The 71,192-nt window shown below is 46.7% G+C and overlaps 3 protein-coding genes across 3 annotated transcripts; 1 reads left to right on the top strand and 2 right to left on the bottom strand.

Moving 5' to 3' along the window:
- Window positions 1-28,567: 28,567 nt before the first annotated feature.
- On the top strand, window positions 28,568-31,430 carry LOC18053613 (receptor-like protein EIX2). Its single transcript, XM_024192144.1, has 2 exons — window positions 28,568-28,930; window positions 29,078-31,430. The coding sequence occupies exons 1-2, from the start codon at window positions 28,627-28,629 to the stop codon at window positions 31,399-31,401; spliced, it is 2,628 nt and encodes an 875-aa protein (XP_024047912.1). The 5' UTR covers window positions 28,568-28,626; the 3' UTR covers window positions 31,402-31,430.
- Window positions 31,431-37,176: 5,746 nt separating this feature from the next.
- On the bottom strand, window positions 37,177-40,819 carry LOC112101467. Its single transcript, XM_024192143.1, has 5 exons — window positions 40,257-40,819; window positions 39,697-40,112; window positions 38,438-39,626; window positions 38,196-38,316; window positions 37,177-38,154 (listed from the first exon to the last, which is right to left on the bottom strand). The coding sequence occupies exons 1-5, from the start codon at window positions 40,817-40,819 to the stop codon at window positions 37,177-37,179; spliced, it is 3,267 nt and encodes a 1,088-aa protein (XP_024047911.1).
- A 22,611-nt stretch (window positions 40,820-63,430) lies between these two features.
- LOC112101466 lies at window positions 63,431-68,581 on the bottom strand. The gene is made up of 2 exons (XM_024192141.1): window positions 67,573-68,581; window positions 63,431-67,377 (listed from the first exon to the last, which is right to left on the bottom strand). The coding sequence occupies exons 1-2, from the start codon at window positions 68,579-68,581 to the stop codon at window positions 63,431-63,433; spliced, it is 4,956 nt and encodes a 1,651-aa protein (XP_024047909.1).
- Between the last annotated feature and the right edge of the window lie 2,611 nt (window positions 68,582-71,192).

Raw genomic sequence — 71,192 nt, 5'->3', positions numbered from 1 at the left:
ATAATTGCCCAAAGGTCGTGGTGACAAAACCCCCCAGCGGAAAAAAGATGAGAAAACGGGTGGGCTATAGCCTTGGTGGGTGGGTGCTTAATTTTTGTCGAAGTTCGTCCGCCGGACTCGGAATGGGGTGAGGCTTTGTGAGGGCCATCGGTGCACCAGCGGGGAGTCCCGGGCACAGCAGCTCCCAAAAATGATTGCCCGAAGGTCGGGGTACCAAAACCCCCTAGCGGAAAAAAGGCCAAAAAATGGGTCGGCTATAGCATAGGTGGGGGGCACTTATTTTTGGGAGAAGTTCGTCTGCCGGACTCAGAATAGGGCAAGGCTTTGCCAGCACCCTCGGTGCACCCGCGGAGAGTCTCGACCACTGCCATGCCCGACGGTCGGGATGCCAAAAGCCCCCGGCGGAAAAAAGGCGAGAAAATAGGTGGGCTATAGCTTTGGTGGGGGGCACTTATTTTTGGTCGAAGTTCGTCCGCCGGACTCGGAATGGGGCGAGGCTTTGCGAGCACCCTTGGTGTGCCAGCGGGGAATCCCGAACACAGCCGTGGCCAAAAATAAGTACCCGAAGGTCGGAGTGCCAAAACCCCCCATCGGAAAAAAGGCCAAAAAACGGGTTGGCTATAGCCTTCGTGGGGGGCGCTTCTGTTTCGAAGAAGTTTGTCCGCCAAACTCGGAATGGGGCGAGGCTTTTCGAGAGCCCTCGGTGTGCCCGCGGGGAGTCCCGGGCACATCTGTGCACAAAAATAAGCACCCGAAGGTCGGGGTGCCAAACCCCCCAGCGGAAAAAAGGCGAAAAAACGGATGGGCGATTGCCTTCGTGGGGGGCGATTATTTTTGGTCGAAGTTTGTCCGCTGGACTTCGAATGGGACGAGGCTTTGCGAGGTCCCTCGGTGGGCCTGTGGGGAGTCCCGAGCACAGCCTCGCCAAAAAATAAGCACCCAAAGGGCGGGTTGCCAAAACCCTCCAGCAAAGAAAAGGCCAAAAAACGAGTGGGCTATAGCCTTGGTGGGGGGCGCAGGCGAAGTTCGTCCGCCGAACTCGGAATGGGGTGAGCCTTTCTGACGGCCCTCGGTGTTCTCGCGGGGAGTCCCGGGCACAGCCGCGCTCAAAAATAATCGCCCGAAGGTCGGGGTGCCAAAACCCCCCGGCGGAAAAAAGGCCAAAAAACGGGGGTATATAGCCTTGGTGGGGGTTGCCTATTTTTGGGCGAAGTTCGTCCGCCGGACTCGGAATGGGGCAAGGCTTTGCGAGGGCCCTCGGTGGGCCTGTGGGGAGTCTCGGTCACAGCCTCGCCAAAAAATTAGCACCCAAAGGGCGGGGTGCCAAAACCCTCCAGCAAAGAAAAGGCCAAAAAACGGGTGGGCTGTAGCCTTGGTGGGGGGCGCAGGCGAAGTTCGTCCGCCGAACTCAGAATGGGGTGAGCCTTTCTGAGGGCCCTCGGTGTTGTCGCAGGGAGTCCGGGGCACAGCCGCGCCCAAAAATAATCGCCCGAAGGTCGGGGTGCCAAAACCCCCCGGCGGAAAAAAGGCCAAAAAACAGGGGTATATAGCCTTGGTGGGGGTCGCTTATTTTTGGGCGAAGTTCGTCCGCCTGACTTGGAATGGGGCGAGGCTTTGCGAGGGCCCTCGGTGTGCCTGCGGGGAGTTCCGGGCACAGCCGCGCCCAAAAATAATCGCCCGAAGGTCGGGGTACCAAAAACCCTCGGCGGAAAAAAGGCCAAAAAACAGGGAGGCTATAGCCTTGGTGGGGGTCGCTTATTTTTGAGCGAAGTTCGTCCGCCAGACTCGGAATGGGGCGAGGCTTTGCTAGGGCCCTCAGTGTCCCCACTGGGAGTCCTGACCACATCTGCGCCCAAAAATAATCGCCCAAAGGTCGTGGTGACAAAACCCCCCAGCGGAAAAAAGATGAGAAAACGGGTGGGCTATAGCCTTGGTGGGTGGGTGCTTAATTTTGGTCGAAGTTCGTCCGCCGGACTCGGAATGGGGTGAGGCTTTGTGAGGGCCATCGGTGAAGCCGCGGGGAGTCCCGGGCACAGCAGCTCCCCTTGCGGAAAAAAGGCCAAAAAACAGGTGGGCTATAGCATGGGTGGGGGGCGCTTATTTTTGGGCGAAGTTCGTCTGCCGGACTTGGAATAGGGCGAGGCTTTGTGAGCGCCCTCGGTGCACCCGCGGGGAGTCTCATCCACAGCCATGCCCGAAGGTCGGGATGCCAAAAGCCCCCGGCGGAAAAAAGGCGAGAAAATGGGTGGGCTATAGCTTTGGTGGGGGGCACTTATTTTTGGTCGAAGTTCGTCTGCCGGACTCGGAATGGGGCGAGGCTTTGCGAGCACCCTTGGTGTGCTCACGGGGAATCCCGAACACAGCCACGGCCAAAAATAAGCATCCGAAGGTCAGAGTGCCAAAACCCCCCAGCGGAAAAAAGGCCAAAAAACGGGTTGGCTATAGCCTTCGTGGGGGGCGCTTCTTTTTCGAAGAAGTTTGTCCGCCAAACTCGGAATGGGGCGAGGCTTTGCGAGAGCCCTCTGTGTGCCCGGGGGGAGTCCCGGGCACATCCGTGCCAAAAAATAAGCACCCGAAGGTCGGAGTACCAAAACCCCCCAGCGGAAAAAAGGCGAAAAAACGGGTGGGCTATAGCCTTCGTGGGGGGCGATTATTTTTGGTCGAAGTTTGTCCGCCGGACTTTGAATGGGACGAGGCTTTGCGAGGTCCCTCGGTGGGCCTGCGGGGAGTCCCGGGCACAGCCTCGTCAAAAAATAAGCACCCAAAGGGCGGGGTGCCAAAACTCCCTAGCAAAGAAAAGGCCAAAAAATGGGTGGGCTATAGCCTTGGTGGGGGGCGCAGGCGAAGTTCGTCCGCCGAACTCGGAATGGGGTGAGCCTTTCTGAGGGCCCTCGGTGTTCTCGCGGGGAGTCCTGGGCACGGCCGCACCCAAAAATAATCGCCGGAAGGTCGGGGTGCCAAAATCCCCCGGCGGAAAAAAGGCCAAAAAACGGGGGTATATAGCCTTGGTGGGGGTCGCTTATTTTTGGGCGAAGTTCGTCCGCCGGACTCGGAATGAGGCGAGGCTTTGCGAGGGCCCTCAGTGTGCCTGCGGGGAGTTTCGGGCACAACCGCGCCCAAAAATAAGCACCCGAAGGTTGGGGTGGCAAAACCCCCCCGGCGGAAAAAAGGCCAAAAAACGGGGAGGCTATAGCCTTGGTGGGGGTCGCTTATTTTTGGGCGAAGTTCGTCCGCCGGACTCGGAATGGGGCGAGGCTTTGCTAGGGCCCTCGGTGTCCCCGTGGGGAGTCCTAAGCACATCCGCGACCAAAAATAATCGCCCAAAGGTCGTGGTGACAAAACCCCCCAGCGGAAAAAAGATGAGAAAACGGGTGGTGGGCTATAGCCTTGGTGGGTGGGTGCTTAATTTTGGCCGAAGTTCGTCCGCCGGACTCGAAATGGGGTGAGGCTTTGTGAGGGCCATCGGTGCACCCGCGGGGAGTCCTGGGCACAGCAGCTCCCAAAAATGATTGCCCGAAGGTCGGGGTGCCAAAACCCCCTAGCGGAAAAAAGTCCAGAAAACGGGTGGGCTATAGCATGGGTGGGAGGCGATTATTTTTGGTCGAAGTTTGTCCGCCGGACTTCGAATGGGACGAGGCTTTGCGAGGTCCCTTGGTGGGCCTACGGGGAGTCCCGGGCATAGCCTCGCCAAAAAATAAGCACCCAAAGGGCGGGGTGCCAAAACCCCCCAGCGAAGAAAATGCCAAAAAACGGGTGGGCTATAGCCTTGGTGGGGGGCGCAGGCGAAGTTCGTCCGCCGAACTCGGAATGGGGTGAGCCTTTCTTAGGGCCCTCGGTGTTCTCGCGGGGAGTCCTGGGCACAGCCGCGCCCAAAAATAATCGCCCGAAGGTCGGGGTGCCAAAACCCCCCGGCGGAAAAAAGGCCAAAAAACGGGTGGGCTATAGCATGGGTGGGGGGCTCTTATTTTTGGGCGAAGTTTGTCTCCCGGACTCGAAATAGGGCGAGGCTTTGCGAGCACCCTCAGTGTGCCCGCGGGGAATCCTGAACACAGCCGCGGCCAAAAATAAGCACCCGAAGGTCGGAGTGCCAAAACCCCCCAACGGAAAAAAGGCCAAAAAACGGGTTGGCTATAGCCTTTGTGGGGGGCGCTTCTTTTTAGAGGAAGTTTGTCCGCCGAAGTCAGAATGGGGTTAGGCTTTGCGAGGGCCCTCGGTGTGCCCGCAGGGAGTCCCAGGCATAGCCGTGTGCACAATTGAGCGCCGAAGGTTGGAGTGCCAAAACCCCTCGGCGGAAAAAAGGCAAAAAAATGAGTGGGCTATAGCCTTAGTGGGGGGCACTTATTTTTGGGCGATGTTCGTCCGCCGGACTCAGATTGGGGCGAGGCTTAGCGAGGTCCCTCGGTGTGCCCATCGGGAGTCCTGGGCCCTGCTACGCCCGAAGTTCGGGGTGCCAAACCCCCCCACCAGAAAAAAGGCAAAAAAACGGGTGGGGTATAGCCTTAGTGGGGGGCGCTTATTTATGGGCGACGTTCGTCCGCCGGACTCGGAATGGGGGAGGCTTTACGAGGGCCCTCAGTGTGCCTGTGGGAAGTCCCGGGCACAGTCGCGCCCAAAAATAAGCACCCGAAGGTCGGAGCGCCAAAATCTACCGGTGGAAAAAAGCCCAAAAAAGGAGTGGGGTATAGCCTTGGTGGGAGGCGCTTATTTTTGGGTGAAGTTCGTCCGCCGGACTCGGAAAGGGGCGAGGCTTTGCGAGGGCCCTCGGTGTGCCCGCGGGGAGTCCCGGGTACAGCCGCGTCCAAAACTAAGCGCCCGAAGGTCGGGGCGCCAAAACCCCCCAGCAGAAAAAAGGCCAAAAAATGGGTGGGCTATAGCCTTGGTGGGGGGCGCTTATTTTTGGGCGAAGATCATCCACCGGACTCGGAATGGGGAGAGGCTTTACGAGGGCCCTTGGTGAGCCTGCGGGATGTCCCGGGCACAGCAGCGCCCGAAGTTTGGGGTGCCAAACCCCCCCACCCGGAAAAAGGAAAAAAAACGGGTGGGCTATAGCCTTGGTGGGGATCGCTTTTTTTTGGGCGAAGTTCATCCGCCGGACTCAGAATGGGGCGAGGCTTTGCGAGGGCCCTAGGTGTGCCCGCGGGGAGTCCCGGGCAGAGCCATGCCCAAAAATCAGCGTCCAAAATTCGGGGTTCCAGAACCCCCAGCGGAAAAAAGGCCAAAAAACGGGTGGGCTATAGCCTTGGTGGGGGATGCGGGCGAAGTTTGTCCGCCGAACTCGTAATGGGGTGAGGGTTTGCGAGGGCCCTCGGTGTGCCCGTAGGGAATCCCAGGCACAGCCGCACCCAAAAATCAGTGCCCGAAGGTAGGGGTACCAAAACCCCTCAGTGGAAAAAAGGTCAAAAAACGTGTAGGCTATAGCCATGGTGGGGGGCGCTTATTTTTAGGTGAAGTTCGTTTGCCGGACTCAGAATGGGGCGAGGCTTTGCAAGGGCCCTCGGTCTGCCCGCGGGGAGACCCTGGCACAGCCTCGCCTGAAAATAAGTGCCCTAAGGCTAGTGTGCCAAGACCCCCTGCGGAAAATAGGCCAAAAAACGGGTGGGCTATAGCCTTTCTTGGGGGCACTTATTTTTTGGCAAAGTTCATCCGGCGGACTCGAAACGGGGTGAGGCTTTGCAAGGGCCCTCGGTGTGCCCGTGGGAAGTCCCGAGCACAGCCGCGCCAAAAAATAAGCACCTGAAGTGCGGGGTGCCAACCCCCGCGCGGAAAAAAGTCCAAAAAACGGGTGGGCTATAGCCTTCGTGGAGGGCACTTATTTTTGGGCAAAGTTCGTCCGCCGGACTCAGAACAGGGCAAGGCTTTGTGAGGGCCCTCGGTGTGCCCATGGGGAGTCCCGAGCACTGCCGCGCACAAAAATAAGCACCCGAAGGTTGGGGTGCCAAAACCCACCAGCAAAAAAAAGGCCAAAAAATGGGTGGGCTATAGCCTTGGTGGGGGGCGCTTATTTTTTGGCGAAGTTCGTCTGCCAGACTCGGAATGGGGCGAGGATTTGCGAGGACCCTCGGTGTGCCCGCAGGGAGTCCCGGACACAGCCACGCCCAAAAATGACTGCCCGAAGGTCAGTGTGCCAACGCCCCAGCGGATAAAAGGCCAAAAAATGGGTGGGCAATTGCCTTGGTGGGGGCACTTGTTTTTGGGCACAGTTTGTCCGCCCGACTCAGAACGGGGTGAGGCTTTGCGAGGGCCCTCAGTAGGCCTGCAGGGAGTCCCGGGCACAGCCTCACCAAAAAATAAGCACCCGAAGGGCAGGGTACCAAAACCCCCCGGCGAAAAAAAGGCCAAAAAACGGGTGGGCTATAGCATTGGTGGGGGACGCAGGCGAAGTTCGTCCGCCGAACTCGGAATGGGGTGAGCCTTTGCGAGGGCCCTCGGTGTGCTCGCGAGGAGTCCCGGGCACAGCCGTGCCCAAAAATAAGTGCCCGAAGGTCGGGGTGCCAAAACCCCCCGGCGGAAGAAAGGCCAAAAAATGGGAGGGCTATAGCCTTGGTGGGGGGCGCGGGCAAAGTTTGTCCGCCGGACTCGGATTGGGGCGACGCTTTACGAGGGCCCTCAGTGTGTCCGTGGGGAGTCCCGGGCACCGCCGTGCCCAAAAATAAGCACCTAAAGGTCGGGGTACCAGAACCCCCCAGTAGAATGAAGGCCAAAAAATGGGTGGGCTATAGCCTTGCTGAGGGACGCTTATTTTTGGGCGAAGTTCTTCCGCCAAACTCGGAATGGGGCAAGGCTTTGCGAGGGCCCTCAGTGTGCCCGTAGGGAGTCTCGGGCACAGCCGCGCCCAAAAATGAGCACCTGAAGGTCAGTGTATCAACCCCCCAGCGGATACAAGGCCAAAAAACGACTGGGCTATAGCCTTGTGGGGGGTGCGGTCGAAGTTCGTCCGCCAAACGCGAAATGGGGGGAGGCTTTGCGAAGGGGCCTCCTTGGGCCAGTGGGGAGTCCTGGGCAAAGCCATGCCAAAAATAAGATCACGAAGGCCGGCGTCCCACAACCCCCCAATGGAAAATGGCCAAAATGCCTTGGTGGGCTATAGCCTTGGCGGGGGGCTGGGGTGAAGTTCGTCCGTCGGACTCGGAATGGTGTGAGAGTCTGCGATAGGCCTCTGTATGCCAGCGGGGACTTTTTGGGCATAGCCGTGCTAAAAAATAAGCGCCCGAAGGCCGGCGTCCCAATACCCCCCAGCAGAAAATGGCTGAAATGCCTTGGTCGGCTATAGGCTTGGTGGGGGGCTGGGGCGAAGTTCGTCCGTCGGACTCGGAATGGTGCAAGACTCTGGGAGGGGCCTTCGTGTGCCTACGAGAGTCTCGGACAAAGCCGAGCCCAAAAATAAGTGCTCGAAGGCCGGCGTCGTAAAATCCCCCAGCGGAAAATGGCCAAAATGCCTTGGTGGGCTATAGCCTTGGTGGGGGGCTAGGACGAAGTTCGTCTGCCGGACTCAAAATGGGACGAGACTATGCGAGGGGCCTCCATGTGCCCGCGGGGAGTCCCGGGCACAGCCGTACCCAAAAATAAGCGCCCGAAGGCCGGCGTCCCACAATCCCCCAACGGAAAATGGCCAAAATGCCTTGGTGGGCTATAGCCTTGGTGGGGGGCTCGGACGAAGGTCGTCCGCCGGACTCGGAATGGGGCGAGACTGTGCGAGGGGCCTGCATGTGCCCGCAGGGAGTCCTGGCACAGCCGTACCCAAAAATAAGCGCCCAAAGGCCGTCGTCTCACAACCCCCCAACGAAAAATGGCCAAAATGCCTTGGTGGGCTATAGCCTTGGTGGGGGGCTGGGGTGAAGTTCGTCTGTCGGACTCGGAATGGTGCGAGACTCTGCTACGGGCCTCCGTGTACCCACAAGGAGTCCCGGGCACGGCCGCACCCAAAAATAAGCGCCCGAAGGCCGGCGTCTCACAACCCCCCAACAGAAAATGGCCAAAATGCCTTGGTGGGCTATAACCTTAGTGGGGGGCTGGGGCGATGTTCGTCCGTCAGACTCGGAATGGTGCGAGACTCTGGGACGGGACTCCGTGTGCCCACGGGGACTTCCGGGCACAGCCGCGCCCAAAAATAAGCGCCCGAAGGCCAGCGTCCCAAAAGCTCCCAGCGGAAAATGGCCAAAATGCCTTGGTGGGCTATAGCGTTGGTGGGGGTGTTAGTGTATAAATACTTATGCTATTGGTGTCAATGTGCAAGTGTACACAACAAGTAATCATGTGATGTGTATTCAAGATCGTCTCCACAGGGATTGATGTTTGCAGATTTGCTACAGCAATCTTAACAGTGCAGATTTTGTGCTCAAATAAAATAAACAATTAATGAAACTAATGTACTAATTAAAATTGAAACGCAATAAATAAATGCAACAAAGTAAATTATCACGTCATGCTCAAGGATAAAACTAATGGAAATATATAGCAGTTGAGTGAATAAACTCTCCTAATGGTCTTAACTATTTTCTGATGGTTGGCTCGGTTGCTATAGTATTTGCTACAGCGCTGCGCAGAATCCTTATGTATCCTCAGTCGTCGCATGTTGAATATCTTATATCTACATGCAACCTAATAATGACCAATTGTTATGCTAACATAAGATATAGCATTACACGCTCAGGTTCTATTTACCCTACAAGGTGAATCTCTATGTCTAGTTCATCACTAATCTTAAATCAAGCATGGCCCTTTTGGGACTCAAGTTAAAACTCAATCCGGAAAACTCAATTTAAGATCAAGTATTGTTCTGATATGTTCCACTAAGATAGGCCCTTTTGCGGCTCTTCATTAGCTAGTATCATTAAATGGGTGATCAACCAAAATAATGAATAAAATAAATACTATCAAAACAAACTGCTCCAGCAAACATGCAGCAACACATATTTCCAGTCAATAAATCATCAAGATTGTTTATCACTCAACTACAAATAAATTAGTTCATGATTTGCAAAAGAAAAATAAAGAACAAAGTTTCAGCCATGAAACACATCCCCATGAATAAATAGAAAACACGAAAATAAGAGAAGGATAAGAAGGACTGAGCTCTCAATTCATCTCTGCAATTTTTCCTCTTGTATAGCCTTCAATCTCTCTCTTGAATCTTGTTTTTCTTTTGTTTCTTTGTGTTTTTCTCCTTGGGTGACGGCCCTCCTTTCATTATGATGTGTGCTTCTTTTATCGTTGAAAATTAGGGTAAACGGAAGCCTAAGTCACGCATAAGTCAGATTAGGAAACTGTAGATCGCATTTCTGCAGTTATCCCGCATAGAATTTTCTCTGTCGTTGTTCCAGGATTGCTACAGCAATAGCTACAGCAATATCTACAGCAACTGTACTGTTCCAGATTTGTTTCAACTCTTTTGTAGCCATGTTCATTCCTTATTCTTGCAAGCCTATTGCATAGCATTCCGTCCATGAATTACAAGCTTCTGGAAACCTACAATTATGCACACAATTTAAGCACAAATTACTTTAAATCGAGCAAAACTTATTAAGATCGACCAAAATGATTATTTATGCAAAATGTAACAAAAATGCAATAGAAACACATAATTTACTCTCTAAGTAGTATTGATTTAAGTCTAAAAGTGCCTTGATAACTCTCATTTCATAGAGTTATCAGGGGGCTGGGGCACAGTTCGTCCGTCGGACTCGGAATGGGGCGAGACTTTGCGAGGGGCCTCCATGTTCCCACGGGGAGTCCCGAGCATAGCCGCGCCCAAAAATAAGCGCCCGAAGGCCGGCGTGCCACAACCCCCCAGCGGAAAATGGCCAAAATGCCTTCGTGGGCTATAGCCTTGGTGGGGGAATGGGGCGAAGTTCGTCCGTCGGACTCAGAATGGGGCGAGACTCTGCCACGGGATTCCGTGCACCTGAGGGGAGTCCTTGGGACAGCCGCGCCCAAAAATAAGCTCCCGAAGGCCGGCGTCCCAAAACCCCCAAGCGGAAAATGACCGAAATCCCTAGGTGGGCTATAGCCTTTGTAGGGGGCTGGGGCGAAATTCGTCCGCCGGACTCGGAATGGGGCGAGACTTTACGACTGGCCTCTATGTGCTCGTGGGGAGTCCCGAGCACAGCCGCACCAAAAAATAAGCGCCCGAAGGCCGGCATCCCACAACCCCCCAGCGGAAAATGGCCAAAATGCCTTGGTGGGCTATAGCCTTGGTGGGGGGCTGGGGCGAAGTTCGTCTGTCAGACTCAGAATGGGGCGAGACTCTGGGATGGGCCTCCGTGCGCCCGGGGGGAGTCTTTGGCACAGCTGTGCCAAAAAATAAGCTCCCGAAGGCCGGCGTCCCAAAACCCACCAGCGGAAAATGGCCGAAATTTCTTGGTGGGCTATAGCCTTGGTAGGGGGCTAGGGCGAAATTCGTCCGCCGAACTCAGAATGGGGTGAGACTTTGTGAGGGGCCTCCGTGTGCCCGTGAGGAGTCCCAGGCACAGCCGCGCTCAAAAAAAAGCGCCCGAAGGCCGGCGACCCACAACCCCTTAACGGAAAATGGCCAAAATGCCTTGGTGGGCTATAGCCTTGGTGGGGGGCTGGGGCGAAGTTCGTCCGTTGGACTCAGAATGGGACGAGACTCTGTGAGGTGCATCCGTGTGCCCGTAGGGAGTCCCTGCCACAGCAGCGCCCAAAAATAAGCACCCGAAGACCGGCGTCCCACAACCCCTCAGCGGAAAATGGCCAAAATGCCTTGGTGGGCTTTAGCCTTGGTGGGGGGCGGGGGCGAAGTTCGTCCGACGGACTCAGACTGGGACGAGACCCTACAATGGACCTCCATGTGCCCACGGGGAGTCTCGGGCACAACCGTGCACAAAAATAAGCACCTGAAGGCCGGCGTCCCAAAACCCCCCAGCGGAAAATGGCCAAAATGCCTTGGTGGGCTATAGCCTTGGTGGGGGGCTGGGGCGAAGTTCGTCTATCAGACTCATAATGGGATGAGACTTTGCGACGGACCTTCATGTGCCCGCGGGGAGTCCTGGGCACAGGCACACCCAAAAATAAGTGCCCAAAGGCCAGCATCACACAACCCCCCAACGGAAATTGGCCAAAATGCCTTCGTGGGCTATATCATTGGTGGGGGGCGGGGGTGAAGTTCGTCCGTTGGACATGGAATGGGACCTCGGTGTGCCCGTGGGGAGTCGTGGGTGCAGCCATGCCCAAAAATAGCGCCCGATGGCTGGTGTGCCAAAAAGGCCCCAGGGGCCCCGATACAGGTGGGCTATAGCCTTGGTGGGGGGCGCGGGTGAAGTTCGTCCACCGGACTCGGAATGAACCAAGACTTTGCCAGGGACCTATGTGCGCCCGAGGGGAGTCATGGGCACAGCCGTGCCCTAAAGTAAGAGCCCGAAGGTCGGGGCACCGAAACCCCCCAACAGAAAAAGGCCCCGAGAGGGGTGAGCTTTGGCCTTGGTGGGGGGCGTGGGCGAAGTTCGTCCGCTGGACTCGGAATGGGGCGAGGCTTTGCAAGGGGCCTTGGTGCACCCACGGGGAGTCGTGGGCACAGTCGCGCCCAATGGTTGAAGTGCCAAAAAGGCCGCAGGGGCCCCGAGACGGGTGGGCTATAGCCTTGGTGGGGGGTGCGGGCGAAGTTCGTCCGCTGGACTCAGAATGGGGTGAGACTTTGCAAGGGACCTAGGTGTGCCTGTAGGGAGTTACGGTTACAGCTGCACCCAAAAATAAATGCCCGAAGGTCGGGGCACCAAAACTCCCCAGTAGAATAAGGTCGCGAGATGGGTGGGCTTTGGCCTTGGTGGGGGCGGTGGGAGAAGTTCATTCGCCGGACTCGGAATGGGGCTAGGCTTTGCAGGGGGCCTCGGTGTGCCCATGGGAAGTTGTGGCCACAGCCCCACCTAAAAATAGCGCCCGATGGTTGGGGTGCCAAAAACCCCTTAGGGGCCCCGAGATGGGCGGGCTATAGCCTTGGTGGGCGGCGCGGGCGAAGTTCGTCCGCCGGACTCGAAATGGGACTAGACTTTGCCAGGGACCTCGGTGTGCTTGCGGGGAGTCAAGGGCAGAACTGGGCCCAAAAATCGCACCCGATGGATGGGGTACCGAAAAGGCCCCAGGGGTCCCGAGACGAGCGGGCTATAGCCTTGGTGGGGGGCGCGGGTGAACTTTGTCCGCGGGACTCGGATTGGGGTAAGACTTTGCCAGGGACCTCAGTGTGCCCGTGGAGAGTCACGGGCACAGCCACACCCAAAAATAAGAGCCCGAACGTCGGGGCGCCGAAACCCCCCAACGGAAAAAGGCCCCGAGACGGGTGAGCTTTGGCCTTGGTGGGGGGCACGAGCAAAGTTCATCCGCCGGACTCGGAATGGGGCGAGTCTTTGCGAGGGGGCTCGGTGCGCCCGTGGGGAGTTGTGGGCACAGCCGCACCCAAAATAGTGCCCGATGGTCAGCGCGCCACAAAGGCCCCAGGGGCCCTGAGACGGGTGGGCTATAGCCTTGGTGGGGGCGCGGGCGAAGTACGTCCGCCGGACTCGGAATGGGGTGAGACTTTGCCAGGCACCCTGGTGTGCTCGCAGGGAGACGCGGGCATAGCTGCGCCCAAAAATAAATGCCCGAAGGTCGGGGCGCCGAAACCCCCCAGCGGAAAAAGGCCCCAAGACGGGTGGGCTTGGACCTTCGTGGGGGCCGTGGGCGAAGTTCGTCCGCTGGACTCGGAATGGGACGAGGCTTTGTGAGGGGCCTTGGTGCGCCCACGGGGAGTTGTGGGCACAGTCGCGACCAAAAATGGTGCCCGATGGTCGGCGTGCCAAAAAGGCCCAAGGGGCCCCGAGACGGGTCGGCTATATCCTTGGTGGGGGGTGGGGGCGAAGTTCCTCCACCGGACTCGGAATGGGGTGAGACTTTTCCAGGGACCTTGGTGTGCCCGCGGGGAGTTGCGGACACAGCTGGGCCCAAAAATAAATGCCCGAAGGTCGGGGTGCCAAAACCCCGCAGCGGAAAAAGGCCCCAAGACGGGTGGGCTTTGACCTTGGTGGGGGGCGTGGGCGAAGTTCATCCGCCGGACTCGGAATGGGACGAGGCTTTGCGAGGGGCCTCGGTGTGCCCATGGGAATTTGGGGGCATAGTCGCTCCCAAAATAGCACCCGATCGTTGGGGTGCCAAAAAGACCCCAGCAGCCCTGAGACGGGTGGGCTATAGCCTTGGAGGGGGGCACAGGCGAAGTTTGTCCACCGGACTCGGAATGGGGTGAAACTTTGCCAGGGATCTGGGTGTGCCCGTGTGGATTCGCGGTTACAGCCGCATGCAATAATAAGCACCCAAAGTTCGGGGCGCCAAAATCCCCAAGCAGAAAAAGGCCGCGAGACGGGTGGGCTTTGGCCTTGGTGGGGGGCGTGGGCGAAGTTCATCTGCGCAGACTCGGAATGGGGCTAAGCTTTGCGAGGGGCCTCAGTGTACCCGTGGGGAGTTGTGGCCACAGCCGCACCCAAAAATAGCGCCCGATGGTCAGGGACCCAAAAAGGCCCCTGCGGCCCGAGACGGGAGGCCTATAGCCTTGGTGGGCGGCGTGGGTGAAGTTCGTCCATCGGACTCGAAATGGGACGAGCCTTTGCCAGGGACCTCAGAGTGGCCGCGGGGAGTCACGGGCACAGCCGCGCCCGAAAATAAGCACCCGATGGTCGGGGTGCCAAAAAGGCCCCAGGGGCCCCGAGACGGGTGGGCTATAGCCTTGGTGGGTGGCGCGGGTGAAGTTCGTCCGCCAGACTCGGAATGGGGTGATGCTTTGCTAGGGACCTCGGTGTGCCCACGGGGAGTCGCGGGTACAGCCGCGCCCAAAAATAAGCACCCAAAGGTCGGGGCGGCAAAACCCCCCAGCAGAAAAAGGCCCCGAGACGGGTGGGCTTTGGCCATGGTGGAGGGCGTGGGCGATGTTTGTCCGCTGGACTCGGAATAGAACAAGGCTTTGCGAGGGGCTTCGGTGTGCCCGTGAAGATTCGGGGGCACAGCAGCGCCCAAAATAGCGCCCGATCGTCTGGGTGCCAAAAAGACCCCAGCGGCCCCGAGATGGGTGGGCTATAGCCTTGGAGGGGGGCGCAGCCGAAGTTCATCCGCCGGACTCGGAATGGGGCGAGACTTTGCCAAGGACCTCGGTGTGCCCGCGGAGAGTCACGGGCACAACTGCACCCAAAAATCAGACCCAATGGTTGGGGTGCCAAAAAGGCTCCAGGGGCCCCGAGATGGGTGGGCTACAGTCTTGGTGGGGGACGCGGGTGAAGTTTGTCCGCCGGACTCAGAATGGGGCGAGACTTTGCCAGGGTCCTCAGTGTGACTGCGGGGAGTCGCAGGCATAGCTTCACCCAAAAATAGCGCCTGTTGGTCGGGGTGCAAAAAGGCCATATGGGCCCCGAGACAGGTGGGCTATAGCCATGGTGGGGGGGGGGCGGGCAAAGTGTGTCCGCCGGACTTGGAATGGGGCGAGATTTTGCCAGGGACCTTGGTATGCCCGCGAGGAGTCACGGCTATGTACGGGCACAGCCGCGCCCAAAAATAGCTCCCACGGTCGGGGTGCCAAAAAGGCCCCAGGGGCCCCGAGATGGGTGGGCTACAGCCTTGGTGGGGGACGCAGGTGAAGTTCGTCCGCCGGACTCGGAATGGGATGAGACTTTGCTAGGGCCCTCAGTGTGACTGCGGGGAGTCGCAGGCACAGCTTTGCGCAAAAATAGCGCCTGATGGTCGGGGTGCAAAAAGGCCATAGGGGCCTCGAGACGGGTGGGCTATAGCCATGGTGGAGGGCGCGGGCAAAGTTCGTCCGCCAGACTCGGAATGGGGTGAGACTTTGCCAGGGAACTCGGTGTACCCTCGGGGAGTCGTGGGCATAGCCGTGCCCAAAAATAAGCTCCCTAAGGTCGGCGCACCAAAACCCCCAAGCGGAAAAAGGCCGCGAGACGGTTGTGCTTTGGCCTTGGTGGGGGACGTGGGCGAAGTTCATCTGCCGGACTCGGAATGGGGCTAGGCTTTGCGAGGGGCCTCGGTGTGCCCGTGGGGAGTTGTGGCCACAGCTGTGTCCAAAAATAGCGCCCAATGGTCGGGGTGCCAAAAAGGCCCCAGGGGCCCCGAGACGGGTGGGCTATAGCCTTAGTGGGGGGAGCGGCCGAAGTTCATCCGCCGGACTTGGAATAGGGCGAGACATTGCCAGGGACCTCATTGTGCCTACGGGGAGTCCCAAGCACAACTGCACCCAAAAATCGTACCCAATGGTTGGGGTGCCAAAAAGGCCCCAGGGGCCCTAAGACGGGTGGGTTATAGCCTTGGTGGGGGGCGCGGGTGAAGTTCCTCCATCGGACTCAGAATGGAGTGAGACTTTGCCAGGGACCTCGGTGTGACTACGGGGAGTCACGGGCACAACCGCACCCAAAAATAAGTGCCTGAAGGTCGGGGCACCAAAACCACCCAGCGGAAAAAGGCCCCGAGACAGGTGGGCTTTGGTCTTGGTGGGGGGGCGTGGGCGAAGTTCGTTCGCCGGACTCGGAATGAGGTGAGGCTTTGCGAGGGGCCTCAGTGTGCCCGTGGGGAGTCGTTGGCTCAGCCGCACTCAAAAATAGTGCTCGATTGTTGGGGTGCCAAAAATGCCCCAGGGGCCCCGAGACGGGTGGGCTATAGCTTTGGTGGGGGGCGCGGGCGACCTTCGTCCGTCGGACTGGGAATGGGGCGAGACCTTGCCAGGGACCTTGCAGTGCCCACGGGAAGTCGCGGTCACAGCCGCGCCCAAAAATAAGCGCCCGAAAGTCGGGACGCCCAAACCCCCCAATGGAAAATGGCCCTGAGACGGGTGGGCTTTGGCCTTTGTGGGGGGCGTGGGCGAAGTTCGTCCGCCGGACTCAGAATAGGGCGAGGCTTTTCGAGGGGCCTTGAAGTGCCAGCGGGGAGCCGTGGGCACAGCCGCGCCCAAAAATAGCGCCCAATGGTCGAGGTGCTAAAAAGGCCCCAGGGGCCCAGAGACGGGTGGGGTATAGCCTTGGTGGGCGGCGCAGGCGAAGCTTTTCTGCCGGACTCGGAATGGGCAGATGCTTTGCGAGGGGCCTCAGTGTTCCCGCAGGGAGTCGTGGGCACAGCCGTGCCCAAAAATAGCGCCCGATGGTCGGGGTGCCAAAACGCCCCAGCGGAAGAAGGACCCGAAACGGATGGGCTTTGGCCTTGGTGGGGGGCGCGGCCAAAGCTCTTACGCCGGACTTGGAATCGGGCATGGCTCTACGAGGGGCCTCGGTGTGCCCACGGATAGTCACGGCCACAACCGCCTCCCAAAATGATGCCCCAAAGTTTGCTTCATTTGAATTGCACGGCCACGGCCATAATGGCCAGTGCTACAAGTGCTACTAAAGTAACAGTTCTTGTCAAATCTCAGTTTCAATTGAAGAACAAAAACGCCCGCGTTTGGTACTTGGAGGTACGGGTCGGGTCGGTGGGTCCACTGTTGTTGCTCTCTCCAGGCTCTGCCCGGCCTTCAGATTGTAGTTGGCTCTCGAAACAGGTGAAATCATTAATACTCTTTTCTTTCTTCTAGTTGTTTCCCGAGAAAATGCAAGAAATAAAGGGAAAATTTTTTCAAGCTTTGTTACTTTATGTTATTTTTATGATTACTATGTTTCTTTGGTTCTTTTAAAATTTAAATTCAAGTATTAGTCTGTCTTTAAGTAGACCGCATGATGGTATTTTTCACTATCTGAACTAGTATTTAAACAGTATATTAATTTGATGTGTTTTTTGTTCAGGAATTTTAATACACTCACGGAATCGAAGTAGTGGAAGTCATATGATCCTGCAGGTATAACAATTTTCTTTGCTTTGTTTTCCAATCCATAAACTTGATCAAAACTCTCGAGGAAAAAAATGATTTGAAGAAATAATAATGTTGATGTAGGAAATGGTGCGGGCAACTTTTATTTGTTTGTCTTGGCCCAGTATGTTGGATTTGGAAATATTCGAAGCTTGCAACGATGCAAGAATCATTCACCGCCTTCCGACAGCTATGATCCATATATGCGATTTTTGCAATGTTTATTTTTCATAAGAAATTCAAATGCTACTTCAGATTCTATTAATAAATCCCGAATCCTTGTACATCCAAATTTCATTGTTTCATGATTCATCATAATCCAATAAAGTCTTGAATGCTTGTACCAATTCAAAGGTTAGTTGTGGATCAACAAAAAGAAATAAAATGTATGGAGGCTGGACACAGGTCCTATATATATATACCAGTTAATTTTTTTGCCAAGATATCTCCACTGTTGGTTATCTGCTTTAGTCTGAAGCAATAACAGAAACAAATAGAAAAGAAAAAAATGACTAATATGACTAGTTATTATTAAATTAGTCGTTAAATAGTTATTTATTCTTATTACGATAATTGAGGCAATAAATTGCACATTCTTGTTTAATTTTGAGTTCTTCATTGATAACGTTCAAATTTTTATTTTTTATTTGATTTTTTTCCTAATGTTCGGGGGGAGAAAAGGTAAAGAATGAGAGATTATTTAATAAATTAAATTTAGAGCACAAGCAGAGAAGCATTAAGCTCCTGCTAAACTGTTGTTCGACTTGCAAGTTTTTGGATCAAATAATAAAGTATGTGCCTTGACAAGTTAGCTCATGGCCGGAATGTTATTTCTAATCTAGAGCTAGCGTCCTGAGAAAATTTTGCATCCTAGCAGGGCAAAAGGTGCTGCAATTGTGTCTATATTGTTGAAGTTTTCTGAATTTTCTGAAGTTAACATTGACAACAGAAGACTCAATTGGCAGTCATTATTCTTTTACACTAAATATACAATTGAGTTCACAGCTATCCAAAAAATGGGGCAGTTTTTTTATTTAATTACAAAATTATCCTTATTGAAACCCATATAAGTGTATTTATAGTAATTAGTTATATTGCTTCTTCAACTATCATCAAATTCTTATTCGAGTTCATCATTTAAGGAATAAATGTGTTATTTAAATAATCTCAAATGATGTACTAAGCAAATATTTTGAGAAATAAGACTCATTATGGCTCCTTTCATTAATTGTATCTTTAATTTCTTATTAATGAAATTCTCTTGCATTGCCCAAAAAAATGTTGTTAGCGTCACCATTGAAAGGGGCCAAATTATGTATTGGTTCAAACTGCATACGAACTAATCGGATTTTATATTTTCGAACCATTCGGTTTTTAACTATTGAATCGAACCGAATCGAATTTAATAATTTTGATTCAATTTGGTAAAACCGGACCGAATGCCCACCCTTGGGTTCCCATGAGTTTCACTATCATAGCTGTGGAAAAGGAGTATGGAGTTTTACAAAATTGGCAAAAAAAATATTAATTAAGATTACTGCTCCGCAATTCATACAGTTGACCAGTTACATACATATATGATAACTTAAAATATCTGAGAGTTCGGGTTCTTTTAGTATAAACGCATCTGCTTTTTGGACAGGTTCGTGGAAAAACTAGAATATGTTTTTGATTTAGTATTGGAATTCTAACTTTTCGCTTTTTGACCTTTCCCATCTGTTTCATGGCTGTTGAAAAAGTAAGAGTACTGCTTTGATATTTTACACTGTCTGAAAACAACATACCAATAGCAGTTTTCTGCAAATGAACCTTTTGAAGAATTACAGTCTGCTTTAGACCAAAGTAAAGAGTATGAACAAAGATAACAGCTAGATTTCTGATTTGGAATTGGAATTGTAACTTTCACTTTTTGATCCATCCCACGAGTTTCATGGCTGTGGAAAATGCAAGTATGAAGTGAATTTAAGGGAGGCACCAAGTCTTTGTAATACTTTTAGACTTTGAGCACCAAGTCTTATTGCTTAGCCTTATAATTTAGTTTTGGAATCTATTGGACTGTGGTTTTTTTGAACATCGGCTAATATGCTGCTTTTGGGTCCCTTATTCTAACTTTTATCTTGACATGGCAGTAATCGCCCAGTGTGATTGGCATTTTTCTCTTATTTAAGTTTTGGTGAAAGTAAATCCCATCCACATAAAGTAATGGAAAGGATCAGGCTAATTCAATGCCTAGGGATGTTACAATAATTTTTTATTGCTAAATATTTTTAAATTAGGATAATGTATTAATGGAATAAAAGTTTGCATAGTCTAACAATTGATTTACAACAACCAGAATCCTGATTAAATTCAAATAATAATTATAATCAACATCTATAAGAAAAAGGAAAATGATAATCAAATGTAAGGAAAATCATTTCATGATGGAGGAAAATTTACCTCAACTATAGGAATTTTGGTCCCTTGGTGCCGAAACTTATTTTTGCTTTGATTTATTTGTATAGCTCATGAGAACTTGCTATCACAGAACATATATGTTTTGATGGTAAATCAAATTTTTGGGGGAAAAAAAATCATTTGAAATAATACTATATTATTGCAGGAAAAAACAAAATGTGAGGGTAATTTTGATTTGGTATATCTTGGGCCAAGTACGCATTTTGGATTGGAGCCAGTATCCGGACAAGGGAAGTGAGGGTAACAATAAAATTATATTGTTGCAGGAAAAGAGATTTTCCAAAATCTGTCCTCTGACCGACCGATCCTATATGATCATTGCTCAAATTGGCCCCCGAATGTGCCACGTCAACATGTCAAAACTCCGCCACATCATCTCTCAACCGGTTATAACGGATGATAATTTGTATAAGCAAAATAGTTGAATTGAGTCTCTTCACAAGGTGAGAATACTAAAGAGAGACCAAAATAGCGTGAGCTCCGCTTATTTGCACCAACCAAGTACTTGAATTTTAGTTGAAACAAAAGTAGGCCCATAATTATAAAGAAAAATGGTCCAGTCTCCCATACACATCATTAACAAAACGCGTGTATTTTGTTTTTATATGCAGCAAAAGTGCTTATCTTCCAAATATACATCCCTTCTTTCCATTTATTCACTTATATACGACAAATCCACCTGCATTTGTGAATTACCAAGTTCCTCAATTTTCATTTCTGACTCCAAAATTGAGAATAAGTATAATCGAGTATAAATGCAAGTGTCATAAGAGTGAGATAAAAGGTCGCGTAATTTTTACACAAAGGTCGAGTATTTAATAATTAGGGAGCCCTTATGTTACAATTAATGTAACATACACACTCAACAACAACCACACAAATAATGGGCCCACACAATTTGTGTGGTTGTTGTTGAGTGTGTATGTTACATTAATTGTAACATAGCATTTGCCTAATAATTATAGTAGATGGGTGGGTAATGGTCAGGTAAAAAAACCGGGGGGTAATGGTAAGGTAAAAACTAAAACAATGGAGAATAAATATACTCTTTAAGGATATTTATTTATGACTTTTCATTAAGAAATTGTCATATTAATGGACTCACTGTGTATGGTGTCATATTTGTAGAATTAAGCCACTTTCATGGCATAAACGGTGCAATTTCTTTCCGTTGCTCTGCTCCGACCATCAAAAATTATAGTTGGCTCTCGAAATCATATGAAAACATTAATACTTTCTTTCTTCTGTTTTGGTTTATGAGAAAATGCTTTCAAAGTAGTCAATTATGTGTTAGGTAGTAGCATATTTAATAATTTAATTTTGTGTTATTCGGTTGTAATAGGGATTACGTGTGTATTGCTCGATTTGAAACTGCAATATTATTGTCTACCGATTTTAAAACGTGTAGTTTACTCATAATTTGTAATAATATTGAAACTCTAATTTGTTTTGGACACAGCTTCTTCAAGTAGGTTAGGTAATAGCATGCTTAATAATTTATTTAACATGGAATTGTTGGACACAGCTCCTGCTATCACCGGTTGATGATGGGAAATGATCATTTTGACTCTGCTTAATTATAACAGTGCGAGTAGAAGTGATAGAAAAAGTTTTTATTAAAAGATTATGTATTATTTAGTTATGTTGTTTCCTTTAACTATCCTTAAACTCTTGTCCGAATTCATCATTAAAGGAGTAAATATGTTACTTATATAATTTCAAATGATGTATTAAACAAGTATTTTGTGGGACAAAAATCATGCATTGAATTAGAGAAAAAGAAATTCAACCGAACAGAATCTCGTTTTCAGGAATTTTTTACCGGAGGTGTCAAATGGCCATGAGATCCTAATAAGACAAACTGCCAGTACTGCTCAATTCATAATGTTGGCAATTTGTCATCAACAAAAACGTGCGATGGTAATATCGAAAAGGTAAAAAAAATGTGCATTCCACTTTTTTGACCCTTCCCATGGGTTTCACGGGTGTTGACAAAGTACAAAGTACTAGCTTGAAATTTCACACACTGCTGGAAAACGCTCCTTTTGAAGAATGCAGTGTTCTTTAGACCAAAAGATAATAGCCAGCTAGATTTCTGATCTGGAATTGGAATTGCAACTCTTCACTTTTTGCTCCTTCCCATGAGTTTCTGATCCTTCCCAAGAGTTTCATGGCTGTGGAAAATGTGCAAGTACTTGTTTGAAATTTTACAGATTGTTCAAAAAACGGCTTGGCGCTAAAATTTTAAAAGTATTACAAAGACTCGGTACCTTCCTTAAAAAAGAACAATAAGACTTGGTACCTTCCTTAAATTAATAAATTTACATTATACTTAAATTCACATTATAAACAACCTTCCTTCCCATGAGTTTCACCGGTGATGAAAAAGGTAAAAAGTACCGCTGGGGGTTTTGGTACCCCGACCTTCGGGCGGTTATTTTTGGGCATGACTGTGCCCGCGACTCCCCACGGGCACACCGAGGTCCCTCGCACAGTCTCGCTCTATTCCGAGTTCAGCGGACGAACTTTGCCCACGCCCCCCACCAAGGCTATAGCCCACCCGTCTTTTTGGCCATTTTCCGCTGGGAGATTTTGGCACACCGATCTTTGGGCGGTTATTTTTGGGCGCGGCTATGCCCGCGACTCCCCGCGGGCACACCGAGGACTCCCACAAAGTCTTGCTCCATTCTGAGTCCGACAGACGAAGATCGCCCGCGCCCCTCAGCAAGGCTATAGCCCACCCGCCATTTTGAGCATTTTCCGCATGGGGGTTTTAGGTCACCGGCCTTCGCTCGGTTATTTTTGCGCACGGCTGTGCCCGGGGATCCCCGGGAGCACACGGAGTCCCCTAATAAATTCTTGCCCCATTCCGAGTCTGGAGGACGAACTTCGCTTGTGCCCCCTACAAAGGCTATGGCACACCCGTAATTTTTGGGCATTTTCCGCTAGGAGACTTTGGGGCCCCGGCCTTCGGTCGGTTATTTTTGGGCGTAGCTGTGCCTGGGGCTCCCCGAGGGCACACAGAGGCCCCTTGCAAAGTCTCGCCCCATTCCGAGCCCGTAGGACGAACTTCGCCCCCGCCCCCCACCAAGGCTATAGCTCACCAGCCATTTTGGGCATTTTCAGCTAGGGGTTTTGGGACCCAAGCCTTCGGGTGGTTATTTTTGGGTGTAGCTGTGCCCGGGGCTCCCCGGGGGTACACGGAGGCCCCTTGTAAAGTCTCACCCCGTTCCAAGTTCGGCGGACGAACTTCGCTCGTGCCCCCCCCTACATAGGCTATAGCCCACCTGTAATTTTTGGGCATTTTCCGCCAGGAGGTTTCGGGACCCCGGCCTTCGGTCAGTTATTTTTGGGCGCGGCTATTCCCAGGGCTCCCCGTGGGCACACTTAGGCCCCTTGCAAAGTCTCTCCCCATTCCGAGCCCGTAGGACGAACTTTGCCCGCGCCCCCCACCAAGGCTATAACACACCAGCCATTTTGGGCATTTTCCGCTGGGGCGTTTTGGGATCCCGGCCTTCGGGCGGTTATTTTTGTGCGCGGCTATTCCTGGGACTCTCCGGGGGAACACGGATGCCCCTCGCAAAGTCTCGCTTCATTCCGAGTCTGGTGGACGAACTTCACCCGCGCCCCCCACCAAGGCTATAGCGCACCAACCATTTTGGGCATTTTCCGCTGGGGGGTTTTGGGACCCCGGCCTTCGGTCAATTATTTTTGGGCGCGGCTATTCCTGGGACTCCCCGGGGGAACACAAGATTATTATTTTGGTGTATTGTTATTATTTTTTAAACGGTATGTTGGTGTCTGTTTGTGAATGAAATTACAATACCCTAATAATTTATGTAGTGCACTAAAAATATTAATCAAATAAAAAATTCCATTCATCCAAACAAGTTTATGAGAATTTTTTACAAGTTTGCGGGAAAATGATTTTAAAAACTTTTAGCATCAAAGAAAACCAATACAAAACTGAATCAATTTACAACTTTCAAAAGCGAGATATCAAATGCTACTAGATTTTCGGATCTCTGCAATCAAATGCATAATATTATTTTTTTATTCTTCATTGTGACAATAAGAGTGCAGAAGCCTTAGCCAACAATCCTAAATACCATCCGAGAACTAAATATATTGAGTTAGATCTTCATTTTATCTAGGAACACATTACCAATAAGGAAATTGGTATTTAACATGTTTCAAGCTTTGATCAATTAGTAGATGTGCTCACTAAACCGCTTGGCTTTGATTATTTTGCTTATATGAGAACTAAGCTCAATGTCTGTCCAGGACCTTGAGCTCACGGAGGCATGTTAAGAATAAATAGATTTTCAGGTCTCTATTATCAAATAACGTATGAAAAACCAGATGATGTTAGAAAACAATTCTCCGAAACAATAAAAATATCTAGAATTTCAAATGCATGTCCTAAATTCTTGGGTAAAATCAAATAAACTTCATTTTCAATAGAGATCTAATAGCATGGTAACCACATTTATGATTATGAATTAAGCGTGTTTAATTTATTAGTTTTTCAAATGATTAGTTGGCATTTGCCTGTAAATGAACTTTATCCAGTGCACTAAAAAATGAACCAAATCAAAATTTCCAAATCTACATAGGTTTACAAGAATCTTTTACAAGGTTTTGGAAAATAATTTTGAAACTTTTGACAACAAATAAAAAACACAAAACTAAGTCAATTTACAGCTTCCAAAAACTAAAGTTCAAATGTTGCTATATTTCAAGGGTCCCTGCATACAAAAAAAAAATATTAAATAAATGATAATAGAAAACAAGGCTTGGAAAAAATAAATAATATTCAAAATTTCAAATGCACGTCCTAAATTCTTGGGTAGGATAAAATAAATTTTATTTTCAACCAAAAAAAAACTTAATGCAAACTAAACACAAAACTATATACTAATATATTATTTCTAAAGAAATTTTTTAACAGTAATATTAAAACATAAAATTATTCTCAGACTAGCATACTTGTTCTATGCAACCTTTATGTCAACTTTATTTTAACGATAAAGTATCTTTGGAAGATAAAGAGGAGAATACATCTACAATAAACAAGAACAAAATTGATTGCATGAATGATGAGAGAATACATCTAGAATGAACAAGAACAAAATTGGTTGCATGAATAATATAAATCATCAAATAGCATCTAATATGAACAACTCACAAAGTGCAATAGAAACTAAGCACCTAAAGATAATTGTCAAAAATTCATCAGCATATAGATTTGTTCTTGTAAGTAAAATGCATTCAAAATGTAAACCTTCTTTATTTATCCATTTGCTTGTATATTTATTGTAGTTTTCATAATTCTTATAATTTGTCGGCATGCCTAGACAATCGGTTCAAGCAGCCAGAGCATGTAAAACATCTAGATTACTAATTACCATAGCACTTAAAATAGTAGTAATATCAATACCACAACAGGGGGGGAAAACTCAAATCAATATAATTTTCAATACCGCAGCATGGGGGAAAAACTGAAATCAATGTAATTTTCAATGCCACTGCAGGGGGAAAACTCAAATCAATATAATTTTTAATTTTCATTTTTCTAGCATGAAATACTGGAATTAAATAAAACTTCTATAGAAATCAATATTACAATTGTATTTAGTTTAGGAAACAAATGAAAAAAAATAACACAGGACTGAGAAGCAAGTTGGCCAAACCAGACTCATAATTCCCATCACCTTTGCATAACATGTAATAGTAAAATAGTGACACAGAAACCACAAAATTCATGCATTGAAATCAAAACATCACAGCAATTCAAGAAACTTGAAATTCATTTGTTGCTCTGAAAGAGGAGAATACATCCAGAATTAACAAGATGAAAACTTTTCAAGACTACTGATCCATGATTACGTGAACAACATATATCATGAAATAGCATTTAATATGAAAAACTTACAAAATGCAATAGAAATTAAGCACCTAAAAAAATTGTCTACATTTAGATTTATTCTTGTAAGTAAAATACATTCAGAATTCCCACAACATGTATTTATTTATTTGTTTGTTTATTTATTGTAGTTCCCACAATTCTTATAATTTGTCCGAATTCCCAAACACTATATTCGAGTAGACAGAGTACTTAAAAATAATTAGATTACAAATTGTCGAAGCATTTCAAATGATAGAAATAACAATATCAAAACAGAGAGAAAAAAACAACTCAAACCAATGTCTTTTTTAGCCCTTTTTTTTCATTTTTCTAGCATGAATCACTAAAAAGAAATGAAATTACTGTACAGATCAACATTATACCTGCATTTATTGGCATTTACTTTAGGAAACAAACGAAAAGACGCAGAATACATGTGACCTTAATTTTATGAATTCTTCAGAAGTAAAGAAATCCAATGTTATCTAATAGGATTTCATTACTGAATTTCACAAGTTTTATATGCACACATACACATATATATTATCACATAAATTTACTGTCGACCTCCAGATTTCAGATGCAATTTTTTCTTTAATTTCAACTAACTAGACATTTGGACCCTAATTTCTTGTATTTCTTCCGATAAAGGCATAGTTCATATATTTCATCAAATAAAAATATGACCAAATTACCCTAATAATATCAGTTAATAAGTTACCTTTATTATTACCTATAAAAATTACCTTTATTATATTCTTACCAGATTTTTCTTTGAATGACGACAGTAAGCTGAAGCTTAGGCTACTCATCAGTCATCAGCTTCACTTGGACTTAGATCCAACCACTACAAAGGATGCCCAAAGCATTGTCTGCATCAGATCATCTGTCAATTTTCTCCCTTGCCAATCCATCTAGAATGGAACCATAAAACATGCAAGAAAAAAAAGGGATTGAAAACTCTAATTGATAATTCAAAATATATAAAAAATAATAATTAAAGTTATTTTCTAAACCCTAATAAGGCAAGTTCAAAAAAAGGGAACTGAATTTATAATCTTTTATGCAAAAAGCTTGAGCATAGATTTTGAATACAATTTCAAAGCTTGTTCATTAACCTTGAACTGTAAGTGTTCGAAAGATGCCAACTTTTTATTGATTTATTTTGGGAGATTAATGAAGGCGAAAAGAAGAGGGATCTAGTGGATTGTAGTGAGAAAGACAAAAGATAAGAGCGAGATTTACAAAATTTAGGAGCAAAAACTCATGGCAACCGCTTGTTTTTCTTTTTGTTGAGCGTCTACAATGACGGCCGGTGATATTTTTGAGTTGAGCAACTAGGGTTTCTAACAATGGAAGAATGAGAGGTACTTATATTTTGAATAAAAATTTGGGAAAAAATTAAAAAAATTTAAATGTATACAAGGTATTTAAAAAGGAAAAAAATTGTGTTTTATCTTGGCGGTAGTTTTACCCGCCTAAATGAAACCTAATCACTTAATATTTCACCAAAAATATAATTTAATTTAATTTAAAAATATAGATATAAAATTTAAGCTTGTTAATATTACATAATTTTATTATTTTTAGTTGTTATATAAATTAACTTAATTTTAAAAAAATATAGCTATAAATGTAAGATTGAACTAATTTTATGATAATTGCACACTATTCAGGCTCCGTTTAGTACAGCTTTTCAAATAGAGGTTATTTAAGTAGAGTTTTTGTTAGTAAAGCATTTATAAATAGAGCTTTTACAAAAAAAAAAAATTAGTTGTTTGGTTGTCAATAAAAATTTTTATTAAAAATTTATGAAATTACTTTAATAGGCAAGTTTTTTAAAAGTTATGTTATGAAAAGAATAAAACAAGATTGTCAAATGAATAGAGGATATTTTAGATATTTTAACATTTAAAAAAAAGTTCAACTTTTATTCCTAAAAGCTCAAAATTTGCGCTTTTACTACTAGAGGCAAAATAACTTATTTAAGCTTCAAAAGCTCTATTAGAAAACAACCAAACAACAACAAAAATTATTACAAGAGATTATGGGATTAAATAAGTACTTATATTTATTAAATAAGTCATACCAAATGGGCACTCAGTATACAAATCATGTAACCATCTAGTCGGTGCAGTATTACTCAAATAATTTGATTTAGTTTAAAAATGTAATTGTCATGCCTAAAGTATATAACCATAAATATAATTTAATATAACATTATTCAATATTAGTTGCATTCAAATTATAATTATCCATACTATGTACCATTATGAATTTGATTAATGTTTAGCAAAAAGAATTTACTTTAGCAAAAAAAAAAGATTAAATAAAGTAATTAATTTGACATAAGTCTGTATGAATTAATTTGTATAAGAGATTGTTTGTGAGTTTTATTTAAAAGTATCAAATATTAGATGCTTTATATTTGTCTAATATACAACTAAATTTTTAGAGGGTATACATAGAACATATTAATATTAGAGGGTATACAATTAAATTTTTAGAGGGTATACATAGAGCATAATAATATTAGCCGCTAATAATAACAACAACAACATTTGAGGGATAATTATGATGTTTGGTATGATAATTATTCGATAGTTCCATAAACATTGCACTCATTTTAGTAGGTAGGGATTTAAGTCCCTGTATGTATTTTGTGGGATACTGGGATTGATTTCTTCCAAATATTTATAATTGAATCGTTTCCATTATATGTTTAGATACTTGGATTTTAATGTGATTAAAAGTTGATAAAATTGTTTTGATAGTTTTTTAAGCAAAACATCATTACATTTATAAAGTAATATAAAAAATAGTTTAATTGATATATAATTTATTGTAATTTATTATATTAAATATTATTCTCGTTAGTACATAAGTTACATTTTTTAAAGTAAAATATCGTTAAATTTATAATGTAATATTAAGAAAATAATATAATTATTTTTTAAAATATATTAATCTATTAATTTTACTTATTTATATTTTTTCATTAGTACATAAGTTAAATATATTAAATATTAACTATTTTTTCCATGAATTAAATGAAAAAGAAGTATTTTTTTTTTTAATGAGTGGGTCTTTGATAGTTTTCTAATTTTGAATTGATTATCTTGATATTTGCATAAAATGAGGGAGCTGTACGATAGTTACCTTTTAATATTTGCCACTTTTAACCAATTAAAATGAGGGTATCGGTGGCCGGTTATCTGCTATATTAAAAAAAAAATAAAAAGCGGCTGTATGAGATACAGATGCTGTATTATAAGCGGAGAAGAATATTGACATGATTCCTGTCATATGAATGAAGAGTCTGTGCTTGGACAAGACATATATACAAGCCAATTCAGTGCACCTTATTTTAGTAACTTGGCTCGGCACTGGGGTTTCGGAAATAGTAGCCAACACAGCATCTGTCATTGATTAGGCAGTGTTTCTGTGCTTGATGATAATCCAAATGACAAGTGGAATAAAGTTTCTTCAATATCTAGTCTTGCTTGTGATTTTGTTCAACTTAGAGGCAAGAGTTGCAGATTCTAACATAATAAGGTGCATAGACGAGGAGAGAGAAGCGCTACTTACTTTCAAAGCAAGCCTGGTGGATGAATCTGGTGTTTTGTCTTCCTGGGGACCAGAAGATGAGAAAAGAGATTGTTGTAAATGGACAGGACTCCGCTGTAGCAACAAAACGAATCATGTGATACTGCTTGATCTTCAACCAATCGATTTTGACTCATTTCCTTTGAGAGGTACAATCAGCCCTGCTTTGCTTAAATTGCATGATTTAAGACATTTGAACCTTAGTTTCAACGACTTCAGTGGAAGTCCAATTCCTGAGTTCATTGGTTCTCTCAGCAAATTGAGATACCTCGATCTCTTTGGTACTGTGTTTGCAGGGCCAATTCCTCCTCAGCTTGGAAACCTTTCAAGGTTACAACATCTTGACCTCGGATCTAATTATCTATTTAGTACTGGAAACCTTGACTGGCTTTCTCATCTTTCTTATCTAAGATATCTTAACCTGGATGAGAGCAATCTCGCTAATTCTAGTGATTGGTTTCAAGTAATTGGCAAGCTCCATTCTCTGAAAACCTTGTCCTTGCACTCATGTTATCTTCCACCCGTTATTCCTTTGTCTCTTAATCACCTCAATTCTAGTACATCTCTTGAGACCCTTGTTCTCTCTGATAACAATCTCACTTCTTCCATATACCCTTGGTTGCCCAACATCAGTAGCATCTTTATTTCAATTGACCTTGGTTTTAACCAATTACAAGGTTCAATTCCAGAGTCTTTTCAACACATGGTTTATCTTGAACATCTCAGACTCAGTTTCAATGAACTTGAAGGTGGGATTCCCAAATTCTTCGGAAACATGTGCAGCTTGATTACATTAAACTTGTCTAATAATAAACTCAGTGGACAGCTCTCAGAAATCATTCAAAATCTGTCGAGTGGATGCTTGGAGAATTCACTGAAGTCGCTGTATTTAGAAGTCAATCAATTCACAGGTCCAATACCTGATCTCGGAGGATTTTCATCCATGAAAAGATTATATCTTTCAGATAATCTTTTAAATGGGACTATAAACAAAAGCCTCGGTCACATGTTTAAGCTTGAGATTATGTGTCTTTCTCAGAATTCATTGACTGGTGTTATATCTGAATCTTTTTTTTCCAATATCTCCAACTTGAAGGAATTGCATTTAGCTAACAACCCTTTGGTTTTGAAACTGAGCCATGATTGGGTTCCTCCTTTTCAATTGATTATTATAAGTCTTTCCTCTTGTAAGATAGGGCCTCATTTTCCAAAATGGCTTCAAACTCAGAATCAAATTGAGTTACTTGACATCTCTAATACTGGAATCTCAGATACCATCCCTGATTGGTTTTGGAATCTATCTAATAAATTCTCCTTTTTAGATCTTGCTAGCAACCAGATCAAGGGTAAACTTCCGAATTTGTCTTCAAGGTTTGGTACTTCTAATCCTGGTATAGATATCAGTTCAAACCATTTCGAGGGTCTAATACCACCACTTCCTTCAAACTCATCCTTCTTGAATCTCTCTAAAAATAGATTCTCAGGGTCAATTTCTTTCTTATGTTCTATCAGTGGCAGCAAATTGACGTACGTTGATCTCTCCAGCAACTTATTATCTGGAAAGCTTCCCGATTGTTGGTGGACGTTTGATAGTCTTGTCATTCTAAATTTGGAAAACAATAGCTTCTCTGGTAGAATACCAGACTCGATGGGCTTCCTACAAAATATCCAAACACTGAGTTTACACAACAACAGGTTAACCGGCGAACTGTCTTCATCTTTTAGGAATTGCTCACAACTCAGACTTTTGGATCTTGGGAAGAACGCTTTGTACGGTGAGATACCAACATGGATGGGGGAAAGTCTTTCAAATTTGATTGTTCTTAGCTTGAAATCTAACAAATTTCATGGAAAAATACCTTTCCAGTTATGCCAACTTGCATTCCTTCAAGTCTTGGATCTTTCTTTAAATAATATATCGGGAAAGATACCAAAGTGTTTCAATAATTTTACTGCTATGACCCAAGAAAGAAGTTCCGATCCCACCATTAAGGTGTACTATTACACCTTTTTTGGCCCTGCATATGTATATCACTATAGCTTTCAGGACAAACTCATGCTGACATGGAAAGGAAGTGAACGTGAGTACAGAAGTACTCTGGGGCTTGTAAAGAGCCTTGAGCTTTCAAGTAACAACTTAAATGGAGCAGTTCCTGAAGAGATAATGGATCTTGTGGGATTGGTTGCCTTAAACCTTTCAAAAAACCATTTGACTGGACAAATCTCTCCAAAGATTGGTCAGTTAAAATCACTGGATTTCCTCGATTTGTCTAGAAACCAGCTTGTTGGTGGCATCCCCTCGAGCCTTTCTCAGTTAAGTGGTCTGAGTGTCATGGACTTGTCATACAACAACTTGTCTGGCAAAATTCCAACAGTCACTCAACTTCAGAGCTTCAACGACACAGTGTATGCTGGAAATCCTGAACTTTGCGGTCTCCCACTTCCCAATAAGTGTAGGGATGAAGAATCAGCTGCAGGTCCAGGCATAACTGAAGGCAGAGATGATGCAGACACTTCAGAAGATGAAGATCAGTTTATAACTCTCGGGTTTTATGTGTCTTTGATTCTTGGTTTCATTGTTGGGTTTTGGGGAGTTTGTGGCACTTTACTTCGGAGCTAATTAATAAATCGTGATGGCTCCATGTGACAGCAGCGATGAATATTGCTAAACTAGAACAATTAAACTTAATGGTAATACTACTTCACGTGTGACTGTGTTTTAGTTAATTATGATGATTACGGAGGCTCACATGCTTTTTCTTTCATAAACTAGTGATTCGTTGATTTTTATTTTTACTTTTTTTTTTTCACCAATTCTGGGAGGAGCATTGTGTCTTTCTCGTATCGTATGGCATTCTCTACAGAGTTCTCCTCCTAGCTTCCTAAATATTTAACTTAAGTCTTCTCATATCATATGCATGTGTTACATTATGTATGTGTTGGGTGAATGCTTGAAGGAACTTCTGTAATCTGTATGTTTCTTTGTAGAATATAGATCATCATCTATATATGCCTAATTAACGTTTTTATTAATAATCCATCTGTAGTTATCACAAAAAATGAAATTCACTTGTGAATAGGATGAGATTGGTATTTTCAAAATACCAGCACTTTTTTGAGTTTTTGCATTTGTTGATTCACAATGCCTGTAAGCTACTAAAAAGAAGGCAAAGCCAAAACGCCAACAAAGGAGAAATTCTCCTGTAATTTATAACAAGCCAAGTATGTGGTCTTCCAAACACACGGAATGAGTCAAATCAATTTATGGGCTGGTTGCAGTTGTAGATTGTTTAATTTTGAATTGGATTAAATTTAAAGTTAAACTAAATTATTTAAAAAGAAAATTCCTAGGCTGCTGCAGATTATGTTGATACTTCATATATGATTTCTTACTCTCTTCTCCCCTGTAACTCTCTTCTATTACACTCCGACAATTATGCCCCATATGCACCATATTACGTGTAATGTGTGATGTTCTAAACTGTACTCCAACCATTCTGTCAGGAAGCACAATAATATATTTAACTTTTGTTGTTCTAAATCGCTCTCCATTTAATTGACTTCTGATTAATATATACAAGTATTTAAAAAAATATATATAGACACCGTGGATGGAACTACGGGCCATTTATGTATTATGATACCACAAATAATAAGTTGTGGAAGAATGAATTAAATATTTATAAGAATGCAAGTGATTGAAATGAAGGCTAGGGACTCCTGTTGGTAGTAAAATTTGGGTCATATAATTAGAGTGTGACACATGTGTAATAGCTCTTATGTCCAATATGCCCTTATAAAATGTGAAAAGAAAATTGAAAAAGAAAGGGTAAAATGGGAACATATCAAGAAAAGAGCATGAGTCACCCTATTAACCTAGAAGTAAAAAAAAATGTCTCTCAAAATACCTTAAGGTTGCCACATGTCTATGAAGGACTATTGTAACAACGACAACCTCTCCACTAAAATTACTACACGTCAGCATGATATGGTCCCCATACGAATCATTTCAAAATATTTCTCCAACAGACACGTGCCCCAAAAGTGATAAAGGGAACTATCTCATTTGTTATTTGAGCCATCGATAGTGAAGTCAACAGTTGTCACAGTCCAATTGGCTCATTTGAAATAAACCAATAAAAAATTAAGACATCTTGTTATTGGTGATAGTCTTGTAGTTGACATGTGTCTAGCCTTAAAGAGGGTAAAAGACTCAAGTTAACTATTCAAATTACCCAAAAGCCCCTACTTAAGGAGGAAAATTACTTATTATAACCCACTACGTGTCTAAAAAGATATTAAGGTACTCTCAGAAACACTCTCTATATAAGTTTAGGTCAATCTCAACAAAAATAAATTTAGCTTATTCTCGTCAGCTCTCAATTTTCATTGATATTAGGTTTTTCTCAAAAACCCAGCACCCTCTCCAACATGTACCTGGCTTAACTGTCAGAGTGCCATTGTCGGCCACCAAGGGTGATGCCTCTAATAACCATTTTTTCTTATTTTTATGACCTCTCAGTTTTGTTCATCCTCAAAAAATTGTTATAAGGTGAATCGGCTCCTGCTATTCACAAAATCACCCCCACAAATACAAGTTCTCATAATATTTTTGGTTGAACCAGAATCAAACCAAAACAATGTAAAAAAAAAATTACAAATAAAGATGAAACTTCATTGAACCACAAAAAATATATAATCATATTCTAACTTGTATAAAAAGAGAAAAATTACCTCCTCTCAATTGAATAAAAACACATTTGGAGAGCAAAACACAACAAATTTAGATATTTACTGCGCATCTTGTGATTTTACACTTTCGTCTCGTTTTATGAAACAAAGGCCAATTTTTTGAGTCATCTAGATGCTTCCACCTCAAGTCGAGTATCGTTTACCAGCAGCCCTTCTTTATTTTTGTCAATTTTTATTTCCATATGCCTTCTTTCCACTTCAATTCTTTTTTATTTTTGAAACTGATTAAACATCAGGTTGCTGTATTACACAAAGATATATACAACTGCTATGACAACAGTTATAGCACTAATATTTACAATCAAATATATATACATGAGACTTATATTATTACATTTTTATTCTATAAAGTACATACCCATCCAAATACCCCTCACGAAGGAGGCTGTATTACACAAAGATATATACAACTGCTATGACAACAGTTATAGCACTAATATTTACAATCAGATATATATACATGAGACTTATATTATTACATTTTTATTCTATAAAGTACATACCCATCCAAATACCCCTCACGAAGGAGGCTATGACAACAGGTCATAGTACTAATATTTACAATCAGATATATATACATGAGACTTATATTATTATATTTTTATTTTATGAAGTACATGTCCATCCAAATACCCCTCACGAAGGAGGGATATCTCTACTCCACTCGCATTTCGCAAGGAAAAAAGACATTATAAGAAATCTCCACATAATTATATTTAATTGAGGGAGGTTGAGTCCGTGGAGACTCGAACCATTGCCCTCATAGTCATGAGGAACTTTGAGGGCAATGGTCCACCACTAGACTACAAGCCCAAGTGGCTCTTTCCACTTCAATTCTAAATTATTACTAGCATGCTTTTCTTCATTTTGTTAAACTTTGGTTTGCCAATTAACCTCTCAATTAATTAATCATAAAAAAATATCAATACAAACTTGATGTAAACTTTTTCACAATCATGGTTGGATTCGATCATTTCATAGTTTTTCAATTTCATGAGTTTGAAAATCAGTATCCCGAAACCTAGAAATTTCATAAAGGAAACACCCTTATATTTTTGGTACACCAATCAATGCATAAAATAAAATTCGCATGGGTATTTACTGCATTCGCACCACCAAAATATACAATTTTCCAACCAATTAATTTGATTTATTTTGATGCTCATAAGAGCCCTAAGTAACAGTAATTGATGGTAATTAAGTAATAATATATAAGTAATTAAATGTTAATATTTTAGAAATGCTTGTGTAACACAAAATATTTAAAAGTTCAACACAATTCATTCAAATTCAAATTCAAATATTTAAAAGTCAAAATTTGTTGGTCACATCCAATTTCACATTTTGCTGTCCGGCATGCAATCCTCGTGGCCTTCTTAAATTTGTTGGCCAAAATGTAAATTTTAATTTCACATTTCGCACAGTGAAGTGCTCATTTTTAGCGTGAGATAAAAATTTAGACTAAATTCTAATGTTCAAGGTATAGCAAGTTAAGTAATAAAGTGAAATTTTCAAGGCGGACGCAAACGCAGGGCTTTGCATCTGCACTGCCATGGGCCAAAGTCTGCTTTTTCCAATATTCATAAAGTAGAATAGATGGAATAATAATAATAAGAAGAAGAAGAAGAAGATTGCTTTTGCAAAAGTTATTGAGCGAATTAACTAAACGAGAAAGACAAGCTATAGGCCTATAGCTAGCTACTATATAAATCAAACAAGTAGTTATAATTGCCATATCTTTTCAATTAATGCTAATGATAACAATGTCAGCTCAATATTTCCTCTTACATTTTATTTCGATTGATTATCAAGTAAGAATTAATATAAAAAAATTATAAATTTGAATTAAAACCCGCATCCAAATTATATGTGGAAAATTAATAAATAAAGGTTGCGCTACTGATTTATGGTCGGAAGATGATCATAAAATCATAAAATCATAAAATTATTTCAGTTCATGTTACAAGAACCCTCTAAACTTCTTTTGACTTGAATTTTCTCTAAATTGTATTTTGCATATTTTTTGCTTAACTTCTTTAATCTATGGATTTGCCCTCTATTTATACCATTCCAAGAAGTAGTGATCATCCTCTCAATGATCACTAATAGGATTAAATAATTGTTAGAGTAATTTTCTTTTTAATGATCACTTAATAATTTTATATATAATATTTAAGATATTATAGAGTTCTAACTTAAAATAATCACTTGCTCTTGGTCGTGCTTTCCTCATGGGTGACCTTAAAGTGATAGAACCCTATTTACATATATATATATATATATATTTCCAACATCTCACTCACACATGATGGCATGTTTATGATGCAACAAGAGAACTCTCTGTTCAAGCCTCAAAACTCAGTTATCATACTAGCAAATACAAAGCGTGACCCATGAACAATAAGTAGGAGCTATGTTGCTTTGAATCTCAATTGTATTTTATACAAAAGAGTTGTTCATCATATATCCTAAATTCCATATTATTACATCAAATTCAAGCATACTAAGTCTGGTATCAAAAGTTATGCTTAATAATATACACTCTATGTAATCACAATTGTATCAATACAAGATTATACAATCGGTACCAGTGAAAAACATAAGGTAGATGTAAGTAATGAATCTTCTCATCACTCTCATATTTCTCAGTTTTAGATTAACTTATTTCCTAGACTTGTTTCATAAACTGAATAGCATCATAGCTTTAGAAAACAAGCTTAAAGTAGCAAACACTAATCTATCACCTCAAAATATAGCTGATAGTATGTGAGGATACCTATTGAGGTTTATAATGCCTCAAAGAAACTTTACACAATAAGAAATAAGGGAAATTTTCTCATTTTTCTTTTTTTGGTCATTAAAGCACATGTTGTATGAATACGTGCTACAGTGAATTCTTTTTTCTGAGAGCGTATGTCTAAATTACTTCACTGTGCAGATCTTAGTTCAGTCGCTACTCAAGCGCCTAGCTTGAGCTTTTAATAAGCTCGCTTATCTAAAGCGCCAAATTATAATACTCACATCTGGCTTTAATCAGGTTTCCATGATTATTAGGTATATCATGGTCAATTTTATATTTATAATATATAAACCTCATCTTGACCCAGTCAAGGCAACACATTTATAAATACTCCATGAGAATGTACATAGTATCTAATTCTCTATCTCTATTGTCTCATCTCAGCTTGCTTTTGTAGCAACTGAGGTGATCGCTTGTGTAAGAAAGTCGATCAAAACCTAATGACATAGGGTTTAGGGTTTGGGTTTTTAGGGTTTGGGGTTTAGGGTTTAGGGTTTGGGGTTTTTTTTTTGTTATAAACCACCAAAAAAGGTGGGGGGTTAGGCGGGACCCCTACCTGTCAAATATATCCGAAAAAGCGATAGATACAAGGAGGGGGACATGAGCCAAAACCTCCGCAAGATAATGAAATACATAAGGAAATAGGAATAAAGAAAGACTATCGTCGCACATACGGGATCGACTGGGCGTCTGTGTGGAGGATACCCGATAAGCCCCTAGGCAGCTCCTGAGGGGAATAGAAATGCCGACTAGATCGATGAGTGCAGGCCCAGTTGGCTAAGAAGTCCGCTGCAGAAGTAGCCTCGTGGAGGACATGTCTCACCTGAATGGAAGCGGAAGATATCAGGCGACACGCCCGATGGAGAAGGTAAGAATAATCCCATCAGACAGGACCTGAGAGTGAACCCATGAAACCACTGTAGCCGAATCCGACTCTACCTCAAGTACCGGGTGGCCAAGTCGTGACGCTAACTCCAAATCCTCGCAAATCGCCATGAGCTCAGCATATAAGATGGGTTGGTGGCCCAGGAAGGAACCAAAAGCGGCTAGGACTTCACCCCGATAATCCCGTAAGATGCCCCCGGAAGCAGCCATCCCAGGGTTGCCCCTCGAGCAACCATCCACTGTCAACTTGACCACTCCAGGTGGCGGTCTCATCCAGGCAACTATGTGAACCGGCCTCCTAGGCGGTACAAGTACTCTGAGTCCCTCCAAAAACCGGGAATCCAAGACTCCCCGCAGTTGGGGAGGCTTGAAACCAAAGGCAGATCCAGCAAGTCTAAGGTCGGATCCAACCTGAAAGATGACTGCATCAGTAGAAAAAGACTGTGAGTGAAACCGGTAAGCATTGCGGGCCTTCCAAACCTGCCACAGAATGAAGCAAGGCAGGAGGACCAACATATGAGTCCGGGAAGGAGCACGAAGTCTCCAGGTCAGGAGCAGAGCACGGGGAGATAAAAAGTCAAGCTGTCGCATCCCCAAAATCCACTGGTAGTGGCCCCAAATATGGCGGGTCCTCGGGCAATCCAAAAAAAGGTGTCGAAGAGTCTCCGCTTCCCGACCGCACAAACACCTAGAAACCATATGAAATCCCCTCAAGCACAAGGCATCATCAGTGGCTAGATAACCGTGAATGAGTCGCCAGAGAAAGAAAGATACTCTCGATGGGATGTGTCTCTGCCAAATAATGGAATAAACCTCATCTCTCGGTCTAGTGCATCTAACAAGCTCCCAAGCAGTCCGTAAGTGAAAGGTGCCATCGGGGCTAAGAGCCCAACGAATCAAGTTGGGCTCCTCACAAGAAATAGGCACCAATAAAATCTGCTCCACAATAGATGTAGGTAGGATGTCCTCCAGCTTACCTCTGTCCCATACTGTACCCTGCCAATAAAAGGAAACCGGCCTCGAGGATGCCGCTGCAAGATTAAACAAATATAAGGGGCAAGAGCCCAACCAACAATCATACCAGAAACTGCACTCTCCCTGTCCAACAAGCCAACGCTCATGGGGTCCAGCCGTATCATGAATCATACAAAGGCGTCTCCAAAGGGGGGAGGCAGGATATCGAAACTAAATAACACCCGGATGCACGGATCTACAGTACTTGGACTTCATAAAGGAAGCCCAAAGCGAACTCTGCTGACGGAACCGCCACCAGAGTTTGATCTCAAAAGCCTCTGCCATATCGTCGAAGGACCGAATGCCGAGACCGCCCTCATCAACGGGAAAACAAACTGCCGGCCATCTACACCAGTGGATCCGCCGTCTCCCCTCGGAATCACCCCATAAAAATCGGGTGAATAATCTCTCTAAGCTCTGGATCACCGTCGAGGGAGGACGGAGAACATGAAATAAATGCAAAGGCAAAGCAGACAGCACGTGACGAATGAGCATCAGCTTCCCACCAAAGGAGAGCAGTTGGTTGGCCCAGCCGGAGATCCTCTCCCTGACCTTCCGGACCATATCATCAAAATAAGAAATCTTGAGGCACCCGGTGAAGATCGGACACCCAAGGTAAATGAAAGGGAGTTGTCGCCACTGAAAACCAGTAACTGAGTGCACAATAGTCCGACATGAAGCTGGAGCCGGTTTCCCGATGTAGAAGCTGCTCTTGGTCCAACTAATCGACTGCCCCGAAACCGCCTGATAACGATGAAGGAAATCCATAACCCGCTGTAAACTACAGCGGCTCCCATTTGCAAAAGTAACAATGTCATCCGCAAAGCTCAAATGGGAGATATCCGTAGGAGCAGCAGATCGGTACCTAATCGAAGGGTACCGAGAATACAGGTGGACTAAACCTCGAGATAGAAACTCAGCTGCAATAATAAAGAGACAAGGAGAAATGGGATTGCCCTGCTGAAGTCCCCTCTCAGACTGAAAATACCCGTGAATGGCTCCACTCACTAGCACCGAAAACCAAGGGCCGTAGACAGCTCTCCGAATCAGGGAAATCCAACGCTCTGAGAACCTAAAACAACGAAGCATCTGGAGAATGAATGGCCAAGACATACGATCATAAGCCTTTTCCATATCGAGTTTCAACACCACATTGTGCCCACGGGTACGACGGTTGAGATCGTGAGTGAGTTCCTGAACTAGGAGCACGTTGTCATGAATCACCCGTCCTGGAACAAAACCACTCTGAGTAGGGGAGATAATCTGAGGCAGAATGGGTGACAGTCTCTGAATGAGCAACTTGGTGATAACCTTGTTGCTCACGTTACAGTGACTGATCGGCCGGAAGTCAGCCCAAGAAAGTACTCTGGAAACCCCTGGGCATGGCCGAACCTCTGAAATAGTCGAGAACAGCATCTAATAAATCCCGCCCTATGATGTCCCAACAAACCTGGTAAAACCTACTGCAGAAGCCATCAGGACCCGGAGCGCTCTCAGGATCAATGGAAAAGACCGCCCGTCTAACATCATCAATGTCCGGCTCCCTGCATAAAACGGCATCATCCTCCGCGGTCACAAGAGTGGGAATGGTGTCGAAATCAGTCTGCTGGAACTGCCCGTCGTCCCCAGACAATAAATCCCGAAAAAAGTCAACAGCAGAAGCGGCAACAGCAGAGGGATCAATAATCCACTCAGAAGAGGAATCATCACGAATCCTATGGATATGAAATAACTGACGCTTTTTCCGGATCATGGCGTGGAAAATGCCGGTGTTGGAGTCGCCCTCGCGGACCCATCTAACACTAGACTGCTGGCGCATAAAGATCTCCTCACGGAGCAAAGCCTGCTGTAATCGAGCCCTAGCCTCAGAAAAGGAAGCTCTATCATCAGCAGAACCAGAAATATCATACAATCTCTCCTTCTGAGCCACCTCCTACTCCGCCTGCTGAACCTGAGAGAAGACGTTGCCAAACACATCTTTATTCCAAGCTTTCAAGCAGAGCTTCAACCGAACAAGCTTTTACTGATAGGCTCTCATCCCAGCGCCGATCACCGGAGCATTCCAGGAGTGCCGCACAATATCAATGAGACCCGGGTGCTTGAGCCAAACATGGAGGAACTTAAACCGAGAAGGGCCTTTAATAGTGTCGTGATCCCAAGACAAGAGAAGGGGAGAGTGATCTGATGTAGTACGGTTCAGATGTGAAACCCGAAAAACAGAGAAAAAAGCTGACCAACGGGCGTTGCAAACAACTCTATCAAGCCGCCGCCAGGTGTGCCCATTTGTCCAAGTAAACGGACTACCAACAAAGCCCGCATCCTCTAAACCACAATCAAGCAATGCTAAATTAAAAGCATCAATGGCCCCCTGAGGCTGTGGATGACCGCCAGAAATCTCTGATACAGCCTGAACAACATTGAAATCACCTCCGACAATCCACTGGAGGTCATGGCTATCGGCAAAGGACTCAAAAGCAGCCCATAAATCCTCTCGCACATCCAGAAAACAACTAGCATAAACATATGAAACTAACACAGGATCGGGAAGGAGAGAGTGACTAACCCAGCAATGAATCACCTGCCCCATGTCGTGAAGCAGCTCCACCGAGAAAGGAGTCGACCAAAAAATCTAAATCTTCCCAGACTGAGAAGAAAGACCATGCTCCATCCCAAGCTGCACCCTGATAGCCTCAAGACGGTCCACCGAAATAAACGGCTCCAAAATACAAATCAAAGACAAGCTATGCATACGAATCAATTTCCGCAATCTGCGGATGGCGGGGTTTTTCCAATCCCCCGAATGTTCCAAATGAGGGAACTAATCATCAGGGGTGGGGGAACGAAGCCGCATTCGCCTCTGATGGTTACGGAGTCTGCGACCCTTCACGAGGGAGAAATCTCGAGAAGAGCTCGCAACCCGCTCACTATCAAAGCTCTCAATAACTGCATCTGGGGTTGGCGGTGGATGAATCTCCTCAGAATCAGTGAGGAACTGACCCTCATCGCCCAACTCTCTGTCTGAATCAGAGGGGACCTCCTCAGTCGAGCGGGATAAACCCAAACGTCTATGCCCATCACCATCATCAAAGTCTGGGATATCTGTGGAGTGTGAGTTAAATCCAACCTGAGTGTGGTCCACTGTGTGCACTGGTATAACACCCGGGGAAGTGGTGACATCATCAGGGTGTGAAGCATGAGGATCCAAGGGTGCTCCTGGCGGCGAAGTGTCCACCGGCCGAGACTCATCGAGCGGGGGGGCCTGAGGTGGATCTACTGGAGCCTGGGTACTCGGTCCCTGAGTGCGGCGATCTGAAATAACCACAAAACGGGTAGTACTAGGCTGCTGTGGCGGAATCACGGTCTCAGACTTCTTCATTTTGCCCTTGTCTCTGGACTAGGCCCCATCTGCAGGCTGGGTCTTGCGAAGCTCCGGATTAGCAATATAACAAGAGTCCACAGAATGTCCGAGATGTTTGCAAGAATCACAATAGGCCGGAACTCGTTCAAAAACCACAGTTTGCCAGAAACCTGACTCCCCCTCACCAATCCAGATGCGCGGTAATAACGGCTTGGAGACATCATACTCCACTAAAACACGAGCTACAGACGGCCGATTAACCGAAGTCGTGGCGTGGTCAACCCGAAGCGGGGTACCAATGGCGGAAGCAATGGAGCAAAGAGCAGATTTACAATGAATGAAGTGCACAGGTAAATAAGGTAAAGAAACCCAAACCGGGACAATCGGAGACTCTGCTGAACACCGGAAGTCAGTGCTCCATTTAAAGACTCGCATGCCGCGCCCATTAATAAACCATGTCTGTCTCACCCAAATTCTAGGATAATCTTCTTCTAAAGCAAGTTTATTTAAAACATGGCGAGCATCTAATAAAGATATTTGGCAATTTCCTTTTAGACCAGAGATACAAAAAATTTTCTAATTAATTCCATAGGAGGTCGGCCAAAAGAAAATTTACCTACGAGAGATAATTTGAATGGTTCCGCCATAGTTTGAATTTCCGCAGTCGAAAAATGTACAGCCGGTTCGCCTCGGACCAGAGAAATCGGTTTTGGAGGAATGGTGGTGGACGCTCCCGCGACCGCATCCACAAATGATTTTGGGGTTAAGAATATTAGCGGGATTAATAACATTGGCATATGAAGGTTTTTTAAAAACTGGATTGGGCTTGGATTGTTGTTCTAGGCCTTTATTGTATTGATGTTGGGCTTGGGAATTATTTTGGTGTTGGGCTTGATGGAGAGAATTAAAAGAAGTGGGTTGTTGGGCTTGGAAAATGGTTGGGTTATTTAAATGGTGGGTTCGGATTTGGTTAATGGTTGGGTGGGTTCGGGTTTGGGTATTTGGGTTATGGGCTCGGGTTGTGATGGGTGGAAACGGGTTGAGATTAGGGTTTTGTGATGTTGGGGAATTTAGGGCCGGCTGCTGCTTCTCTTTGGCTGCGGCTAGGGAGTAGTCTGTCATGGGTGGGATTGGTTGGATGGGGGAGGTTGATGTTGGAGGTGATGAGTTCGGCCGGAACATGGCGTCAACGGCCGCGGTGATGGTTGCGGTCAAGGTGGAGATGAACTCGGCGCGTCTGGAAGTGTCTGCAGCTGTTGCCAACGTGGCTTCCGGGAGCTGGCAGTTTGGTGGCTGATTCAAGTCATCATGAACTGGTTCCCGAAAGCCAGGTTGGTCGGTTTAGGGTTTGGGGTTTATGAACTGGTTCCCGAAAGCCAGGTTGGTCGGTTTAGGGTTTGGGGTTTAGGGTTTAGGGTTTAGGGCTTAGGGTTTGGGGTTTAGGGTTTTAGGGGTTTAGGGTTTAGGGTTTAGGGTTTAGGGTTTAGGGTTTAGGGTTTTTTTTTTGAAACCACCAAAGAAAAGGTGGGGCGTTAGGCGGGACCCCTACCTGTCAAATACATCCGAGAAAACGATAGATACAATGGAGGGGGACATGAGCCAAAACCTCCCAAAGATAATGAAATACATAAAGAAATAGGAATAAAAACGACTATCGTCTCACATATGGGATCGACTGAGCGTCTGTGTGGAGGATACCCGATAAGCCCCTAGGTAGCTGCTGAGGGGAAGAGAAGCGCCGACTAGATCGATGAGTGCAGGCCCAGTTAGCTAAGAAATCTGCTGCATAAGTAGCCTCGCGAAGGACATGTCGCACCTGAATGGAAGCAGAAGATATCAGGCGACACGCCCGACGGAGAAGGTAAGAATAATCCCATCGGACCGGACCCTGAGAGTGAACCCATGAAACCCCGTAGCCGAATCCGACTCAACCTCAAGAACCGAATGGCCAAGCCGTGAAGCTAACTCCAAACCCTCGCAAACCGCCATGAGCTCAGCATATAAGATGGGCTTGAGGCCCAAGAAGGAACCAAATGCGGCTAGGGCTACACCTCGATGATCCTGTAAGATGCCCCCAGAAGCAGCCATCCCCGTGTTGCCCCTCGAGCAACCATCCACTGTCAGCTTGACCACTCCCTGAGGCGGTCTCATCCAGGCAACTAAACGAACCGGCCGCCTAGGCGGTATCAGAACTCTGAGTCCCTCCAAAAACCGGGAATCCAAGACTCTCCGCAGTTGAGGAGGCTTGAAACCAAAAGCAGAACCAGCAAGTCTAAGGTCGGATCCAACTTAAAAAATGACTGCATCAGGAGAAAAAGACTGTGAGTGAAACCGGTAAGCATTGCGGGCCTTCCAAACCTGCCACAGAATGAAGCAAGGCAGGAGGACCAACATATGAGTCCGGGAAGGGGCACGAAGTCTCGAAGTCAGGAATAAACCTCATCTCTCGGTCTAGCGCACCACACAAGCTCCCAAGCTGTCCGTAAATGAAAGGAGCCATCGGGGCTAAGATCCCAACTAATCAAGTCTGGCTACTCAGGAGAAATAGGCACCAATAAAATCTGCTCGACAATATATGTAGGAAGGATGTCCTTTAACTTACCTCTGTCCCACACTGTGCCCTGCCAATAAAAGGAAACTGGCCTCGAGGAAGCTGCTGCGGGGTTAAAAAAATATAAGGGGCAAGAGCCCAACCAACAATCGTACCAGAAGCTGCACTCTCCCTGCCCAACAAGCCAACGCTCATGCGGTCCAGCCGCACCACGAATCATACAAAGGCGTCTCCAAAGAGGGGAGGCAGGATAGCGAAACTGTATAAGGTCTGGATGCACGGATCGACAGTACTTGGACTTCATAAAGGATGCCAAAGCGAACTCTGTTGACAGAACTGCCACCAGAGTTTGATCTCAAAAGCCTCTGCCATATCATCGAAGGACCGAATGCCGAGACCGCCCTTATCAACGGGAAAACAAACTGCCGGGCATCTACACCAGTGGATCCGCCGTCTCCCCTCGGAATCTCCCCATAAGAAACGGGTGAATAATCTCTCTAAGCTCTGGATCACCGTCGAGGGCGGACGGAGAACATGAAATAAATGCAAAGGCAAAGCAGACAGCACGTGACGAATGAGAATCAGCTTCCCACCAAAGGAGAGCAGTCGGTTGGCCCAGCCGGAGATCCTCTCCCTGACCTTCCGGACCATATCATCAAAGTACGAAATCTTGAGGCACCCGGTGAAGATCGGACAGCCAAGATAAATAAAAGAGAGCTGTCGCCACTGAAAACCAGTAACTGAGTGCACAATAGTCCGACAAGAAGCTGGAGCCGGTTTCCCAATGTAGAAGCTGCTCTTGGTCCGACTGATCAACTGCCCCGAAACCGCCTGATAGTGATGTAGGAAATCCATGATCCGCTGTAGACTACAGCGACTCCCGTTTGCAAAAATAACAATGTCATCCGCAAAGCTCAAATGAGAGATATCAGTAGGAGCAGCAGATCGGTACCTAACCGAAGGGTACCGAGAATACAGGTGAACTAAACCTCGAGATAGAAACTCCGCAGCAATAATAAAGAGACAAGGAGAAATGGGATCTCCCTGCCGAAGACCCCTCTCAGACGGAAAATACCCGTGGATGGCTCCATTCACTAGAACCGAAAACCAAGGGTCGTAAACTGCTCTCCGAATCAAGGAAATCCACCACTCCGAGAACCCAAAACAGCGGAGCATCTGGAGGATGAAGGGCCAAGACATACGATCATAAGCCTTTTTCATATCGAGCTTCAACACCACATTGTTCCCACGGGTACGGCGGTTGAGATCGTGAGCGAGCTCCTGAACCAGAAGCACGTTGTCGTGAAGCACTCGTCTAGGAACAAAACCGCTCTGGGTAGGGGAGATAATCCCAGGCAGAATGGGGGACAGTCTCTGAACAAGTAACTTAGTGATAATGTTGTTGCTCACGTTATAGAGACTAATCGGCCGGAAGTCAGCCCAAGAGGAAGGGGATTCCTTCTTGGGCAGAAGGACCAATAAAGTACTCTGGAAACCTCTAGGCATGGCCGAACCGTTGAAATAATCGAGAACAACATCTAACAAATCCCGCCCTACGATGTCCCAACAAACCTGGTAAAACCGGCTGCAGAAGCCATCAGGACCCGGGGCGCTCTCAGGATCAATGGAAAAAACCGCCCGTCTAACATCATCAATATCCGGCTCCCTGCATAAAACGACGTCATCCTCCGCTGTCACAAGAGTGGGAATGGTGTCGAAATCAGTCTGCTGGAACTGCCCGGCATCTCCAGACAATAAATACCGAAAAAAATCAACAGCAGAGGCGGCAACAGCAGAAGGATCAGTAATCCACTCAGAAGATGAATCATCACGAGTCCTGTGGATATGGAATAACTAGCGCTTTTCTGGATCATTGCGTGGAAAAAGCCGGTGTTGGAGTCGCCCTCTCGGACCCATCTAACACTAGACTGCTGGCGCATAAAGATCTCCTCACGGAGCAAAGCCTGCTGTAAACGAGCCCTAGCCTCAGAAAAAGAAGCTCTGTCATCAGCTGAACCAGAAATATCATACAATCTCTCCTTCTGTGCCACCTCCTCCTCCGCCTGCTGAACCTGATTGAATACGTTGCCAAAGACATCTTTATTCCAAGCTTTCAAGTAGAGCTTCAACCGAACAAGCTTCTGCTGAAAGGCTCGCATTCTGGCGCCGACCACCGGAGCATTCCAGGAGTGCCGCACAATATCAATGAGACCCGGGTGCTTGAGCCAAACATGGAGGAACTTAAACCGAGAAGGGCCTCTAATAGTATCTCGATCCCAAGATAGGAGAAGGGGAGAGTGATCTGATGCAGTACGATTCAGATGCGAAACCCGAAAAACAGAGAAAAAAGCTGACCAGCGAGCATTGCAAACAACTTTATCAAGCCGCCGCCAGGTGTGCCCATTAGTCCAAGTAAACGGACTGCCAACAAAGCCCGCGTCCTCTAAGCCACAATCAAGTAGTGCTAAATTGAAGGCATCGACCGCCTGAAATCTCGGATACAGCCCGAACAACATTGAAATCACCTCCTACGATCCACGGGAGGTCGTGGCTATCGGCAAAAGACTCAAGAGCATCCCATAAATCCTCACGCACATCCATAAAACAACTAGCATAAACATATGAAACTAACACAGGGTCAGGAAGGAGAGAGTGACTAACCCGGCAATGAATCACCTGCCCCATGTCGTGAAGCATCTCCACCGAGAAAGGGGCCGACCAAAAAATCCAAATCTTCCCAGAGTGAGACGAAAAACTATGCTCCATCCCAAGCTGCACCCTGGTAGCCTCAAGACGATCCATCGAAATAAACGGCTCCAAAATACAAAGCAAAGACAGCCTATGCATACGAATCAATTTCCGCAATCTGCGGATGGCGGGGGTTTTTCCAATCCCCCGAATGTTCCATATGAGGGAACTAATCATCAGGGGTGGGGGAACGGCGCCGCAGCCGCCTCTGATCGTTACAATTTTTACGACCCTTCACGAGGGAGAAGTCTCGAGAAGAGCTCGCAATTCGCACACTATCCAAGCTCTCAATAACAGCATCTGGGGCGGCCGGGGTATGAATCTCCTCAGAATCAGTCAGAAACCGACCCTCGTCACCCAACTCTCTGTCAGAATCAGAGGGGACCTCCTCAGCCGATCGAGATAAACCCAAACGTCTATGCTCATCACCATCGTCAAAGGCTTAGGGTTTAGGGTTTAGGGTTTAGGGTTTTAGGGTTTTAGGGTTTAAGGGTTTTATGGGTTTGGGGTTTAGGGTTTTAGCGGTTTGGGGTTTAGGGTTTAGGGTTTTTGGGGTTTGGGGTTTAGGGTTTTTGGGGTTTGGGGTTTAGGGTTTTTGGGGTTTGGGGTTTAGGGTTTGGGTTTTTTAGGGTTTAGGGTTTTTAAGGTTTTTTAGGGTTTAGGGTTTAGGGTTTTAGGGTTTAGGGTTTTTTTTATAAACCACCAAAAAAGGTGGGGGGTTAGGCGGGACCCCTACCAGTCAAATATATCCGAAAAGCGATAGATACAAGGAGGGGGACATGAGCCAAAACCTCCGCAAGATAATGAAATACATAAGGAAATAGGAATAAAGAAAGACTATCGTCGCACATATGGGATCGACTGGGCGTCTGTGTGGAGGATACCCGAAAAGCCCCTAGGCAGCTCATGAGGGGAAGAGAAATGCCGACTAGATCGATGAGTGTAGGCCCAGTTGGCTAAGAAGTCCGCTGCAGAAGTAGCCTCGCGGAGGACATGTCTCACCTGAATGGAAGCGGAAGATATCAGGCGACACGCCCGACGGAGAAGGTAAGAATAATCCCATTGGACAGGACCCTGAGAGTGAACCCATGAAACCACTGTAGGGTTTAGTGTTTAGGGTTTGGGGTTTAGGGTTTGGGGTTTAGGGTTTAGGGTTTGGATTTTTTTTTGTTATAAACCACCAAAAAAGGTGGGGGGTTAGGCGGGACCCCTACCTGTCAAATATATCCGAAAAAGCAATAGATACAAAGAGGGGGACATGAGCCAAAACCTCCGCAAGATAATGAAATACATAAGGAAATAGGAATAAAGAAAGACTATTGTCGCACATACGGGAACGACTGAGCGTCTGTGTGGAGGATACCCGATAAGCCCCTAGGCAGCTCCTGAGGGGAGTAGAAATGCCGACTAGATCGATGAGTGCAGGCCCAGTTGGCTAAGAAGTCCGCTGCAGAAGTAGCCGTGCGGAGGACATCTCACCTGAATGGAAGCGGAAGATATCAGGCGACACGCCCGACGGAGAAGGTAAGAATAATCCCATCGGACAGGACCCTGAGAGTGAACCCATGAAACCACTGTAGGGTTTAGGGTTTGCACAATAGTCCGACAAGAAGCTGGAGCCGGTTTCCCAATGTAGAAGCTGCTCTTGGTCCGACTGATCAACTGCCCCGAAACCGCCTGATAGTGATGTAGGAAATCCATGATCCGCTGTAGACTACAGCGACTCCCGTTTGCAAAAATAACAATGTCATCCGCAAAGCTCAAATGAGAGATATCAGTAGGAGCAGCAGATCGGTACCTAACCGAAGGGTACCGAGAATACAGGTGAACTAAACCTCGAGATAGAAACTCCGCAGCAATAATAAAGAGACAAGGAGAAATGGGATCTCCCTGCCGAAGACCCCTCTCAGACGGAAAATACCCGTGGATGGCTCCATTCACTAGAACCGAAAACCAAGGGTCGTAAACTGCTCTCCGAATCAAGGAAATCCACCACTCCGAGAACCCAAAACAGCGGAGCATCTGGAGGATGAAGGGCCAAGACATACGATCATAAGCCTTTTCCATATCGAGCTTCAACACCACATTGTTCCCACGGGTACGGCGGTTGAGATCGTGAGCGAGCTCCTGAACCAGAAGCACGTTGTCGTGAAGCACTCGTCTAGGAACAAAACCGCTCTGGGTAGGGGAGATAATCCCAGGCAGAATGGGGGACAGTCTCTGAACAAGTAACTTAGTGATAATGTTGTTGCTCACGTTATAGAGACTAATCGGCCGGAAGTCAGCCCAAGAGGAAGGGGATTCCTTCTTGGGCAGAAGGACCAATAAAGTACTCTGGAAACCTCTAGGCATGGCCGAACCGTTGAAATAATCGAGAACAACATCTAACAAATCCCGCCCTACGATGTCCCAACAAACCTGGTAAAACCGGCTGCAGAAGCCATCAGGACCCGGGGCGCTCTCAGGATCAATGGAAAAAACCGCCCGTCTAACATCATCAATATCCGGCTCCCTGCATAAAACGACGTCATCCTCCGCTGTCACAAGAGTGGGAATGGTGTCGAAATCAGTCTGCTGGAACTGCCCGGCATCTCCAGACAATAAATACCGAAAAAAATCAACAGCAGAGGCGGCAACAGCAGAAGGATCAGTAATCCACTCAGAAGATGAATCATCACGAGTCCTGTGGATATGGAATAACTAGCGCTTTTCTGGATCATTGCGTGGAAAAAGCCGGTGTTGGAGTCGCCCTCTCGGACCCATCTAACACTAGACTGCTGGCGCATAAAGATCTCCTCACGGAGCAAAGCCTGCTGTAAACGAGCCCTAGCCTCAGAAAAAGAAGCTCTGTCATCAGCTGAACCAGAAATATCATACAATCTCTCCTTCTGTGCCACCTCCTCCTCCGCCTGCTGAACCTGATTGAATACGTTGCCAAAGACATCTTTATTCCAAGCTTTCAAGTAGAGCTTCAACCGAACAAGCTTCTGCTGAAAGGCTCGCATTCTGGCGCCGACCACCGGAGCATTCCAGGAGTGCCGCACAATATCAATGAGACCCGGGTGCTTGAGCCAAACATGGAGGAACTTAAACCGAGAAGGGCCTCTAATAGTATCTCGATCCCAAGATAGGAGAAGGGGAGAGTGATCTGATGCAGTACGATTCAGATGCGAAACCCGAAAAACAGAGAAAAAAGCTGACCAGCGAGCATTGCAAACAACTTTATCAAGCCGCCGCCAGGTGTGCCCATTAGTCCAAGTAAACGGACTGCCAACAAAGCCCGCGTCCTCTAAGCCACAATCAAGTAGTGCTAAATTGAAGGCATCGACCGCCTGAAATCTCGGATACAGCCCGAACAACATTGAAATCACCTCCTACGATCCACGGGAGGTCGTGGCTATCGGCAAAAGACTCAAGAGCATCCCATAAATCCTCACGCACATCCATAAAACAACTAGCATAAACATATGAAACTAACACAGGGTCAGGAAGGAGAGAGTGACTAACCCGGCAATGAATCACCTGCCCCATGTCGTGAAGCATCTCCACCGAGAAAGGGGCCGACCAAAAAATCCAAATCTTCCCAGAGTGAGACGAAAAACTATGCTCCATCCCAAGCTGCACCCTGGTAGCCTCAAGACGATCCATCGAAATAAACGGCTCCAAAATACAAAGCAAAGACAGCCTATGCATACGAATCAATTTCCGCAATCTGCGGATGGCGGGGGTTTTTCCAATCCCCCGAATGTTCCATATGAGGGAACTAATCATCAGGGGTGGGGGAACGGCGCCGCAGCCGCCTCTGATCGTTACAATTTTTACGACCCTTCACGAGGGAGAAGTCTCGAGAAGAGCTCGCAATTCGCACACTATCCAAGCTCTCAATAACAGCATCTGGGGCGGCCGGGGTATGAATCTCCTCAGAATCAGTCAGAAACCGACCCTCGTCACCCAACTCTCTGTCAGAATCAGAGGGGACCTCCTCAGCCGATCGAGATAAACCCAAACGTCTATGCTCATCACCATCGTCAAAGGCTTAGGGTTTAGGGTTTAGGGTTTAGGGTTTTAGGGTTTAAGGGTTTTATGGGTTTGGGGTTTAAGGGTTTTAGGGGTTTGGGGTTTAGGGTTTTAGCGGTTTGGGGTTTAGGGTTTTAGCGGTTTGGGGTTTAGGGTTTAGGGTTTTTGGGGTTTGGGGTTTAGGGTTTTTGGGGTTTGGGGTTTAGGGTTTGGGTTTTTTAGGGTTTAGGGTTTTTAAGGTTTTTTAGGGTTTAGGGTTTAGGGTTTTAGGGTTTAGGGTTTTTTTTATAAACCACCAAAAAAGGTGGGGGGTTAGGCGGGACCCCTACCAGTCAAATATATCCGAAAAGCGATAGATACAAGGAGGGGGACATGAGCCAAAACCTCCGCAAGATAATGAAATACATAAGGAAATAGGAATAAAGAAAGACTATCGTCGCACATATGGGATCGACTGGGCGTCTGTGTGGAGGATACCCGAAAAGCCCCTAGGCAGCTCATGAGGGGAAGAGAAATGCCGACTAGATCGATGAGTGTAGGCCCAGTTGGCTAAGAAGTCCGCTGCAGAAGTAGCCTCGCGGAGGACATGTCTCACCTGAATGGAAGCGGAAGATATCAGGCGACACGCCCGACGGAGAAGGTAAGAATAATCCCATTGGACAGGACCCTGAGAGTGAACCCATGAAACCACTGTAGGGTTTAGTGTTTAGGGTTTGGGGTTTAGGGTTTGGGGTTTAGGGTTTAGGGTTTGGATTTTTTTTTTGTTATAAACCACCAAAAAAGGTGGGGGGTTAGGCGGGACCCCTACCTGTCAAATATATCCGAAAAAGCAATAGATACAAAGAGGGGGACATGAGCCAAAACCTCCGCAAGATAATGAAATACATAAGGAAATAGGAATAAAGAAAGACTATTGTCGCACATACGGGAACGACTGAGCGTCTGTGTGGAGGATACCCGATAAGCCCCTAGGCAGCTCCTGAGGGGAGTAGAAATGCCGACTAGATCGATGAGTGCAGGCCCAGTTGGCTAAGAAGTCCGCTGCAGAAGTAGCCGTGCGGAGGACATCTCACCTGAATGGAAGCGGAAGATATCAGGCGACACGCCCGACGGAGAAGGTAAGAATAATCCCATCGGACAGGACCCTGAGAGTGAACCCATGAAACCACTGTAGGGTTTAGGGTTTAGGGTTTTGGGTTTTGGGTTTTGGGTTTTGGGTTTTGGGTTTTGGGTTTTGGGTTTTGGGTTTTGGGCTTTAGGCTTTGGGCTTTGGGTTTAGGGGTTTTAGGGTTTTGGGTTTAGGGTTTATGTTTTTTTGGGTTTTTTGGGTTTTTAGGGTTTTGGGTTTTGGGTTTAGGGTTTTGGGTTTAGGGCTTAGGGTTTAGGGTTTAGGGTTTAGGGTTTAGGGTTTAGGGTTTAGGGTTTAGGGTTTAGGGTTTAGGGTTTAGGGTTTAGGGTTTAGGGTTTAGGGTTTAGGGTTTAGGGTTTAGGGTTTAGGGTTTATATCAAATCGAAGGGAATTCAAAGGACGACGTGCTGGAAGTGGAGGTGTAGATTCACCAAAATTTAGGGTTTAGGGTTTAGGGTTTAGGGTTTAGGGTTTAGGGTTTAGGGTTTAGGGTTTTTTTTTTTTTATTGAAAACCACCCGGAGGTGGGGGGTTAGGCGGGACCCCTACCAGTAGATAAAACAAAAAACAATACTGGAGGGGGGCATAGACCAAACCTCCAGAGCAAACAGCAAACATCAACAAGACAAGCAAAATACAAACTACAATAAACATATGATATCAATATCGCCGGCGTCTACGGGACATCTTGTAGCCCTTCCGTGGAGCAACTTCCGCAAAACCCTCCGTAGAAGTGATAATTCTCTGTCCGCCCAATTTCTCGATAGCAGAACCCTCCATAATCTCTGAGTCAGAAATGCCGATACGGACATTAACATGAACGTCATCATCACTCGAGCTGGTGTAATCCTCGTACAGATAACTCTTTCCAATTCTATCTTTTGAAGTGTCGGGTGCAGGAGATACCTCAGGGACATCAGTGGATTCAGTATTAAGAGTGCATATCGGCGTAGCATCATGTGGAGCACATTGGATTGCCAAGACATCGGTAGACGGAATGTCTGGAAAAGTATCACATGAACTGGCCGTCTGCCAGGATGAGCTGCGGTAAAATCGCCCTTGATGGCGATAAGGATCCCAAGCAGGAATCTCACGATAAATAAGATCACCGGCTGTAATTCCCACATGAGCGGCATGATCACCACTCAACGGCAGAAGAGCTACAAGAGGTGTAGGAGTAGTGACCGTGGAATCAGCACCAGTAACAGCAGGAACGAGGTCACTGCACGTGGGCTCAGAAGAGGCACACACAACAGAAGGCTGGGTGACTGTGCGCAGAGGAGGTATGTCAGCAACGGCGGGAGGATCAGAAATGGCAACTTGTGTCGTTTTAGCAGGAGGAACATCATTTTGTGCTTCCCTGGTTTCGGCACTGGTGGTAGGACCATTATGAACAACCGGAGGAAGAACTGTGGCCGCTACATTTGTTACCGTGTTCTGGGTTCTGTTATCAGCTTTCTGGACATACTGAGTCTTCATAGGTGCCTTCGTCTTGTTACGCTCACCATCAGGAACAACAGGTTGCTGAACTGGGCCAACACGGTCCGCTTTCCGCAACTCGGGTTTGTTGATATAGCAAGAATCATCAGAGTGGCCCACGTGCTTGCAGGCAGCACAATACCGAGGCACCTTTTCGAAGATAATATACTGCCAGAATCCAGTGTCTTTTTCGCCGATCCATAACCGCTTCAATAGAGGCCTAGAAATGTCATACTCAATGAGGACTCTAGCAACAGTAGGCCTACTGACCGCGGCGGTGGCATGATCGATCCGAAGCGGTTTACCGATGGCAGCAGCAATCGAATACAGAGCCTCTTTGCATCTCATGTAATGGACAGGTAAAAACGGCAAGGAGACCCATACCGGAACAATCGGCGACTCTTCCGAACTGTGAAAAGTTGTGGACCATTTGAACACCCTCATAGCTCGGCCATCAATAAACCAAGATTGGCGGAGCCAAATTCTCGTATAGTCCTCTTCCAGGTGCAGGTGGATAAGGATGTGGCGAGGATCCAATAATGAGATTTCACAATTTCCCTTCAAGCCAAGAGCCACAAAAAATTTGCGGATAACATCAATGGGAGGGCGGCCGAAGGAAAACTTACCCACCAAAGCAAGCTTGAACGGTGCGGCCATGATGTTAATTTCTTCCTCGGAGAAAAATATGGCCGGCTCGCCTCTGTGGGTCGAGGATTGCCTGAAAGCAATAGCCGGAGCAGCTCTTTGAGACTCAACAGCGGCATCCACAAACGATTTGCAGGGTTGAGCAGTGGGCGGTTTTGCCGCCATTTGTGCAAACGACGGAAGCGGCGGGAACTCCAAAGAAGTAGCCGGATGGCCACCGGCCATGGCCGGAGAAGCCATTCGGGCCGAGTGGCGCAACGAGAGATCCCGGAAGAAAAATGCCCAAAATCCCAAGTTCTGTGAATAGTGCCCCGAAATCACTGTAGCAACATGTACTGTAGTGATTACGGGTACTGTAGCGAACAAGCACTGTTGAGATCACGTTTACTGTAGCTAAGATGAACAAAATACTGTAGCATGAAGAACAGCACTGTAGCTGGAATAGTAACTCGAAACTTTAAACAGTCGTGTAGGCTTCAATTCACCTCCAAAATTCGCATATAAGCTATGGAAACTTAGATCGGTCAGAGGGGAACAATTCTGATTGGGTGGTGAGGTTGCACTCGCCGGAAATTTGGCCGGATCTATGATTTAGGTATCGGCACTATTCATGGAATAGTAAATCAAAACTTCCAAAATTGATCGGGCATTCAAAGCAACTCCAAAATCCCCAATAAACATACACAAATGTAGATCAATGAAGGATGAATAGGTTTAAGAGGGAGGTGTAAGCTTACTTGCCGGAAATTGTGGCCGGAAAACCGAAACTAACTCTCGGGTACTGTAGCACGCATAGTGTTCCGACTTCAATTCAATCTTTCAAGGTCCAAACGTGCTCCAAAGTTTCCACACAACATATCAAATCGAAGGGAATTCCAACGCCGACGTGTTGGAAGTGGAGGTGTGCATGCACTCGCCGGAAAAATGGCCGAAGAGGGGAATTAAAGCCTCGGCATTACTGTAGCGGTTGAGAGAAAATGGCACTGTAGCAAAGCGCTACTGTAGCAGATCCGTGAATAATGGTTTTTGGTTTAGGGTTTAGGGTTTAGGGTTTAGGGTTTAGGGTTTAGGGTTTAGGGTTTAGGGTTTAGGGTTTAGGGTTTAGGGTTTAGGGTTTAGGGTTTAGGGTTTAGGGTTTAGGGTTTAGGGTTTAGGGTTTAGGGTTTAGGGTTTAGGGTTTAGGTTTTTTTTTTTTATTGAAATCCACCCGGAGGTGGGGGGTTAGGCGGGACCCCTACCAGTAGATAAAACAAAAAACATAATACAAATACTGGAGGGGGACATGAACCAAACCTCCAGAGCAAAATGAAAACAACAAACAGAAAAAAAGAAAAGTACAATGAAAATATAAAATCAATAGCGGCGGCGTCTGCGGTTCATCTTGAAGCCTTTCCGAGGAGTGACTTCAGTAAAACCCTCCGTAGAAGTGACAATTCTTTGCCCGCCCAATTTCTCGATAACTGTCTCTTCCATAATCTCTGAGTCTGAAATGCCGATACGGACATCTCCACAAATGTCATCACTCGAGTTGCTGTAATCCTCGATCCGATAGCTCGTTCCAATTCTATCTTTTGATGTGTTGGGGGCAGGAGATACCTCAGGGACATCAGTGGATTCGGTATTGAGAGTGCATATCGGCGCAGCATCATGTGGAGCACATTGGATTGCCCAGACATCTGTATTCGGAATATCTGGAAAAGTATCACAAGAACTGATAGTTTGCCAAGATGAGCTGCGGTAAAATCGCCCTTGGTGGCGATAAGGATCCCAAGCAGGGGTCGCACGATAAATAAGGTCACCGGCTGTAATTCCCACACTAGCGGCATGATCACCGCTCAGTGGCAAAAGGGCTGCAAGTGGTGTAGGAGTAGTGATCGTAGGATCAGCACCAGTAACAACAGGAACGAGGGCACTGCACGTGGGCTCAGGAGAGGCACACACAACTGAAGACTGGGTGACTATGGCTGGAGAAGGTATGGCCGCAACAGCGGGAGGATCAGAAATGATAACTGGTGTCACTTCAGTAGTATTAACGGCATTTGGTGCTTCACTGGTTTCTACACTGGTGGTAGGAACATCCTGAACAACTAGAGAAGCAACTGTGGAATTGTTCTGAGCATTATGAGTTGCCGCTTCATGTGTTACCGCGCTCTGATTTCTGTTATCGGCTTTCTGCACGTACTGAGTCCTCACAGGAGCCTTTGTCTTGGTACCCTCGCCATCCGGAACAACAGTTTGCCGAACTGGGTTGGCGCGGTCTGTTTTCCGCAACTCAGGGTTGTTGATGTAGCATGTATCATCAGAGTGGCCCACGTGCTTGCAGGCAGCACAATACCGAGGCACTTTTTCAAAGATGATATACTGCCAAAACCCAGTGTCTTTCTCCCCGATCCATAACCGCTTCAATAAAGGCCTCGAAATGTCATACTCAATGAGAACTCTGGCAACAGTAGGCCTGCTGACGGCGGCGGTGGCATGATCGATCCGAAGCGGTTTCCCAATGGCAGCAGCAATCGAATACAGAGCCTCTTTGCATCTCATGTAGTGGACAGGTAAAAACGGCAAAGAGACCCATACCGGAACAATCGGCGACTCTTCCGAACTGTGGAAAGTTGTGGACCATTTGAACACCCTCATAGCTCGGCCATCAATGAACCAAGATTGGCGGAGCCAAATTCTCGTATAGTCCTCTTCCAGGTGTAGGTGGATGAGGATGTGCCGAGGATCCAATAATGAAATGTCAACGTTTCCTTTCAAACCAAGAGCCACAAAGAATTTGCGGATAACATCCAAAGGAGGGCGGCCAAAAGAAAACTTACCAACCAAAGCGAGCTTGAACGGCGCAGCCATGATGTTAATTTCTTCCTCGGTGAAAAATATGGCCGGCTCGCCTCTATGGGTGGAGGATTGCCTGAAGGCAATGGCCGGAGCAGCTCTTTGAGACCCAGCAGCGGCATCCACAAACGATTTGCAGGGTTGAGCAGTAGGCGGTTTTGCCGCCATTTGTGCAAACGATGGAAGCGGCGGAAACTCCAATGAAGTAGCCGGATGGCTACCGGCCATGGCCAGAGAAGCCATTCGGGCCGAGCTGCGCGACGGGAGATCCCGGGAGAAAAATGCTCAAAATCCCAAGTTCTGTGAATAGTACCCTGAATTCACTATAGCAAACAGGTACTGTAGCGATCACGGGTACTGTAGCAACGGGTACTGTAGAGATCAACGGCACTGTAGCAAGGATGAACAAATACTGTAGCAAGAAGAACAGCACTGTAGCAGGAATAGTAAATCCGAAATTCAAATTATCGTGTAGGCTTCAAATCACCTCCAAAATGCTCATATAAGGTATGGAAACGTAGATCGGTGAGAGGGGAACAAGTCTGAGGGGGAGGTGAGAGTTCACTCGCCGGGAATTTGACCGGATCTAGGATTTAGATATCGGCACTATTCATTGAATAGTAAACCAAAACTTCAAAGCTTGATCGGGTATTCAAATCAACTCCAAAAACCCCAATAAACACACGGAAATGCAGATCAATGAAGGATGAATATGTTTAAGAGGGAGGTGTGAGCTTACTTGCCGGAAAATGTGGTCGGAAAACCGAAACTAGCATTCGGGTACTGTAGCGCGCATAGTATTCCGACTTCACTTCAATCTTTCAAGCTCCAAACGTGCTCCAAAATATCCAAGCAACATATCAAATCGAAGGGAATTCAAAGGCCGACGTGCTGGAAGTGAAGGTGTAGAATCACTCGCCGGAAAATTGGCCGGAAAGTGGAATTAAAGGCTCGGCATCACTGTAGCGGTTGAGAGAAAATTGTCACTGTAGCAAAACGCTACTGTAGCAGATCCTTTAGGGTTTAGGGTTTAGGGTTTAGGGTTTTTTAGGGTTTAGGGTTTTTTAGGGTTTAGGGTTTAGGGTTTAGGGTTTTTTAGGGTTTAGGGTTTAGGGTTTAGGGTTTAGGGTTTAGGGTTTAGGGTTTAGGGTTTAGGGTTTAGGGTTTAGGGTTTAGGGTTTAGGGTTTAGGGTTTAGGGTTTAGGGTTTAGGGTTTAGGGTTTAGGGTTTAGGGTTTAGGGTTTAGGGTTTAGGGTTTTTTTTTTTTATTGAAAACCACCCGGAGGTGGGGGGTTAGGCGGGACCCCTACCAGTAGATAAAACAAAAAACAAATTACAAATACTGGAGGGGGACATGAACCAAACCTCCAGAGAAAAATGAAAACAACAAACAGACAAAAAGAAAAGTACAATGAAAATATAAAATCAATATCGGCGGCGTCTGCGGTTCATCTTGAAGCCCTTCCGAGGAGTGACTTCAGTAAAACCCTCCGTAGAAGTGACAATTCTTTGCCCACCCAATTTCGCGATGACTGTCTCTTCCATAATCTCTGAGTCTGAAATGCCTATACGGACATCAACAGGAACGTCATCACTGGAGTTGCTGTAATCCTCGATCCGATGGCTCGTTCCAATTCTATCTTTTGAAGTGTTGGGTGCAGGAGATACCTCAGGGACATCAGTGGATTCGGTATTGAGAGTGCATATCGGCGCAGCATCATATGGAGCATATGGGAGTGTCAAAACTTCTGTAGAAGTAATGTCTGGAAATGTATCACAAGAACTGACCGTCTGCCAAGATGAGCTGCGGTAAAATCGCCCTTGATGGCGATAAGGATCCCAAGCAGGCGTCGCACGATAAATGAGGTCACCGGCTGTCGTTCCCACACGAGCGGCATGATCACCACTCAACGGCAGAAGAGCTGCAAGAGGTGTAGGAGTAATGGCCGTAGAATCAGCACTAGTAACAGCAGGAACGAGGTCACTGCACATGGGCTCAGGAGAGGCACACACAACTGAAGGCAGAGTGACTGTGCTCGGGGGAGGGATCTCAGCAACAGCAGGAAGATCAGCAATGATAACTGGTGTTGCTTCAGTAGTAGTAACTTCATTTGGTGCTTCACTGGTTTCTGCACCGGTGGTAGGAACATTTTGAACAATCGGAGTAACAACTGTTGCCGCTTCTGTTGTTGCTGCAGTCTGGTTTCTGTGATCGGCTTTCTGAACATACTGAGTCTTCATAGGTGCCTTTGTCTTGTTACCCTCACCATCAGGAACAACAGTTTGCTGAACTGGGCCGGAACGGTCCGCTTTCCGCAACTCGGGTTTGTTGATATAGCAAGTATCATCAGAGTGGCCCACATGCTTGCAGGCAGCACAATACCGAGGCACCTTTTCGAAGATAATATACTGCCAGAATCCAGTGTCTTTTTCGCCGATCCATAACCGCTTCAATAGGGGCCTAGAAATGTCATACTCAATGAGGACTCTAGCAACAGTAGGCCTACTGACCGCAGCGGTGGCATGATCGATCCGAAGCGGTTTACCGATGGCAGCAGCAATCGAATACAGAGCCTCTTTGCATCTCATGTAATGGACAGGTAAAAATGGCAAGGAGACCCATACCGGAATAATCGGCGACTCTTCCGAACTATGAAAAGTTGTGGACCATTTGAACACCCTCATAGCTCGGCCATCAATAAACCAAGATTGGCGGAGCCAAATTCTCGTATAGTCCTCTTCCAGGTGCAGGTGGATAAGGATGTGACGAGGATCCAATAATGAAATTTCAACATTTCCTTTCAAGCCAAGAGCCACAAAAAATTTACGAATAACATCAATAGGGGGGCGGCCGAAAGAAAACTTACCCACTAAAGCGAGCTTGAATGGTGCGGCCATGATGTTAATTTCTTCCTCGGTGAAAAAAATGGCCGGCTCACCTCTATGGGTGGAAGATTGCCTGAAGGCAATGGCTGGAGCAGCTCTTTGAGACCCAGCAGCGGCATCCACAAACGATTTACAGGGCCGAGCAGTGGGCGATTTTGCCGCCATTTGAGCAAACGATGGAAGCGGCGGAAACTCCAATGAAGTAGCCGGATGGCTACCGGCCATGGCCAGAGAAGCCATTCGGGCCGAGCTGCGCGACGGGAGACCCCGGGAGAAAAATGCTCAAAATCCCAAGTTCTGTGAATAGTACCCTGAAATCACTGTAGCAAACAGGTACTGTAGCGATCACGGGTACTGTAGCAACGGGTACTGTAGAGATCAATGGCACTGTAGCAATAATGAACAAAATACTGTAGCAAGAAGAACAGCACTGTAGCAGGAATAGTAAATCCGAAATTCAAATTATCGTGTAGGCTTCAAATCACCTCCAAAATGCTCATATAAGGTATGGAAACGTAGATCGGTGAGAGGGGAACAATTCTGAGGGGGAGGTGAGAGTTCACTCGCCGGAAATTTGACCGGATCTAGGATTTAGATATCGGCACTATTCATTGAATAGTAAACCGAAACTTCAAAGCTTGATCGGGAATTCAAATCAACTCCAAAATCCCCAATAAACACACGGAAATGTAGATCAATGAAGGATGAATATGTTTAAGAGGGAGGTGTGAGCTTACTTGCCGGAAAATGTGGTCGGAAAACCGAAACTAGCATTCGGGTACTGTAGCACGCATAGTATTCCGACTTCACTTCAATCTTTCAAGCTCCAAACGTGCACCAAAATTTCCAAGCAACATATCAAATCGAAGGGAATTCAAAGGACGACGTGCTGGAAGTGGAGGTGTATATTCACTCGCCGGAAAAATGGCCGGAAAGTGGAATTAAAGGCTCGGCATCACAGTAGCGGTTTTTTTTTTTTTTTTTTTATTAGAAACCACCCGGAGGTGGGGGGTTAGGCGGGACCCCTACCTGTAGATAAAAAGAAAGTAAAGGAAAATAAAATACAATACTGGAGGGGGGCATAGACCAAACCTCCAGAGCAAACAGCAAACATCAACAAGACAAGCAAAATACAAACTACAATAAACATATGATATCAATATCGCCGGCGTCTACGGGACATCTTGTAGCCCTTCCGTGGAGCAACTTCCGCAAAACCCTCCGTAGAAGTGATAATTCTCTGTCCGCCCAATTTCTCGATAGCAGAACCCTCCATAATCTCTGAGTCAGAAATGCCGATACGGACATTAACATGAACGTCATCATCACTCGAGCTGGTGTAATCCTCGTACAGATAACTCTTTCCAATTCTATCTTTTGAAGTGTCGGGTGCAGGAGATACCTCAGGGACATCAGTGGATTCAGTATTAAGAGTGCATATCGGCGTAGCATCATGTGGAGCACATTGGATTGCCAAGTCATCGGTAGACGGAATGTCTGGAAAAGTATCACATGAACTGGCCGTCTGCCAGGATGAGCTGCGGTAAAATCGCCCTTGATGGCGATAAGGATCCCAAGCAGGAATCTCACGATAAATAAGATCACCGGCTGTAATTCCCACATGAGCGGCATGATCACCACTCAACGGCAGAAGAGCTACAAGAGGTGTAGGAGTAGTGACCGTGGAATCAGCACCAGTAACAGCAGGAACGAGGTCACTGCACGTGGGCTCAGAAGAGGCACACACAACAGAAGGCTGGGTGACTGTGCGCAGAGGAGGTATGTCAGCAACGGCGGGAGGATCAGAAATGGCAACTTGTGTCGTTTTAGCAGGAGGAACATCATTTTGTGCTTCCCTGGTTTCGGCACTGGTGGTAGGACCATTATGAACAACCGGAGGAAGAACTGTGGCCGCTACATTTGTTACCGTGTTCTGGGTTCTGTTATCAGCTTTCTGGACATACTGAGTCTTCATAGGTGCCTTCGTCTTGTTACGCTCACCATCAGGAACAACAGGTTGCTGAACTGGGCCAACACGGTCCGCTTTCCGCAACTCGGGTTTGTTGATATAGCAAGAATCATCAGAGTGGCCCACGTGCTTGCAGGCAGCACAATACCGAGGCACCTTTTCGAAGATAATATACTGCCAGAATCCAGTGTCTTTTTCGCCGATCCATAACCGCTTCAATAGAGGCCTAGAAATGTCATACTCAATGAGGACTCTAGCAACAGTAGGCCTACTGACCGCGGCGGTGGCATGATCGATCCGAAGCGGTTTACCGATGGCAGCAGCAATCGAATACAGAGCCTCTTTGCATCTCATGTAATGGACAGGTAAAAACGGCAAGGAGACCCATACCGGAACAATCGGCGACTCTTCCGAACTGTGAAAAGTTGTGGACCATTTGAACACCCTCATAGCTCGGCCATCAATAAACCAAGATTGGCGGAGCCAAATTCTCGTATAGTCCTCTTCCAGGTGCAGGTGGATAAGGATGTGGCGAGGATCCAATAATGAGATTTCACAATTTCCCTTCAAGCCAAGAGCCACAAAAAATTTGCGGATAACATCAATGGGAGGGCGGCCGAAGGAAAACTTACCCACCAAAGCAAGCTTGAACGGTGCGGCCATGATGTTAATTTCTTCCTCGGAGAAAAATATGGCCGGCTCGCCTCTGTGGGTCGAGGATTGCCTGAAAGCAATAGCCGGAGCAGCTCTTTGAGACTCAACAGCGGCATCCACAAACGATTTGCAGGGTTGAGCAGTGGGCGGTTTTGCCGCCATTTGTGCAAACGACGGAAGCGGCGGGAACTCCAAAGAAGTAGCCGGATGGCCACCGGCCATGGCCGGAGAAGCCATTCGGGCCGAGTGGCGCAACGAGAGATCCCGGAAGAAAAATGCCCAAAATCCCAAGTTCTGTGAATAGTGCCCCGAAATCACTGTAGCAACATGTACTGTAGTGATTACGGGTACTGTAGCGAACAAGCACTGTTGAGATCACGTTTACTGTAGCTAAGATGAACAAAATACTGTAGCATGAAGAACAGCACTGTAGCTGGAATAGTAACTCGAAACTTTAAACAGTCGTGTAGGCTTCAATTCACCTCCAAAATTCGCATATAAGCTATGGAAACTTAGATCGGTCAGAGGGGAACAATTCTGATTGGGTGGTGAGGTTGCACTCGCCGGAAATTTGGCCGGATCTATGATTTAGGTATCGGCACGGTTTAGGGTTTAGGGTTTAGGGTTTAGGGTTTAGGGTTTAGGGTTTAGGGTTTAGGGTTTAGGGTTTAGGGTTTAGGGTTTAGGGTTTAGGGTTTAGGGTTTAGGGTTTAGGGTTTAGGGTTTAGGGTTTAGGGTTTAGGGTTTAGGGTTTAGGGTTTTTTTTTTTTTTTTTTGTAGAAACCACCCGAAGGTGGGGGGTTAGGCGGGACCCCTACCTGTCAATACAACCGAGAAAACGATAGATACATAGGAGGGGGACATGAGCCAAAACCTCCCAAAACCTCCCAAAAATACTGAAATACAGAAAGAAATAGGAATAAAAAGTCTATCGTCTCACATACGGGATCGACTGGGCGTCTGTGTGGAGGATGCCCGATAAGCCCCTAGGCAGCTCCTGAAAAGAAGAGAAACGCCGACTAGATCGAAGAGTGCAGGCCCAGTTGGCCAAGAAGTCTGCTGCAGAAGTAGCCTCACGATGGACATGTCTCACCTGAATGGATGAAGATATCAGGCGACACGCCCGACGGAGAAGGTATGAGTAATCCCATCGAACTGGTCCCTTAGAGTGAATCCAAGAAACCACCGTAGCCGAATCCGATTCTACCTCAAGAACCGAGTGGCCGAGCCGTGAAGCTAACTCCAAACCCTCGCATACCGCCATGAGCTCAGCATATAAGATGGGCTTGTGGCCCAAGAAGGAACCAAATGCGGCTATGGTTACACCTCGATGATCCCGTAAGATGCCCCCGGAGGCAGCCATCCCAGGGTTGCCCCTCGAACAACCATCCACTGTCAGCTTGACCACTCCAGGAGGTGGTCTCATCCAGGTAATAAATCGAACCGGCCGTCTAGGCGGAACCAGAACTCTGAGGCCCTCCAAAAACCTGGGATCCAAGACTCTCCGCAGTTGAGGAGGTTTGAAACCAAAAGCAGAGCCAGCAAGTCTAAGGTCGGATCCAACCTGAAAAATGACTGCATCAGGAGAAAAAGACTGTGAGTGAAACCGGTAACCATTTCGGGCCTTCCAAACTTGCCACAAAATGAAGCAAGGCAGAAGGACCAAAAGATGATTCCGGGAAGGGGCACGAAGTCTCCAGATAAGAAGCAGAGCACGGGGAGATAAAAAATCGAGCTGTCGCATCCCCAAAATCCGCTGATAGTGGCCCCAAATATGACGGGTCCTCGGGCAATCCAAAAAGAGGTGTCGAAGAGTCTCCGCCTCCCGACCGCACAAACACCTAGAGACCATGTGAAATCCCCTTGAGCACAAGGCATCATCTGTGGCTAGATAACCGTGAAGGAGGCGCCAGAGAAAGAAAGATACTCTCGATGGAATGTGTCTCTGCCAGATAATGGAATAAACCTCATCTCTCGGTCTAGTGCACCGCACAAGCTCCCAGGCTGTCCGTAAATGAAAGGAGCCATCGGGGCTAAGATCCCAACGAATCAAGTCTGGCTCCTCACAAGAAATAGGCACCAATAAAATCTGCTCCACAATAGATGTAGGTAGGATGTCCTCCAGCTTACCTCTGTCCCACACTGTGCCCTGCCAATAGAAGGAGACCGGCCTCGAAGACGCCGCTGCGGGGTTAAAAAAATATAAGGGGCAAGAGCCCAACCAACAATCATACCAGAAGCTGCACTCTCCCTGCCCAACAAGCCAACGCTCATGGGGTCCAACCGTATCACGGATCATACAAAGGCGTCTCCAAAGGGGGGATGCAGGATATCGAAACTGAATGACACCCGGATGTACGGATCTACAGTACTTGGACTTCATAAAGGAAGCCCAAAGCGAACTCTGCTGACGGAACCGCCACCAGAGTTTGATTTCAAAAGCCTCTGCCATATCGTCAAAGGACCGGATGCCGAGACCGCCCTCATCAACGGGAAAACAAACTGCCGGCCATCTACACCAGTGGATCCGCCGTCGCCCATCGGAATCACCCCATAAGAAACGAGTAAATAATCTCTCTAAGCTCTGGATCACCGTCGAGGGAGGACGGAGAACATGAAATAAGTGCAAAGGCAAAGCAGACAGCACGTGGCGAATGAGAATCAGCTTCCCACCAAAGGAGAGCAGTCGGTTGGCCCAGCCAGAGATCCTCTCCCTGACCTTCCGGACCATACCATCAAAGTACGAAATCTTGAGGCACCCGGTAAAGATCGGACACCCAAGATAAATAAAAGGGAGTTGTCGCCACTGAAAACCAGTAACTGAATGCACAATAGACCGACACGAAGCGGAAGCCGGTTTGCCGATGTAGAAGCTGCTCTTGGTCCGACTAATCAACTGCCCGGAAACCACCTGATAGCGATGCAGGAAATCCATGACCCGCTGTAAACTACAGCGACTCCCATTTGCAAAAATAACAATGTCATCCGCAAAGCTCAAATGGGAAATATCAGTAGAAGCAGCAGATCGATACCTAACCGAAGGGTACCGAGAATACAGGTGGACTAAACCCCGAGAAAGAAACTCAGCAGCAATAATAAAGAGACAAGGAGAAATGGGATCTCCCTGCCGAAGACCCCTCTCAGACGGAAAATACCCGTGAATGGCTCCATTCACTAGAACCGAAAACCAAGGGCCGTAAACTGCACGCCGAATCAAGGAAATCCAACGCTCCGAGAACCCAAAGCATCGAAGCATCTGGAGGATGAAGGGCCAAGACATACGATCATAAGCCTTTTCCATGTCGAGCTTCAACACCACATTGTTCCCACGGGTACGGCGGTTGAGATCGTGGGTGAGCTCCTGAACCAGGAGAACGTTGTCGTGAATCACCCGACCTGGAACAAAACCGCTCTGGGTAGGGGAGATAATCCGAGGCAGAATGGTGGACAGTCTCTGAACGAGCAACTTGGTGATAACCTTGTTGCTCACGTTACAGAGACTAATCGGCCGAAAGTCAGCCCAAGAGGAAGGGGATTCCTTCTTGGGCAGAAGGACTAATAAAGTACTCTGAAAACCCCTGGGCATGGCCGAACCACGGAAATAATCGAGAACAGCATCTAACAAATCCCGCCCGACAATGTCCCAGCAAACCTGGTAAAACCTGCTGCAGAAGCCATCAGGACCCGGAGCACTCTCAGGATCAATGGAAAAAACCGCCCGTCTAACATCATCAATATCCGGCTCCCTGCATAAAACGACATCATCCTCCGCTGTCACAAGGGTGGGAATGGTGTCGAAATCAGCCTGCTGGAACTGCCCGGCGTCTCCAGACAGTAAACCCCTATAGAAACCAACAGCAGAGGTGGCAACAGCAGAAGGATCAGTAATCCACTCAGAGGAAGAATCATCACGAATCCTGTGGACATGGAATATCTGGCGCTTTTTCCGGAACATCGCGTGGAAAAAACGGGTGTTGGAGTCGCCCTCACGGACCCATCTAACACTGGACTGCTGGCGCATGAAGATCTCCTCACGGAGTAAAGCCTGCTGTAATCGAGCCCTAGCCTCAGAAAAAGAAGCTCTGTCATCAGCTGAACCAGAAATATCATACAATCTCTCCTTCTGAGCCACCTCCTCCTCCGCCTGCTGAACCTGAGAGAAGACGTTGCCAAACACATCTTTATTCCAAGCTTTCAAGCAAAGCTTCAAACGAACAAGCTTTTGCTGAAAGGCTCTCATCCCGGCGCCGACCACCGGAGCATTCCAGGAGCTCCTCACAATATCAATGAGACCCGGGTGCTTGAGCCAAACATGGAGGAACTTAAACCGAGACGGGCCTCTAATAGTATCTCGATCCCATGACAGGAGAAGGGGAGAGTGATCGGATGCAGTGCGATTCAGGTGAGAGACCCGAGAGACGGAGAAAAAAGCTGACCAACGGGCGTTACAAACGACTCTATCAAGCCGCCGCCAGGTGTGCCCGTTAGTCCAAGTAAACGGACTGCCGACAAAGCCCGCATCCTCTAAACCACAATCAAGCAATGCTAAATTAAAAGCATCTATGGCCCCCTGAGGCTGTGGATGGCCGCCAGAGATCTCTGAAACAGCCTGAACAACATTGAAATCCCCTCCTACAATCCACGGGAGGTCATGGCTATCACCACAATCAAGCAATGCTAAATTAAAAGCATCTATGGCCCCCTGAGGCTGTGGATGGCCGCCAGAGATCTCTGAAACAGCCTGAACAACATTGAAATCCCCTCCCGACAATGTATCACCTGCCCCATGTCGTGAAGCAGCTCCACCGAGAAAGGAGCCGACCAAAAAATCCAAATCTTCCCAGACTGAGAAGATAGACCATGCTCCATCCCAAGCTGCACCCTGATAGCCTCAAGACGATCCACCGAAATAAACGGCTCCAAAATACAAATCAAAGACAATCTATGCATACGAATCAATTTCCGCAATCTGCGGATGGCGGGGGTTTTACCAATCCCCCGAATGTTCCATATAAGGGAACTAATCATCAGGGGTGGGGGAACGATGCCGCATCCGCCTCTGATGGTTACGGAATCTGCGATCCTTCACGAGGGAGAAATCCCGAGAAGAGCTCACAACCCGCTCACTATCAAAGCTCTCAATAACTGCATCTGGGGCTGGCGCTGGATGAATCTCCTCAGAATCAGTGAGAAACCGACCCTCATCGCCCAACTCTCTGTCTGAGTCAGAAGGGACCTCCTCAGTCGAGCGAGATGAACCCAAACGTCTATGCCCGTCATCATCATCAAAGTCTGGGATATCTGTGGAATGTGAGTTAAATCCAACCTGAGTGTGGTCCACTGTGTGCACTGGTATATCACCGGGGGAAGTGGTGACATCACCGGGGTGTGAAGCACGATGATCCAAGGGTCCTCCTGGCGGCGAAGTGTCCACCAGTCGAGACTCATCGATCGGGGGGGCCTGAGGCAAATCTACTGGAGGCTGGGTACTCAGTCCCTGAGTGCGGCGATCTGAAATAGCCACAAACCGGGTAGAACTAGGCTGCTGAGGCTGAATCACGATGTCAGACTGCTTCATTTTGCCCTTGTCTCCGGACTGGCTCGGATCAGAGAGAACCGGTCGCTGATGCTCCTCAGGAGGTGCCTCGGCCTGTTTGCCCTTATCGGGCGCTGGTCGCTGGGAAGGGGCAGTGGACTGAGGGGCCTTGCGAAGCCCCGGGTTGGCGATGAAGCAAGAATCAAAACTGTGCCCAAGGTGCCGGCATGAAGAACAATAAGCAGGAACCTTCTCGAAAACTACATCCTGCCAAAAACCACTATCCCCCTCTCCAATCCAGATACGAGGGAGCAAAGGCTGAGAGATGTCATACTCAATAAGTATGCGTGCGACTGATGGTCTATTAACCGTAGCTGTGGCATGATCGACTCGGAGAGGTGTGCCAATTGCCGCAGCAATAGAATGAAGAGCAGCTTTGCAGTGGATAAAGTGGACTGGTAGGTGGGGTAATGATACCCAAACTGGGACTATGGGAGATTCTGTCGCACACCGAAAGTCCTTGCTCCATTTAAAAATACGCATCCCTCGGCCATTAACATACCAGGTCTGTCTTACCCAAATGCGAGAATAATCTTCTTCCAATGATAATTTAATTAAAATATGACGATTATCAAGCAAAGATATTTGGGAATTTCCTTTTAATCCGAGGGAAATAAAGAATTTCCTAATAATATCCATGGAAGGGCGGCCAAAGGAAAACTTACCAACAAGCGCCAGTTTGAACGGCTCGGCCATAACTGCAATTTCCTCGGTTGTGAAAATGACCGCTGGTTCCCCCCGCATGAGAGAAGCCGGTTTGAACGAAATTGTTGAATCCTTTGGCCCCGAAACAACGTCTGAGAAGGATTTCTGTGGATGAGGAGGAGCATCCGGATTTAAAATTGAGGCGGGGTTAATAATGGAAGCATATGAATTTTTTGAGGGGTTAAAAGGGGTTTTAGTAAAGTGTTGGGTTTGATTGTAATTTGGCTTAGGGGTATGGGCTGAAATTTGGTTTAAGGGTTGTTGGATTGGGGCCTTAGGATGGGTTTGGTGGTTACGGGTTTGGGTGGCCTCAAGGGTTTGGGTTTGGGTTTGGGTTTGGGTGTGGGTTGTTATGGGTTAGGTTTCTCGGGTCATGGGTTTGGGTAAATATTACCCGGTTTGCATTAGGGTTTTGTGTTTTTGGAATATCTAGGGCCGGCTGCTGCTGCTCCTTGGCTGCGGCTGTGGAGTGGGTTATCAAAGGTGGGATTGGCTGAACGGGGGATGTTGAGGGATGTTGATGTGGGCAGAGCTAAGTTCGGCCGGAGTATGGCTTCGACTGCCGCGGTGATGGTTGCTGTCAAAGTTGAGATGAGATCTACGCGGCTGGAGGTTTCGGAAGCTGCTGCCAACATGTTTTCCGGGAGCTGAAGAGGAGGAGGCTGATTCAGGTCATCTTGAGTTGGTTCCCGAAAGCCATGTTGGTCAGTAATGGCTGCTGAAATTTGTTCCGCTGCAGATCGAAGGTGTGCTGTCCGCGGTGGTGAATGGCCAGCTCCGTGAGCAGCAAGCTGAGGTTCAGTGAGCTCAGAGCTCGGGGAGTGAGTGGACTGCTTCAGATCGTCAATGGCAGGTTCCCGAGAGCGAGAGTGGTCGTTGGAAGCAACTGGAGCTAGTTCGGAAGTGCAGTGAAGTTGTGGTGGCCGTGAGTTATTGTTGCCCGATCCGGGAGCAGCAAACGGAGGTTCTGCAAGTGCGTTGTTCTGGGCATAGGGTGGCTGTTTCAGATCGTCATGGGGAGGTTTCTGAATGCTAGAGTGATCTTGGGTAGCAACTGGAACTTGCGCAGAAGCGGGGTGAAGTTGCGACTGCCGCGGGCTGATGTTGCCCGATCCGGATGCAGCGAAGGTGGGCATGGTTAACTCATGGCATGGCTGGTTTGTAGAGATGGTTAGGAGTTGTTTAGGATCGACCGATGAGGGCAAGGTTGGTGGCTCGGCATCCACCGTGGGGTGGGGAGGAACCCGTGAGCTGGTTTTGGTTTTTGACTGGTTTTTTTTCGTTTTGAGTGGCCGGTTTGTGCCATGGGGAGGAAGGGAGGATGTCGGCAGCTTGGATGTGTGCCCAGGAAGTGCCAAAACGATGGCGTTTTCCGGGAGGACGGTGGAGGAGCATGGCCGAGCTGTTGAGTGAATGTATGGGGGTAAAGACGATAGATCTAGTAGTGGCCGGTGAGTATGATGGTCGCCGGCATGTGAGGGAGGTTTGGATGGTGGCCGATCATCATCACCACCTTCCGGTGAGGCCATAATGGACGGTCAATGCTGGTCAAAGTTGCATGAATAGTGAATGACGGGTTTTTTGGTTTTTGGTTTGGTTTGGTTTAGGGTTTAGGGTTTAGGGTTTAGGGTTTAGGGTTTAGGGTTTAGGGTTTAGGGTTTATAGGGTTTAGGGTTTAGGGTTTAGGGTTTAGGGTTTAGGGTTTAGGGTTTAGGGTTTAGGGTTTAGGGTTTAGGGTTTAGGGTTTAGGGTTTAGGGTTTTAGGGTTTTAGGGTTTAGGGTTTAGGGTTTAGGGTTTAGGGTTTAGGGTTTAGGGTTTTAGGGTTTAGGGTTTAGGGTTTAGGGTTTAGGGTTTTAGGGTTTGGGGTTTAGGGTTTAGGGGTTAGGGGTTAGGGTTTAGGGTTTAGGGTTTAGGGTTTAGGGTTTAGGGTTTAGGGTTTAGGGTTTAGGGTTTAGGGTTTAGGGTTTAGGGTTTAGGGTTTAGGGTTTAGGGTTTAGGGTTTAGGGTTTAGGGTTTAGGGGTTTAGGGTTTAGGGTTTAGGGTTTAGGGTTTAGGGTTTAGGGTTTAGGGTTTAGGGTTTAGGGTTTAGGGTTTAGGGTTTTTAGGGTTTAGGGTTTAGGGTTTAGGGTTTAGGGTTTAGGGTTTAGGGTTTAGGGTTTAGGGTTTAGGGTTTAGGGTTTAGGGTTTAGGGTTTAGGGTTTAGGGTTTAGGGTTTGGGGTTTAGGGTTTGGGGTTTAGGGTTTAGGGTTTAGGGTTTAGGGTTTAGGGTTTAGGGTTTAGGGTTTAGGGTTTAGGGTTTAGGGTTTAGGGTTTAGGGTTTAGGGTTTAGGGTTTAGGGTTTAGGGTTTAGGGTTTAGGGTTTAGGGTTTAGGGTTTAGGGTTTAGGGT

The sequence above is a fragment of the Citrus clementina genome, unplaced genomic scaffold (genome assembly GCF_000493195.1).
Source record: "Citrus clementina cultivar Clemenules unplaced genomic scaffold, Citrus_clementina_v1.0 scaffold_18, whole genome shotgun sequence".
Taxonomy (NCBI): Eukaryota; Viridiplantae; Streptophyta; class Magnoliopsida; order Sapindales; family Rutaceae; genus Citrus; species Citrus x clementina.
Note: the sequence above shows the minus strand (reverse complement) of the source record. Positions and strands in the feature narration are given on the sequence as shown.

Coding starts and splice junctions, on each gene's coding strand:
- LOC112101467 (XM_024192143.1), bottom strand. CDS start 40,819: ATGGGGCAGGTGATTCATTGCTGGGTTAGTCACTCTCTCCTTCCCGAT. Junction 40,113..40,256: donor GCTGGGATGAGAGCCTATCA/GTAAAAGCTTGT, acceptor TGCTGATGATAG/AGCTTCCTTTTCTGAGGCTA. Junction 38,155..38,195: donor GGGTACAGTATGGGACAGAG/GTAAGCTGGAGG, acceptor ATTGTGGAGCAG/ATTTTATTGGTGCCTATTTC.
- LOC18053613 (XM_024192144.1), top strand. CDS start 28,627: ATGATAATCCAAATGACAAGTGGAATAAAGTTTCTTCAATATCTAGTC. Junction 28,931..29,077: donor TGACTCATTTCCTTTGAGAG/GTACAATCAGCC, acceptor CTGTGTTTGCAG/GGCCAATTCCTCCTCAGCTT.
- LOC112101466 (XM_024192141.1), bottom strand. CDS start 68,581: ATGCGTATTTTTAAATGGAGCAAGGACTTTCGGTGTGCGACAGAATCT. Junction 67,378..67,572: donor CGTGAAGGATCGCAGATTCC/GTAACCATCAGA, acceptor ATCAGGGTGCAG/CTTGGGATGGAGCATGGTCT.